General features: G+C 45.9%; 1 protein-coding gene across 3 annotated transcripts; it reads right to left on the bottom strand.

The window, feature by feature from the left end:
* Positions 1–13,450: 13,450 nt before the first annotated feature.
* Positions 13,451–70,524, bottom strand: LOC119182361 (uncharacterized). 3 transcript variants are annotated; one of them, XM_075883753.1, is made up of 10 exons: positions 70,406–70,524; positions 68,107–68,156; positions 64,268–64,303; positions 51,648–51,680; positions 51,143–51,239; positions 37,028–37,182; positions 35,706–35,753; positions 34,012–34,047; positions 22,496–22,661; positions 13,451–13,582 (listed from the first exon to the last, which is right to left on the bottom strand). In XM_075883753.1, coding segments are annotated over exons 1-10 (705 nt in total). In that variant the 5' UTR covers positions 70,488–70,524; the 3' UTR covers positions 13,451–13,580. The 3 variants fall into 3 exon arrangements, with proteins under 3 accessions (XP_075739868.1, XP_075739858.1, XP_075739862.1); XM_075883743.1 differs by lacking the exon at positions 13,451–13,582 and adding an exon at positions 18,204–18,341; XM_075883747.1 differs by lacking the exon at positions 13,451–13,582 and adding an exon at positions 20,054–20,170.
* Between the last annotated feature and the right edge of the window lie 1,565 nt (positions 70,525–72,089).

Here is a 72,089-nt window from a genome sequence, read left to right as displayed (position 1 = left end):
CGTGCTTGACACCAATTCAGCAAAGATGGTCAGGCCCTGCTTTTCTGACAATTGCAATTTCTTCGAGGCTATAGCTGATCTCAGCGGAACAAACGGACCCAACACTGCCAGCACACAGCTATACAGACCGTCGGAAACGGCCGTTCATCCCGCCTCTACGCCGAAAAACCTCCCGACGCGCACACATTATACTATATATGATGCTTTTTCGTGCTGGTGTATCAAAGCTTTGAAAAAATTTTGGGACCCTAAAGCTTTTCCTTTTACAGATGAACGTGACAGCGACATCATATTCATAGTGCGTACTTGAAATACTTAGTGCATGAAACCTTTTCGAAATTGCGATGCACCCACTATACGTGGCCTTAAGGGAATAGGCGCAGTAGCGTGTGTGCCTTTTGTATTAGGATTCCGGGTTTCAACCATGAAGCATTATGATAATTACGTATATTAACGCCCGTTGGCAATGGATACTTTTACTACGCAACATAACTGCAGTATTTCATGTTGCATTGTGAAGCATGCATATAGGACGCGTGTGTTTGTGAAGCATTAAACCTACTTTCACTCTATTTCAAAGCAGATTAAGTTATTTTCACAGTTTGCGCAAGTGCAGGTGCGGCCGTGTGATAGAACATAGGCCGTATATTAGAACGCAATTCACCTGGGTTCGGTCCCCACTCGGACCTAAGCGACCCCTGTTCAGTCCTAACTCTTCTCTAGGATTGTTTATCATTCATTTTTTGCATTGTTCTGGGTTTTTGTCACGCATAAGATGATGATTTTTCACTCGCAACTAATGACGCCCACACCGCCGACCACCCCGCAATTTCCGCAAAACGAGCTCTTCAACGCTGTTTCACTTAAAAAAATTATTAGCCTTAACTTTTCAGAGCACGTATGGGGCTGAGTGGAGTGTTAATTTTGGAACAGTCTCATCTTTTAAAGCGACGACACTTTTTTTTCTGCTTCTGGTCTTCCCGGCCTGTTTTTTTTGTTCTTTTTTTTCACCGCCACTTCGTGCCTCCGTGCGCGCAGCCCTTTTAATGGCTTAACATGAGGACTCGCTGGAAATACCGAACTTTTCTCAAGGACATAAACTCCCCCATGCTTCCCCGCAGCCGAGCGCAGCTCCGAAAGGTGTTACAGGAAGTAAAAGCAAGAACAGCTCCTCCCAAACGTGAAAGAAGAAGAAACCGAAACGTATGGGGACGGAGCGTACCACTGCAGCCCCATCGAAGCTTTCGGAACCAGGGGCTGCTGTTGCAACAGCCACCACCGCAAGTGACGTCCCTAGCAATTCCCATACGGTGATTCAATCACCCCCATCGCCCGCGGGAACGTAACAGGAGAGTTCTATTCAGTGAACCTCTTCTCAAGCGGACTCCACAGAGACCGACACGTCGTCAGTCTCCACATGCCGGCCTCGTCTCCACAGCACCACATGCCGGCCTCGTCAGTCGCAACATCTGATACGACTACCAAGCAGAACGGCGGAGGCTCACTGCGCTTCTCCGACCCTTCTCCGACTCTCCCCCAACCCGGCCACGGAAGTCAACTCGTACTTGGTGCCTGAGCCTTAGTGAGTGATTGAGTGGTTTTTTAGAAGAGTAAAAAAGCATCTAACTTCTGTCTGCCTCATGGGCGACGCGGTGCAGTGCATTGTAGCAAAGGGGAGTGTAGTATCGTGCGTCGCACGCGAAGCATAAAGCACATAGGGTACGGCGCTGAAGCGCCGGCCGACAAGAAGTACGCAGCAGCCGGTAGCCAAGCAGGAACTGATGTAATATATACAATGTCGCACATTTATACACAACGTATCGCCCCATAAAGGCGAAGATACTTTGCATGAAACCGAAACTAGCTTTGCATGAAATCGAAACCGAAACAAACCACCTCCCCCACAGAATGAAAAGGACATGTGGCTCTAAGATCCTTATACAATGATTGACGCAGACCATTATCATTGTTTTGAAATAGTATAAGAATTATTATGGCGCATAAATAGCCCTGTGTTCTCCGTGCGTCGCGTCCAACAACCGATACTAAGTTTTGGCGACGAGGATCTTCAATCCACGAGCATCAGGCGATAAGGTGGGCATCCAGACTTCTTCCTAGTGCTGTAGACTCAGCACCCGTGCAAGCTGTTCCACCGGTACTGTATTTCTTGCTTACTTTTCTACCTTTCTACACTTTTCGTGCCAGCTCGGTCACGAGACCTACCGACGTGCGCGTCTCTCCTGAACTGCCTTCTCGACGCTCTCTTCAGCAATCATGAACGCAGCTATCCCTGCTGCCTTCGTTTCTTCAGTGCTTTGGTGTATCGCCTATTCCATGGAGGCAGTGGCGACCTGTGTTACAGGTCTACATCGACGCCGCTGCCAAGGACGCCACGCCGGAGCACAAGAAGGCGCTCCTCCGGTCCCTTGTTGAGCATAAGAAGGCGCCGAGAAGGTGCACAAGAAGGCTCTGTAGGCGCCGAGAAACTGAACACCTACCTGCGTGCCGCCGAAGATGAGCAGCAGCCGGAAGCCGACTGGCCAACTAAGGAGACGACACTGTGTGTGTACGACGCAGTTCTTGCGCTGCCTAATGAACTATTTGACCTTCAACTAGACGCGGCGTGTCTGTGCGCCCACTTCAATGCCCTGCGTCATGGACCAGACCAATCGGTGGTTGAATTTATTCAAGAAGTACGCCGAGTAGACAAGCTTTGTGAATTTGGCGCGGTAGGCGATATCCTCGCTTTCAACCAGATCGTCTCTGGCATCGCGTCATCGCCCCTCTAAATAACTTATTTAGGACAGGAAAGGACTTTTCCCTACAGAAGGCGCTCAACGTAGTGAGAGAGGAGGCGCGCGTCGACCGCGCGTTGCTACAGTTATCTGGAGCCCAAGTCGACGCCGTGTCATCGCGTCCGATTCCAGACGGCGGCTAATCTTACCGAACTATTCAAGATGCCAGGCAAATGGTGGTCATCCTCCCCAAGCTTTGCCGCAAGATGGCGCCGGCGTGACTTCTCCTGCGTGCACCGCCTCGCCTTCCGATGCTGCGGACACCTCCTATCCAGCTTCGCCGCCATTCGCCCGGGTTCCTGTTACCGCTGCGGCTCGACGCGGCATTGGGCCAACTCTGCCGCTTTCCCTGCCAGAAGCCAGACATGTTTGCGGTTCGGATGTCGGAGACACTTCGCGTGGGTCTGCCGCACTACTATGGAGTCGACTGGTGATCAAGGTACATCTACGGTGACCAATACATTTACTGTCCTGCAAGTGTACAAACGGTCATCGCTATTGGACTTCTTCATCTTCCCGTACGGATCAATGGATCCACTTTCAACATGGTCATCGACACTGGGGAAGCCGTGTCATTACTCAACGTCCAAGATTGTAAAAAGAACTTTGCGCATATCAAGTTGCTACCTTTGCACCTCGTTCTGGACGATTACTTAGAGCAAGCCATAAACAATGATGGCTATTTCAAGGCAACAGTCTCGTACAACGGCAACTGCGCTACAATTTGGGCACGGCAGACCCGGCAATGCCATGACGCTTAGCAAGAAACTGTTTTTCGTACTGCAGGGTTTGCTGGGAAACGCCGCCAAATTACGAACGACTAGCCAAGTGTGCCACGAGGTGCGCCAAGCCAACGATGCATACCAGCTTTTCAATTTAGTCTCGTCATCAAATCAACTAGCGCCATCGCATGATAGCGTGGAACTTCTGGCGACACCTATCGACCAATGAGGCGTGACGTCATCAACAGCCGAGGCTATGAAACAGATACCTCACGACTACCACTTCATTGGACATGGCGGACCCAGCAATGCCATGACGCTAAGCAGGAAACTGTTTTTCGTACTGCAGGGTTTGCTGAGAATCACCGCTGGTCTACCAACGGCTAGTCAAGTGTGCCACGAGGTGCGCCGAGCCAACGATGCATACCAGCTTTTCAATTTGGTCTCATCTTGATATCAACTAGCGCCATAGCATGATAGCGTGGAACTTCTGGCGACACCTATCGATCAACGAGGCATGACGTCATCAAGAGCCGAGGATATAAAACAGATGCCTCACGACTACCACTTCATTGGGCCCGGCGGACCCAGCATTGCCATGATGTTAAGCAGGAAACTGTTTTTCGTACTACAGGGTTTGCTTGGAATCGCCACCGGTTTACCAACGACTAGTCAGGTGTGTCACGAGGTGCGCCAAGCCAGCAATGCATACCAGCTTTTCAATTTGGTCTCGTCATCAAATCAACTAGCGCCATCGCATTATAGCGTGGAACGTCTGGCAACACCGACCGACCAACGAGGCGTGACGTCATCAACAGCCGAGGATATAAATCAGATGCCTCACGACTACCACTTCATGGGGCACGGCGGGCCCGGCAATGCCATGACGCTTAGCAGGAAACTGTTTTTCGTACTGCAGGTTAGTTGTCATTATTGTATGTTTCGAAGTGATGGTCCTGACCTAGTGGTTCTGCCGTGCCCCAAATTATGCTATAGCATTGCTTATTATTGTGTGTTTATGCTCGACATATTTGCACAGTGCAAGACTACGAGTAGTTACGACGTAACTGCAGAGGAAGAGACAAAGACAGAAAGAGCGCTGACTTCAACTGGAATTTTATTAGCGAAAACGCTGGAAATACATGCTCGTGACAGAACATCACCGCGCAATCACGCAACCTATTGCATCACAGCAAGACAATCATCATCTCATTATATGGTTACTACACCCAAGCTTAGCACAAATTCAAGATCTATTGTGCCGAAGCCAGAAACTCGATTTCTTTTTTAGTTTTTAGTCAGAGCAAGCGAAGGCATGCTGATGATGCCCAAGTTGCTGTTGCGTGGTGACGTGGAAGTGAACCCTAGGCCTACACACACAAAAAAAAATGATGAGCTGCTTGAGGGACAGAAGGCCTTGCAATGTGGCTTAAATGAATTAAAAACGGAAATCTCGGACATGAAAAAGACGATAGAAAGACTTACTAATAAAGTGTTCGAAAGTAGCCCTGAACCGTCCTTTCCTTCAGGACAAGCTGATAAAATACAGGCAGTGCTACAATCAGTGGAGCATGTCATAAACTTTCAAGCCAAAAAAGTTACAGATCTATAGGACCGATGCAGACGATCTAATTTGATAGTTCATGAAATACCCGAATCATCCGATGAAACAGAAACTTCGCTTAAGGATAAGTTTGTGAAAGACGTGTTCGAAGTTAAACTTGACGTGAAATGTAGATTCATTGGTCGGATTCATCGACTTGGACATCACAAAGGCGAGCGCCCAGTGATCATATACCTTCAAGATTGCAACGAAACAAAGGCAATCTTCACTCATGTAAAAAAGCTAAAAGGTAGCTCAATAGTCGTACAGAATGACTACTCCGCATTTACAATAAAGAAAAACGAAAACTGCTCTGGGGGAGTGCTAAAAGTGAAAAGCTACTCGGGAAGAAGGTTCGCTTATTCACGACAGACTTAGGATAAGATACAAAATACGTTTATTGGTATGAAATGCTGTACAAACGTATGAAAGCAACAAAAACGACACAGTCCACGCACGCAAAGGTCAGCGTGATAATACATCGACATTATTTTGCGACTGACATGATGCCTTTGAAAGGCCTAATCAAGTCTGAATATTGAATGTCAACGCGCGCAGTGTGGAAAACAAAACTGAATCCTTATAAATTTTGATGCAAGAGTATGATCCTCATGTAGCTGTCTTAACAGAAACCTAGCTGAATGAGGAGATATGTGACAATGACATATTCCCCTCTTCTCACACAGTATTTCGTAAAGATCGGCAGGCTAGGGGCGATAACGTGGCTATCTTAGTCAAGGTAATGTTGAGGCGGTTTTATTGGATGACGTAGTAGGTATCAAAAGCCTGCTTGTCAAAATTTCTAGCGGGGGCCCGAGTTTTATGTTGTACACACTTTGTAGAGCTCCGGATGCCACAACGGATGTTTTAGAGACGAAGCATAATGAAATTTCTATGCACGAAAATAAGAAAATTGTTCTCTGTGATTTTAACCTACAGGAAGTAGATTGGCAAGGCATTGTTGCCAGTAGCTCACATAAACACGTTAGAATTATGTTCGATACTATGTTAAGGTATAATTTAAAGCAAGTAGTCGACGAATTAACTCGTGTACAGAATGCATCAAGCTCTGTGGTACACCTGGCGTTCATCAGTCGTGCTCTTCTGACTGCACAGTAGAAGTGGAGCTAGGGCTCTCTTAACACCATCTCGTAAGCATATCATTACTGCTTCAGCTACTAAAAAAGCATAACCATGACTCTGCACGTTTCTTTAAAATCTTTTCTCATGCCAATGACCCCATCATTATCAATTACATGCAAAACTGTTTGATTGATCTAAAGGAAAACAATGCCTAAATAGTTCGGAACAAGTTCAAAAGCATGTGCCACTATTGCTAGGTAATTTCGTCCCTAATAAACTAAAGAAAGTTAAAATACAAACGCCTTGGATGAATACAAAAATTATTCAACTAAAACGCAGGATAAAGAGATATAAAAAGAAACATGTGCAGAATGACAAAATAAGGCAGATGAAACATGGCCTCGCTCGTGCACTTCACGCAGCAAATTATTAATATTTCGAAATCTCACTTCCTAACATCATAAAAAATGAGCCTAATAAGTTTTCGCACTACATAAAAGATAGCAAGAAACCAGCTACTCAAATATCAGTAGACGGGATGCCGGTGACAGATAAGTGTGAGATTGCTCAACACTTCAACAACAATTTTCAAAGTGTATTCTCTAGTGCAACTGTATGCGCGTGTGACGGCACATTCCCCGAACTATTAGATACGAGTTTAGTATTGTATGCTGGGGTCCGATGAATCCGTAACATATTTCTCCAGTGATATGCCGAGGTTCTCGCCAACTTTCTTGTAATTTTGTTTCGTGTCTCAGTCATTACTGCACAACTGCTTATTGACTGGAAGACAACCCGTGTTATTCCTGTGCTCAAGAAAGGTGATGGGACACTTACACAACATTATCATCTTGTCTTACGGACATCCCAATGCTGCAAACTTGTGGAAATACTATAGCTATTTGTGTTCGTGAATTCCTAGAAAATAATGCTGCACTAACACACTCAAAGGCAAAATGGTGTTAAAACGTGTGTGGCTCGTCCTTTTGGGGACTAATGGGGCTGCCAGAACCATTAATCTGTTTAAGGACTAACGGCACCGGGTGTGACAGTTAGTCCCCACAGACGAGCTCAAGGGACTAACATTTATTCTTCACATTTACACCTTAGTGAGTAACCGTTACTCCCACAATTCACCTCAAAGAACTAACATTTAGTCCTCACATTTGCACCTTATAGAGCAACAGTTAAATCCCATATTCACGCCTTACCGGGCAACCGTAAGTCCTAATGTTGCACCTTGCTGGATGAACGGTTCATCCACTCAAATACTCCAATCGAATGAACTTTTTGTTCGCAGTTCAAACATTGTTTTTGTTTAGTTTCCGCCAGGCCTAATACTGTTTTCGCCTGTTTTTCTGCGCAATGAGCAACAAATTGCGCAGAAAAGAACACGCGAAAAATTAGTTAGGCACCTATGTGCAACTGCTTTCGCAGTCACAGCAACAACGAAAGACAAAAGTGAGACATCAAAATCTTTTATTTTTCTACATACACACGAAGTTTCTCCATTCTTTTAAGTGAATTCATCGTGAAGTGTTTAAGTCCAGTCTCGTTGTTAAATCTTACTCACTCTTTCGGGATCTCCTCCGACGGAAGCGATAGATGACAGGCATATTGCAGACGCCAGCGCACGCAGCCTTCTGCCTGTTGTGTTCTCACGGCTGCACGTACAATAATATAGTAAAAAATAGTTAGACGCACATGACAGAAGATGAAGATGCGCGCATATGACAAGTACGTGCACGTTAATATAAAAACAAGCGTTAAAATATGACACACAAATAACATTACCTTCAGATCTCACAGAGTCCTACTGAAGCTGCTTTGACGAAAGAGATAGGTGACAGGCATCGCAAGCGCCAGCGCACACGTCTTCAGCACGGTGTGTGCCCATGGCTGCACAATAAGTATGTAAAATAATGAGTCACACGTGACAGAGGATGAATACAAATGCATATGAGAAATACTTGCAAGCTGAAATGAAAACATACGAGAGATATAACATGCTAATAATTTCACCGTGATGTCGCACGTCGTCAAAGACTCATTTTTATCCCCGTAGCGCAACAGCTTAGGAGCGGCGGCCGCAGCCACAACTCCGCGAACCACCGTACCGCTAACAAGTTGGCGAGTCCAAAGCGAGCGACGTCGTTCAACTCGAGCAAGCGAACGCGAGACCAAACATGGCGCTGCACGCGGAGTGTCTGCCGCCAGCGAACTTCGAACAGAAGAGCGAGCGCACGCTTGGCCGCCACCACTAACGGCGCCGAGCTGGTTTGGAGCTAGCGCCGAAGAAATCGGCGGTAATGCAGCCCTTTTCCACAAACTCGAGCGAGTGCAGCGCGCAAACGCGAGTCCACCGCCGCGACCGACGGACGGCGCCGAGCTGCTTGCGACCGACTGACGGGAAAGCCACCGTTAATGGCGACCGATTTTCAGTGAGTTCAGACGCTTTCGAAAGCCCCGCCAGCCCGTACTGGTGCACTTACAGCGCGCGACATACTATAACCAAGCTCTTTACGAGAACCCGCAACGTGTTTTCGAAGACTGCCAACACAGCGACGAGGTCTCAGCCCAATATCGCCCGCCCGGAGCTCATCGCGGCGGCGAAGACAGGCGAGCACTCGATGAGCGAGCGTACGGGAGGCTGACGGCAATGGCGGCCAATTTCCAGGCGGTCGCAAAGCACAGGCAAACTGCAGACGCCGCTCTGACCTTCGCGATGCATTTCGTGCGTGTGATATACAACACGACTGAGCCCGTTGCCAGCAAGCGCGATCCGTATCGCATACGCGACAAGTAGAGTAGAATAAAGAATAACCTACTTGCCTTAGAATCCAGCGCAGTTTTCTGCCCCGAGTCGACTGAAGTATATATCCGATAGGCCTGTTGTCTTCTCCGCCGCCATATTGGCCTTCTCAACTATTGCTGTCGTGTGTTGGTCGTGACTATCTTGAAGCCAGAGATATACAGCGCGGCGTGGTGACGTGTCGAGACTTGCTCCGGACGCAACGCGAACCGTCCCCGGCAAAATACGGGGAAAGACTGAGCCAGCAGAGGAGGAGAAAGAGGGCTGGTCACCCTGGCAACGCTTTTCGCGCTGCCTGCAATCCCCGGGCGGTTGATCCCTTTGGAGCGTGTTTAGAGACTAAGTGGTTTCGCGTGGCACGCTTCCCTCTGTGGTTGCTCCTGAACGGTCTATTCGTTGACCGCGCGCGCCAATTGGGCTCCGTTACTCCCTTATCGGGTAATTTTGCCTTAGAGTGCAGAATATCCGCATGGCTTTCAAAATGGATATTCAACGATAACCCAACTAATAACGGTGGTTCATTCATTGGCTTCATCTGTAGATTCTAATCCGCATGTAGACGTAATATTTCTTGATATTAGCAAAGCTTTTGACAAAGTTCCGCACGATAAACTAATCATAAAGGTTATAATTTTTGGCGTACCTGAACACTTCAACAAATGGATTTATCCTTACTTGACTATCAGGAAGCAATATATTGACATTGGAGGTAAACGTTTTGAAAGTTTGGCAGTCACTTAACAGGTGCCACCAGGCAGGGTCCTAGGCCCCCTGCTTTTTTTGGTTTATAATAATGATATTCATTTATTTATTAATTAATATTTTTAGCCAAATGCCGTTACAGGGATATTGTTAACGTAGTAAGCCCTGCTGTTCAAACTCAATTATTTGCATACGACTGCGTATTACTCAAAAAAATTTTTCATCTCAATGATCAGGTTAAATGCAATAGCAGTTTAAATAACGTATTGCAGAGGTGCGAAAAATAGGGAATGGTTTTGAACGCCGATAAAACCGTACTGCTCCTTATAAAGCGTAAAAAATCACCCCTGCCTTTTACTTACCAGCTTGGTTCTTCGCCACTTAGGCAAGTCGATAGCTATAAGTATTTAGGTGTTCCAATTATAACTACCTTATCGTGGAATAAACAAAGGACTATTATTTCCTCCTCTGCATTCAGAAAGCTGTGCTCTCTGAAACATAAGCTTCATATTGCCCCAAGCAGTGTTAAATTACTGGCCTATTATTTTTTAATAAGACCTGAATTAGACTACACGATTGCAGTATGGGACCCATACACTCAATCTAACATCAAGGGCTTGGAAAGAATACAGAGGAAAGCCGTCCGGTTCATTTTTAAAAAATTCTCACGAGTCGTCTCGCTTTCTGAAGGAATGAAGGACAATAGCATTTCCCTTTTTAGCACATGTCGAAAACAGATAAGAATTGACCTTCTTTCTTTTCTTATGAATCACAAACTTTCAATTGACCCATCGCCGTACCTGACATCATTATCAACCAGACCCACAAGGCATCATCACGCCAAATCTCTTACACCTTATTACTGCAGGACCGACGCTTATATGTACTCATATTTTCCACGCATGGTCTCAGAATTGAACGAAGTAACTCGGGCATCCTCATTGAATCTATTTCTCCTTCGCTCTAAACAACATTGTCTTGCAAACCCAGGTTTCCGATATTTTATCACAGTGTTTTTCTTACCTTTTCCTTTTCTCTTTATTCTTGTATGTGCTGTACTTATCGTATAGATATGTATTTGTTACTTTCTTGGCTTGAACAGTGAAAAATATTCTGTTTATTGTTTTGCATTTTTATGTATTTATTTTTACTTTAATCACACAACATATGAAGTATGAATTTGTGGTTTTTTCTCTTTTGTCTGGTACAAGCATTATTATGCAATAATTTTCTATCTCGCTCCTTATGTTCACTATGAGTGTATGAAACACTCACCCCAAACAATTTTTGTGCCTTTTATAGTTTCAACTATGTCCCCTTGTAACTGCCCTCCTGCTTGGACCTAAGGGTCTGCAGTATGTAATAAATAAAGAAAAATTAAATGTCCTTCTACGTCACGGAAAAGGGCACCTCGCTTTTAGGATTAGATGCCATCCGATCTCTGAAAATCATCATCATAGGGGACACCTTCACTTCTCCTTTCGTTGACTCCTCGGTGGTTTTGGCGAATGCGCCACCGGAGTATCACCACCTGTTTTCGTCAGACATCAGCACTGTCCGGAATTACATTCACCGTGTCAAGCGTCGACCTGGTGTAGAGCCAGCAGCGGCCAAACTGTGTCGTCGGCCCTTCTCGCTTAGGCAACAAGTTGTCGACGTGCTGCAATGACTAGAGTCGACTGGCATCATTGAGACGGTGGCTGCTTCGAACTGGGTGTCTTTATTGGTCCTCGTCCACAAGAAGGACAATTCCATCCGACTGTGCTCGATCTCCGTGATCTAAACAAGGCCATTGTGGTGGACGGGTTTCATCTACCTCACATTGAGGAACTCTCACAACAGTTAATTGGCGTTCATTTTTTTTTCTAAACTTGATTTTGCATTCGCATTCCACCAGGTTGATTTAGCAGAGGAGAGTCGTGATCTTACTACTTTTGTAACGCATCGAGTGCTTTACAAGTTTTTCAGAGTGTGCTTCGAGCTGGCATCTTCGCCAGCTATTTTCCAAAAAAATGATGAGTGATGTACTGACGGGGTGCCCGGGTGTTAACTGTTACTTAGACGACATTTTAGTTTGGGGCCGGTATAAGAAGAGATGTGCACTTCAAAGTTGTCTTGTCTAAAATTGATTCCTGCGGCATGAACCTTATTAACAAGTGCTTATTTGCTGCTACTGAAATTGCATTCTTAGCTCATAACATAAGGGCTCGCGGTTTATCGCTGGTTGAGTCTAAGGACACTGCCATTCTTGATGCCCTGGTTCCTACTGATGTTAAAACACTTCAATCCTCCTTAGGATTAGTTGGATATTGTGCAACGTTTCTACCGTATTATGCTGATTTTCAGCCTCTGCGCCGCATGCTCCGGCAAGGTAAGAGTTTTGAATGGTCCGCTGAGGCCAATGCCAGTTTCAACCAGGTTAAAGAACTACTTGCTGACCACCCGGTCATATATATTTTTGATAACAATATTCCGGTGGTGTTTACTACCGATGCATCCAATGTCGGCATCGGAGCAGCGATTCAACAACAGTGAGGAGATCTGCTGCTAACTGTTGCTTTTGCATCTGAAACTTTGTCCCCGGTGGAACACCGGTATTCAACAAGGGAACGGGAAGCTCTTGCTTGTTTGTATCTTTGGGGTCGGCATTTTACATTACGGATTGACCACCAGGCTTTAGCTAGCTTGGTGTCTACTGGCGTGGTGGGGCTACGCCCCTTGCGAAGTTCTCGATGGTGCGCCCGGCTGTTATACTATGACTTCTCTTTACAATATTGCAAAGGGGCCGATAATGTCGTAGCGGACGCATTATCTTGGCTGCCAGTCCAGCTTCCGCCACAACATGCCCCGGAAGAAGAGATCATTTCTTTGTTTGCTGCATGCTTAAGAACGAAATGCCGGCAGCCATTGCTAATGATAGTATTTTCCAGCAGTGTATTCAATACGTTGCAGAGGGTTGTCCTCCAAAGAAGCATATGACTTCAGTACTTGTGCCTTACTTTGCAGTGAAATATGTACTGTCTTAGGCCCATGAACTTATTTTCCACGGGGGACGTGTTATAGTTCTAGAAACTAGCAGGGGGAAAATAATACAGTTAGCCCACGAAAATCATTTATGCATAATCTGTACAAAGCAGCTGCTTCGTGACAGGTATTGGTGGCCGTGTCTTGACAGACAAGTGGAAAGTGCGGTTCGGCACTGTTACAGCTGTCAGGAAATGGACATGCGCCAGGCATGTAGTGCGTAGACAGGATAACCGCTGGTCATTAAGGGTAACTAGCTAGATTTCCAGAGAAGGCAAGCGGGTTAGGGGGAGACAGAAGGTTAGGTGGGCAGATGAGATTAAGAAGTTTGCGGGTATAAATTGGTAGCAGCAAGCATAGAACCGACTTAACTGGCAGAACATGAGAGATGCCTTTGTCCTGCAGTGGACGTAGTCAGGCTAGTGATGATGATGTATATGGAATCTGTCAGGCTGCCGAAAAATCGTTGAAAACTTGTCTTTGCACCCCTACAACCAGTTTATTTCGCTGAGAAACCGTTAGAGAAGTTAGGCATGGATAATTTTGGTCCTCTTGAAATGTTCCTTGAAGTTGTCGCTTTGCAGTTACTTTGATTCACTATTACTCCAAATGGCTTGAGGTTTGTGTAGTTCGAGACGTTACGTCTGATGCAGTTATCACCTTCTTGACTTTCGTCTTCTGCCGTGAAGGTTTTTCAGCAGCATGCCTAATAACCGACAATGGTGCCCCGTCCAAGTCTCATCAGTTTGAAACTTTTCTTTCCGAACAAGGTATTATACATTTGTGTTCTTCCAACTACTATCCTCATGCCAATGGGCAGGTTGACCAGTTCAACAGGGTCCTGAAAAAGTAGATTTAGTTATCTCAAGTAGAATAACGTGCTCTAAAGAAGGCAATTACAGAGTATATGGGTACTCACCGTTTTTCCTCTCGGGCAACTACGGCATCGTCTTCCGCGATGTTGCTTCATAAGCGTCAACCTCGCACAGCGGTTGTTATAACTGATCTGCCGTTGCCTTATACTTTTTCGTCCTTTTCGGACAGTACCATAAGGACGCGAGTTTTTCATAGGCAGAAGTACACGAAGAATTATGTCGATCAAAAGCAAGGAGCCGAACCTTCAGTCAATAAGGCTGACCAAAACGTCAAAGTACGTGTTCCAGGGAAAAACACAAGTATAGAGGTCCGTTTACCGTTTTGTATGTGATGGATACCAAGCCTTTAAGCTCAGTGATTGATCGGTTTGGAATGCTTCTAAACTTGTGTTCGTCCATTCCGGATTGGAACCACCTTAACGCTTGCACTCTTCAATACCTTTGCAGAACCAGTCACAATACTCTGCCTTGGTTCCACGAATGCTTTCGTACCCTATTCTTGAAGCAGCAGCATCTTTCCCTGGAGGAAATGAGAATCAGACGCCAGTTTCTGGCTGTGGTGCCCAGCCACCATAAAGTTTTACTTCAGAGTACTCATACTCTTCTCAGGCTCCGTACGAATACTTGACTGACGAGCCCAGTCTCCATGTCAGTATCCTTCCTAACACTAATGGACATACTTCTGAACCCTCAGGTTCTCATAGTTCGCGTCAGGGTTTTCCGTCCCCAGCTACAAATGAGGAAGCTTAAGCGAGTCGTCGGATTCCAGTTATTCCTCTACGCTCTCATCTGTGCCTGAGCAGCGCGTAAGCGAGCCAGTAGGCTGACCCTCACACACAGAACTTGCTACCCCGCAAGGGAGCACTTCAGAGCGCAAGCAACTTCGGCGCTTTAAATATTCTCGTAAGAAACTATCCAGGTTTAAGGACTTCCGAGTCCTGAATTCTTTTTCCTACTCGTATGTTAGAGTCTGTACCATACGTGTGCATTGTTGTGCGTATGCTGCGCAATTATTTATTGCAGAAGGGTTAAGTCTACCGCTTGGCACACTGTCATGCTCTGATTTTTTGTTGTATATTGTTGTATAAGTGCTTTCAGCCATGGTGCGTGGTGTACAGAGATGTTTTTTTTTCCTCCTCATGGCGCTTCTCTCTTCTTCAATTGTTTACTTTACAATAAAAGGAAGGGGGGGGATGTTAAGGTTGTCAATACAGTAGTTTAAGGTTGTAAAAGTTCTATGAGTTATACCACGCCTCTAAAGTTGTATAATGTTATACAAGTTACCTATGTGCCATATGTTTCTAGTATTCATTCAAAATAATGATACTAGTCTGCATTAATTATTGCATAGGGATTTTAGAGCCACGTGTAATCTTCATTCTAGGGCGAGGAGGGGCTGATGTGTGTTTCGGTTTCTATTTCATGCAAAGCTAGTTTCAGTTTCATACAAAGTATTTTAGCTCTTAGGGGGTGCTACCTTGTGTATATGTGCGCGGCATTGTATATATTAAATGTGTTCCTGTTTGGCTACTGCCTGCTGCGTACTTCTTGTTGGCCGGGGCTTCAACGCCGTGTCCTGTGTTCTCCATGCGTCGCGTTTGACGCACAATAGTACATGCAGGAAGAAGGAGGATAAAAAGAAGAGTGGAAAGATATAGATAAAAAATAGCCAGGGCAGGTAGACGACAGAAAAAAAGGAGATATGAAAGTTGGGAGCCAGTGGATGAAGTCCGAGGACAGGGCACCACACGGCGAGAGCTTCGCGGCATACTCTGCAGGTCGGCGGGAGCTACGCTGGTGTTGGAGATCACGGGAGGAACAACCACTCAGCTTGAAATCGCCGCTGCCTCTCCCACAAGAGTGGAGAAACACGGCGGCACAATCATTTACAAACTGTTGGAAAGAAGGCAAAATGCTTTGCCGCGTCTCATGATGCCATTGTTGCATTTCTTACCGGATTCGCCCCTACCCGGCGTATCCGCGTAAACTTTCAGCGCAACCTTGTTGCCGTGGAAGGGACCCTTGCAGCAGACTCTTCGCAACTTCTCGGAGTTCACAAGTTCAAGCTCCTCGAGGACAACACTTGTGTGGGCGCTGTCTACGGAGTCGGCGTGGACTTAGACTTCGCTGACATCGCGGCAAATATCGTCTCGACCATCCCAGTCGTCTCGTGTGTGTGCCGTGGCGCTCGCATCACCATCACCTTAGAAAGAACCACTGTACCTGCGGAGTTGTTCCTCTTCAAGCTGCACAGGCCGGTCCATCCGCGCCACGAATACCTGCTCGCGCAACGAGCGCTGCCCCCGTTGCAGCGGCAGCCTTCCAAACGAACTGTGCCCTTCAGACCACCCTCGCTGCATAAGTGCAGCGGCAAACATCTTTCGAACGGACCACGCGTCCCGTTCTGGCAGACTCAGCGCGAGGCCACCATCATCCTCGCCTCCTCTGATATCCCCGTGACGCACCGCCCAGCGTTGTAGAAAGCCAGGACCACTTTCAGCAACATCGGCAAGTGTGGCATTGCGGCGGTCGTCAAGGGTCCCTCATGTCACGGCGCTGTCACCGGTGGTGACCGATAGACGTCGGCAACCGCCCCTCGCCCTGGTACACGTGTGCCTCCTGCCTCTTCGAGCACGCGCTTCCACACGCTCTCCTCTAGATATGCCGGCCTCCGAGGTCAACTCGAACGAAGGACGTGGTGATTGCCGTGCTTGCTGCGGCAATACGTGCTCTGCTTAAGCTCCTGCAGGTTGACTCTCCGGTGCGTGGATCGTTGTAGCGGCTTTCACTGCACATAAAGACATCGTGCCGGGGACTTGGGCGGCTGAATTGTGACCACGTCGAGACCAACTGATGTCTATCTATCTATCTATCTATCTATCTATCTATCTATCTATCTATCTATCTATCTATCTATCTATCTATCTATCTATCTATCTATCTATCTATCTATCTATCTATCTATCTATCTATCTATCTATCTATCTATCTATCTATCTATCTATCTATCTATCTATCTATTTATCTATCTATCTATCTATCTATCTATCTATCTATCTATCTATCTATCTATCTATCTATCTATCTATCTATCTGGTCAAGCTTGGCGTGAACCAAAATGAGCATGGGAGGGTAAGATGGTTTGACGAATATGGCGCGCTGGTCAAGACACGAATAATGTCACAATCCCGTCGTGTAAGTCGCCAAACACTTCCGCCAAACAGTGGCGCATACCCACGGGCGTGCATGTGCCGCTGATTTGCGGTTATGTGCCACAGGTGATTGCTCTTATCTGCCCAGGAACGACAAGAACACACAAGGGTGATCTTAACGCGCGAGCATTAAGAAATACCCGACATCAGTAGCGACCACCCGACGAATGCAAAGATTAAACGTCAGGGTCCCAGCTGAAGTCGAACCCAAGCGTTCTGTGTGGCAATGAAGCATTTTACCACACAGCTACGCCAGGTCTCGGAAATACTCTTCAAATCGACGGTAATCTTCGCGAAACGCCATCAGTGGTTGCAGTGCTGCTTACCAAATTCAATAAACAATACATATTTACTGCTTTGATACAGCCATCGATGAATGATTGATATGTGGGGTTTAGCATCACCAAATGACAATATGATAATGAGAGGCGCCGTAGTGTAGGGCTGCAGAAATTTCGACCACCTGGGGTTTATCCGCTTCCACCGGAAATGCAAGCGCCGCAGTCGGGATTTGATCCCACGGCCTGCGGGTCAGCAGCCGAGTACCTTCGCCACTAGACCACCGAGGCGGGGCTTTGGTACAGCCGTCATCTAGGGTTAACGTCAATTGTGGTTATTTGCCACGCGCTGAAGTTATTTATGTAGCAGTGTCCAGGGCCAGCATCCTCGCAAGCATCAGTGCTTCATAACAGCTTCTGTTGTTGCTAATACGCATGTTACAGTTGGCATTGTTGTGCAACTGCAAACAACTGGTTATATAAACATCTGCAACTCTTCAACACATGTCTGTGCGCGCAACATTTGTACATATATTTAGAGTCATTTCAAGACTTGTCGATCAATAAAGAATTTCCAACATGGTCTCCTTCCCTCCACATGCTTCTCATAACGTCGATTCCAGATACGTGATCTGATAAATTTTTTCTTACTTGGGCTCCGAGCTCAGGTGAGTGCTTCACGTGCTCTCTACTTTATAACGGACCTCTTCAATCCACTATTCTTCTTTGGCGAATATTTTCTGTGGCCTTCTCGGGTTTTCCTCACCGTTGCTTGTTGAGATGGTTGGAACGCGCGCTGAGGGAGGTGGAGTGAATGTGTTCTAGTTTATTTATTTATTGCAATAGCGATTACATGAACACTCTTGGGAGGAATGGCACGCTGGCGTCAATGAGCGCTGTCGCTCACCGCATATATATACGCATTTATAAGTAAGGAAACGCAAGAAATAAAAAATCATTCAGCAAAACACTTCGATGATCGAAATCGAACGTAAGACTTCTTTCTTGTGATTGTGAGTGCGTGGCGTTAGTCACTGAGCCACTAAGAGACCCCTCCTTTCCTTTTGAAACGTCAAGCTATTTATATTTAGCCCTTACCACTGGTGATGCCGATGTTATTTATTTATTTATTTATTTATTTATTTATTTATTTATTTGGGCACTTTCGCAAAAGGCTTACGAGGAAGACAAAAGAAGAAAGTGTCTCCTGACTTGGCGCACTTCTCATGAGGCACCTAGGGCAGGTACAGGGAATTATAGATTATAGATAGAAATAATAAACAAACCAGGAACACTACAACTAGTAGAATAATATCACTTAAATAGTCAAACAAAGTTGTTTTAGGGATAAATACAAAATGCATTATCAGCATTATTAACATATACTGAAGTACATACAAATTGAGTGCAATATGAAAAACAATGATAGAAAAACAATGCTTACAATAAATATATCATGCATTACCAGTCTATGGCACACGCAATTTTTAAGTGGGTGCAGATTTACATATTCTTATTTTGCTCCCCAAATTTGACTGATTGATATGTTCTATTTAACGTCTCAAAACCACCATATGATTATGAGAAACACCGTAGTGGAGGACCCCGAAAATTTTGACCAACTGGGGTTCTTTAACGTGCACCGAAATCTGAGCACACGGGCCTACAGCATTTCCACCTCCATCGGAAATGCAGAAGCCACACCCGGGATTCAATCCTGTGACCTGCGGGTCAGCAGCCGAGTACCTTAGCCACTAGAACACCGCGGCGGGGCCTTCCTAAATTTAGTAATGTTTTTAGTCTTCCTAGCGTATTCAATTACTCCAGGAATCTTGTTTTACTGTATAACAGTTAGGTTATTAATTAGATGTATGTCATAGTTAGTTTGACACATTGGCCCACACATTGGAACAGTACGCAGAATATATGTAAGATCTCTGCTCAAGTATGTATTAGAGAAACTCTGAAAGTTATTTTTCATTTTTGATAAATCAACATAGCTAGTTGTACCTTATAGCACTCTAGGAATGGTACCCAAATGGAGGTGCAGGTGCGACCAGGTGCAGGTGCAGTTCGCCACCTGCACCGACCAGGTGCAGGTGCAGTTCGCACCTGCACTTGATCGGTGGCTGTGTTGATTCCAGCTGCGAAAGCGTAATCTTCGTACCTCATTATCCATGTTGTTCATCCCCTAGAGTTGTCCATTCCTCAAAGTTTAAAGGCGATGGAGGGTGAAGTCCCGGCGTACTGACGTGAACGAGGGTGAACTGGAAAGCACCCGTGTCTGTGCCAGTTGTCTCGTCTATGAGCTGGGAAGGCCCGGCGTCTGTACCGGTTGTCTCACCCATAACTCCGCGTTAGACGCCCACTTCCAACACCATGGATGTTCCTCACGTGAGGCGGCGTGCGCATGCTTTCAGCGCCATTCATTAGGGGATCAACATAGCACTCAGCGTCCACTATAATTACTAACATTTTATGAGCAAGCCCCGCCGTCGAAATTCATAAACGAGCCAAATCACCGTGCATTTCACTGAAAGTGATCCATTGGTGCATTGCAGGCAATTCTAGCGAACGGGAACATTTGAACCTCAATGGTGCTTAGAAAAGAAGTGTGTCCACGCTGTACCGGAGGAGCACATCAAGCTGCCCAATCGGAAGCATTCAACAGGGCGCAGCAGTATCACACTGATTCAGAAGATGATGCGGCGGAGGCTGCACCGGTTTATGAGCAGAGGATATTGACACAGGCTTGTTTGATAATCATTGTCCACAGAAGTGTCGGCACTACTGCTAGACGGGCCCAAAGAGCAATTACGTGGAAGCGTATGAAGACTGGGCTTTCTTGTGCAGCGCAGACAACGTTCTCCACCCACACAATCATGTGGATATTGTATAAGCAATTATATAGGCATATCAGCGAAGATGTTCCTTTTTTTGGACAATGTACAAAATAGTTGTTTTTTTTATTTGTCCGAATATTGCTGCCACTGCCGGGAGTGTAACAAAGCCTTCCAGGTCCACTATTAGTTTTTCTTTTGCTATCTTCAGCGCAGATTCTAGCCTGAAAATGTGGGAAGAGAAGAAGCATAAACGTTAGCAATTGGGGAAAGAGGCAATGAGCTCTAAATGGTGGAAAAATTGGGTGTACCTTAATTTTTAGCGCCCCTAATTATGCCACAGAAACACGTGTCTGCTTAATTCTGCCGCTTAATTTTCTGAGAAGCGACATCCATGATGAAACACCAGACAGCATACCTTATTAGTTTGCTGAGAATGTTCTTGCATTACATGCAGTGATATGACTGATTCTTATGTACATGGTTGGAGCATCCCGAAATGCTAATTATACAATTGTGAAAGTGAGAAAGAAGACACTGGTATATGAGAAAGGCATAAGGCATGCCCAGTACGATGAGGGGCCCCTTAAACACACAACTTTTACCACAGAATCATACAAAAACGTTAACGAAAACAAATTCAAATCATATTTCGAAAGGAGACCCTTATGGGATGCGAAGCAGCAGCGTTGCGCACGGGTGGCACCACGGGTTGAACGGCGTTTACGTGAGTGCTGCGGTGAGTGCTGAAAGATTTGTTTGAAGCGATAGATGGCGTGTCTGGCCGTTTGAATATTCAGAGTGGACACAGACGCTGGACTGGAGCTGGCGCTCGTGTCGCCTTGAGTACCACAGGCTAAATAATAATAAAGTTTTAAATACGAAGCATTTCTTAGCGAACTTCGGTGACTTTGAGCGTATCTATCTATCTATCTATCTATCTATCTATCTATCTATCTATCTATCTATCTATCTATCTATCTATCTATCTATCTATCTATCTATCTATCTATCTATCTATCTATCTATCTATCTATCTATCTATCTATCTATCTATCTATCTATCTATCTATCTATCTATCTATCTATCTATCTATCTATCTATCTATCTATCTATCTATCTATCTATCTATCTATCTATCTATCTATTTATCTATCTATCTATCTCTCTATCTCTCTATCTATCTATCTATTTATCTATCTATCTATCTATCTATCTGTCTATCTATCTATCTATCTATCTATCTATCTATCTATCTATCTATCTATCTATCTATCTATCTATCTATCTGCTATAGGACATTTAGCCCTTTTGGCTGTTTCGATTATGACAACAATAGCAAACTTAGTATGGCATAACATGACTGTATGAAAACACATTTGACTAGTCGTAACAAAAAAAATATGACATAAATGTCATGAATGTCATGATTTACATTTCATAATCCCGCAGCCCTTGCGGTGGTTTTGTTCACATGACATGTTGCAAAACAGGTATGATATGACATGATTGCATTCCGAACACAAGCGACAGACCCTAAAATTAAAATCATGACATGTGTGTCATATAACAACATGACTACATGCCAAGCTCTTGATGTGCTCACAGCCATTTCGCTAGCTTCACATACCAAATTTGGTATCACGGCACGTGAATGGATGACGAAAGTATGGTGCTGGTGCAAACATGACAAACATGAGATGCTTGTCACGTAATGACATGAACCTTAGCTACGCTCATGATGCGCTCGCGGCCGTTTCGCTAGCTTCACGTGTACCAAACTCGGTATTACGTGACGCGAACAAACGACATAGGTAAATAACACATCCAAACATAATAATCACGACATGCGTGTCATGTATGCATTTCCGATGGTGGCGGAAATGTTGTAGGCCCGTGTGCTCAGATTTGGATGCACGTTAAAGAACCCCAGGTGGTCGAAATTTCCGGAGCCCTTCACTATGGCGTCTCTCATAATCATGTGGTGGTTTTGAGACGTTAAACCCCACATATCTGTCAATCAACAGTAATCCTGCCATTTCAATAACAGCTGTCGTAGCACCAATAGCATTATAAACAATTAAATAACATCTTTTCCTTAGGTTTTACAGTGATGAGGCTGCGCCAATTTTCCGCCCACTCGCCTATGTAATACTTTGGTATTAAAGGCCTAATAAAACGAAATACACTTTTTTTCTGAAGTTGAAGGAATCGTAGTAGCAAAGTGTTACTTGTCCAGTTGAGCTTCAGCCTCATTGGGGCCTTTGGCTGAAATACGCAAGAGAAAAAAGCCCACCAGCCTTTATATTCAAGTTGATATACTGAAAATTATGTGAACTGTAAAGAAAGTTGTTGAGAAAAAGCCCAGTCCTGTTGTGTTATAGTGGTAGTGGATCCGCGTCAGTTTGGTCGGGCTGCTATTTTGCACTCTCGGGATTTCGTGGACATTATTCTCGCCTTCGCACAAGTGCGAGGTTCGATGGATATCGCCATGCGGAGTTCACAACTGCTTCCTTGAGTAAAACGAAAGAATACAAGCAACACTCACAGTCATAAATGTCTAGCGTGTTCCTGACGGCTGATTCAAATGCAAATAGGACCATTTGGACATCAGGGTTCTTCTTCTCGGCTGCCTTCAAAGCGTTGACCAGAGCGCAGCTAATCGTTCTGTGTAAGTGTGCCAAAGGGCTCCCCGGCAACTCGTAGATTGTGCACTGCGAAGAACATGTGCTAAGCCAAATGCAAATTCTACCACTTCGCCTAGTCCCCGAGAGCATAAACTATGTTGTACAGACATCAGTAATCCTAATGCGAATAATCCGACGCTTGCCCTAGACTACTTGAGCTGATGCCAGCAGCGAAGTGCTGGGCGCTGTTGCCGGGATAATACCTACGTATGCTTAGAAAAAAAAAGTGAACATTTCACAGAATCTGTCTCGTAGGGAACCAAAATGCATGGGTCACTGACCCCTGCATTTTGAAGCAATAACTTATAACTACATAAACCGAGAAATACTGACGTTTCGGGTCCAACTCTGACCCTTTCTCGGTGTGCTATTTTGGCACCACGGAGCAACAGTTCATGACGCCTTCTCTCCAAGTCAGCGGGGTCACGATTGTTTTGACCGAGGAATGCCATACTACATTGTAGTACAGAATCCTGGGCACACTTGCAGACCAATTCGCATTTCCAGGTGTTGCCTGAATATACCGTAATTCTATGAAAAGCCGCTTGTAGAAAGGTTAAGCCGACAACGCAGTGATCATTATTGCAGTAATGTGGTATTGCAATAGAATATTTGCAAAGATAACAACTTTTGGCTAAATTTCTGTAGTTGTATGTGCGAGAAAAATTGCGCTAATATTACTAGGCTTCAAAAAACTTACAGAAGAACGTTTACTTAACATGTAGACAAAGTTTGGTAAAGAAAAAAAGAGCGGTACTTTTAAAATGAAATTTTTTCACAAACAACACCTAAACGGCTTTCCAAGAAGTCCAGAAGGCAGCCACGTGACCAAAAACTTTTTCTCTCAGAAATGTTTCAGCCGTTCAACTATTTTCAGTGCAGTAAATAAGCACGTTTTTTTTTCTCGAATACATTTAAGATGGTTGGCCAAAACGGCTGGGACATTTGGCGTGCAATGAGCTTACTGTAACTTGAAAGCGAAATTGTGGTGGAAGCACAAATGGTAAAAAGCACCCAAATGCTGAGATAAGCACGCACGCAAGTGAGACACAACGCTAGAGAAGATCTATAAAAAGCCAAAGCAACGCATAGTGACGCTGCGACTCTGGACAGACAGCGCCATTTTTGGTAGAAAAGTTGAAATTTAGGAGGAATATCCCACGTTATCTTTTCCCGCCAATGCGCTGCCACTCGCTTACGTGCTCGTGCAGAGAGCGAGCGTGGGCTGAGTTTGAGTCACCTGACAATGCAGTGCGGCTTCATAAAAATCCGTGAGCTTAGCAAGCACTTCCGAGAAGCAAATCTAACATAGGAGTAAAGCTCATTAGTCAAATTTATGATGTGGAGCAGACGAAGGAAGACGAGGATGCCCGAGTCACTGCGAAATGCATTTCCCAGGCGTATGCCTCGAGGTAAGTCTCATCCTGCGGACATGAAGCCACGTACTCTATCGATGTGCTGTGTTGACGTTTATGGCAACCTTCTAATTGTTGTTTTGATGTGGTATCTAGCCGTAGCGGCCGTGTACTCTCATGTGGAAACGTTTGCGTCGTGCTAAAAAATAATTAGGTGAAGTTGCACGGTTATGGCATTAAAGTTTTCGAGAAGTTTTAGGGTCATGTCCACCGTGCCGTGATAGCATGACCCACTGACATCGCCACGAAGCAGCAAGCTGAATTTTGAGGTGCACGCTGCAGCTAGAAGCCTGCAGCGTGCACCTCAAGCAGAAAGCAGGCATGAAATGAGCATACTTAGGACGGGCGCGGACTAACAGCTGTCACAGCTGGACACATAAAGCATGCTTTTGGTACGGAAAGACGGACGAAGCAAACGCAGCAGTATACAAAGGGCAAGCCGAGCAACCATCACAAGTCTTACTTCGTGTGTGAGGTGTACGTGCCTTTTCGTAAACGCAGCCGCAGCATCGAGAGAAATGACCTTTGTGCTCTCCCGAATCAGGATTCTGATAAACGAACGTGCAGGAGAGACCACACTCCATGAAAGCGACGCTTGTCTAAGCGTGAGAGGCGCCGCGCCGAACACTACTCAACACTTAACTCAAAGGAGCCCACATGACCACCTTAGTGGTGGAGACATAAAGTGCCCTAAAAATCTCCGCCCAAATAAGTGGGCGATCGGGCAAGCTGTTGCCAGCGTCCGCCACATTCAGCATATTTTTTTGTGTGCCGCCATTTTGGAGCCAGCTGTACGATTCCCCCCCCCCCCATCTACTCGTGATCCGCTAGGTTATTAGTTAAATGCATAATTGCAGTGTATTTTCCAAGGCTCTTTTGAATGCGAAGCATTTCCTGGTAACTTCGGTGAATTTGAGTGCATCAATCTATCTAGCCACTCACGTTTAGGGGCTCTAGTGGTCCCCCCCCCCCCTTACTTGGAGTGAACCAAAATTAGCATGGGAGCGTAAGATGCTTTGACGAATATGACGCGCTCGTCAAGACATCAATCAAGTCACAGTCTCACTGCGTATGTCATCAAAAAATTGCCACCAGACAGTGACCCACACCCACGGGCGGGTATACGTGCCGCTGGTATGGAGGTGTGTGCCTCAAGTGATTGACACTTAGTATCTACCTAGGAACGATGAGAACACACATGACCACGTTTAACGCCTGAGCATGAAGAAATACCTGACATCGGTAGTGTCGACCTGACGAATGCAAAGAATAAATTTCAGGGTCCCTGCTGGAAACGAACCCGAACATTCTGCGTGGAACTGAAGCATTTTACCACAAGCTACGCCAAGTTTCGGAACTACTTTTCAAATAGAGGCTAATATTCGTGAAACGTCAACAATAATTACAGTTAGGCCTAAGTAATTTTATGAACATTAAATATTGTCACGTTTCTCAAGACATAACTTGGTTTAATGGGTTCGTTGAGTCGACTAGCCAAGCAGTATCTCAGACAGATCGTCTTTGTCTTCTTTCACTCCTGGATCTCACCCAAGCATATCATGTGGCAATAGTCCCCCATTTGAAAGCATCGACTCGATGCTCGTAAAGAAAAAAAAATGATGGCATACACGCGCATATACAGAGAACAAAAAGAGGCAAAGTGCCAGTACTCGCAGCGCAAATGAGGAAATTTCGCCAATGCTTGCGCCAAGCGCAAAAAGAAAAGGCATAAAAACACAGGAGAGCACGAACGGCAGCAGCAGCACAATGTCACGGCATGTCGCAACACGTGAACCACAAGGGATAGTGTGTGAAGTAGGGCTTCAGCCTAACGACATGCACGGTTTCGGGCCGAAGCTGTCGACAAGAAGACGCTGCACCGTCCGGAAATACCTCGTAGGTAAGATCTGTGACACGTCTAAGAACCTTGTACGGTCCAGAATAACGGCTTAGGAGTTTTTCGGATAAGCCTGGTTGCCGGACAGGGGTCCACACCCAGAATCGGTTCCCAGGGTGGTAGGTGACGTTTCGATGGCGGAGTTTCTAACGTCGTGCGTCTTCATCTTGTTGGTGACTGGTGCTTATGCGAGCTAGCTGACGAGCTTCTTCGGCGTATTGAGTGTATTGCTCAGCGTCTGGAGCAATTTCATTGCTTTGGTCACACGGAAGCATAGCATCGAGCATGGTTCGCACGTTGCGTCCGTAAACGAGTCGGAAAGATGGAAATCGCGTTGTTTCTTGCGTTGCCGTATTGTATGCAAACGTGATGTATGGAAGAATTTCGTCCCAGGTTTTGTGTTGTACGTCAATGTACATTGACAGCATGTCCGCTATGGTCTTGTTAAGCCTCTTTGTCAGTCCATTCGATTGCGGGTGATAAGCCGTCGTTTTTCGACGACTTGTGCAGCTCAGTTTAAAAATGTCCTCCATCATTCGTGCTGTAAATGACGTCCCTCTGTCCGTAATCACGCATGACGGGGCACCATGCCGTAGAACTATTTGGTGCACGAAGAACTGCGCGACTTCAGAAGATGTGCCACGGGTAACGCTTTTGTTTTAGCATAACGAGTAAGATAATCTGTCGCAACTATAATCCATTTGTTCCCAGAGGACGACAAGGGAAATGGCCCGAGAAGGTCCATTCCCACGAGGTAAAACGATGTCTGTGGTGGTGCGATCGGCTGGAGTAGGCCCAGGAGTCTCACAGGCGGAGTCTTGCGACGCTGGCCCTCACGGCAGCCTTTCACGTATCGATGTACACTAGTTGATAGTCGCGGCCAGTAATACTGTTGGCGTACTCTGGCGAGAGTTCGCGAATAACCCAAATATCTTGACGTGGGCTCGTCATGGCACGGAAGGAGGATCTCGTCCCGCATTTCGGTAGGAACAGCGAGGGGGAAGGCTTTGTCGCTACCACGGGAGTTTTTCTTGTAAAAATACCTTTTCTTAGACAAAAAGAGGTGAGTTCGCGAGCAATGTGTCGAGAAACCTGAGAGTTCCGGCCTTCCAGGGACTCATGGGCTGGGCGTAGTTCGTCGTCTGCCCGCTGTTTTGACATAAATTCGGAATCGGTGACTGCTCCGAGAAAGGCATCTTCATCCTCGGAGCCCCTGACAGCGTGCCCCACAGGCGCTCGAGAAAGCGCGTCGGCAACTTCGTGTTTGCGCCCTGACTTGTACACAGTCGTAATATCGAAATCCTGCAAACGCAAACTCCACCGAGCGAGACGGCCAGATGGATCTCTGAAATTTGCCAGCCAGCAGAGCGAGAGGTGGTCAGCCACCACTTTGAAGGGACGACCGTACAGGTAAGGCCCAAATTTGGTCGTGGCCCACACGACTGCCAGGAATTCTTTTTCCGATGTAAAATAGTTGGTCTCGGCTCGAGAAGGAGTATGACTGGCGTAAGCTATTACACGTTCAACGTCACCATGTCGTTATACAAGGACAGTGCTAAGTCCGACGTTGCTGGCATCTGTATGAATTTCCGTAGCAGCATCCTCATCAAAATGGGCAAGAACAGGGGCTGTTTGCATTCTCTGTGCTAGCTCTGTAAACGCTGCATCTTGTTCTGCGCTCCAAGTAAAAGGCACGTCCTCTCGAGTGAGTCGCGCAAAAGAATCAGCTATCTTCGAGAAGTTGGCGATAAATCGGCGATAATACGCGCACAAGCCGAGAAAACGGCGTACTGCTCTTTTATCTGATGAAACAGGGAAGGCGGTGAGAGCAGCAGTTTCGTCTAGATCCGGTCGCACTCCATCCGCACTTATGACATGCCCCAGAAATTTTAGCTCTTCATAGCCTAAATGACATTTTTGGGGTTTCAGCTGTGCGATTGGCATCCAGAACCTTTCTCAGACGCTTCAGATGTTCTTCAAAGCTCCCCGAAAAGATGACCACATCATCGAGGTAGACAAGGCAGCTTTGCCACTTCAAGCCAGCGAGAACTGTGTCCATCATCCTCTGAAAAGTGGTTGGGGCAGAACAGAGGCCGAAGGGAAGAATTCGGAATTCGTAAAGTCCGTCTGGAGTCACAAGCGCGGTTTTTTTCTCGGTCTCGTTTATCCACTTCAATTTGTCAATAGCCAGGCTTTAGATCGATGGACGAAAAATACTTCGCGCGTCGTAATCTGTCGAGAGAGTCGTGGACCCGTGGAAGAGGGTAAACGTCTTTTTTCGTGACGCCATTAAGCTTCCTGTAGTCAATACAAAATCGCAGCATTCCGTCTTTTTTCTTCACTAGAACGACTGGCGAGGACCAAGGGCTGCTGGATGGATAATTAATCCCGTCATCGAGCATATCTTTTACTTGTGTCTGAATAGCCGCACGTTCTTTAGAAGAAACGTGATAAGGCTGCTGTCGGATGGGGCGGATGTCATCGTCGGTAATAATTCGATGCTTGGCGAAGTGTGTTTGACGGACTTTGGAAGAAGAGGCGAAGCAAGACTGAAACTCCCATAAAAGGTCATGAAGTACAGCCTTTCTCTTGTCTGACAGCGTCAAATTAATGTCAATGTGGTCTAGAAATTCCTCATCCTCATGCGTTTCCTCGGACGTGAAGCCCTCTGTGACGTCGGCAACAGGGTCTCCATAGGCTACGATGGTTCCGCGGAAAAGATGCCGGTGCTCGTAGTTGAAGTTCGTAACTAGTATTTGTGACTGTCCGTAACAGACACGCACAACACTTCGGGCGGCACATAAACCTTCGAGTAGCAGAAGTGATAGGTTGTTTTCAGCGACCACGTCACTGTCCCGGAGGTTTTCACAAATGACTTCGATGGGAACAGTCGCTCGAGGTGGCAGCGTCACACTGTCGTCAGCAATTCGCAGCGCAGGTCCACGGCAGTTATCAGCATCTCGATCTGTTGCGCCTTGAGTCGAGAAGGTCACAATGCGCTCACGAAGATTTATGATGGCACCGTGTTCCCAAAGGAAGTCTATGCCGATAATCAGCTGACGTGAACAGTCGCGCAAAACGAGGCAGCGGAGCACAAACGTTGACGCACGAATTTTCACTGTTGCCGTACAGCGACCCAGTGGTGTTACAACGTGTCCTTCAGCAGTTCAAATTCGCGTTCCATTCCACGGCGTAATCACTTTCCTGAGATCTTTTGCTAGCCTCCCGCTGATAATCGAATAGTCTGCACCAGTGTCTATCAATGCATTGACCTGAAAACCGTCAATCAGCACAGGTATGTCAAGTGACAAGCGGTCACTGGGTTCAGGTGTGGATTTCAGCGTTTCTTCGGTATTGCGATTATTCTCTAATTGAATGTCTTCCCTGTTGCGTGCAAGCGTCGATGGGAGGTCTTCCGCACTTTGAGTCCCAGCAACCTTGCCCCCGAAGGCCGCTGCCTTCAGTTTTGCCGACGAGGGCTTGGAGAGCGTTCCCGTGCCGTCACCTCGAAACGTGACCCAGTGGCTGCGGGTCTCCTCGAAAATGGTGACCACGATTGCTGTCGTGTAAAGGGTGCACGCTGTTGCGCGAGATACTCTTCGATATCCCTCGGCCTTTGACCAATTTGGACACGATGTGAATTGACGGAAAATCCACGCAGGCCAAGTTGCCGGTATGGGCATTCGCCGTAAATGTGACCAGCCTCAGCGCAATGATAGCAGAGGAGTACGCCAGAGATCAGACTTGCGCGGCGGTGCACGGCGACCATCGATGTCCAAACCAGCGTGCTCTGACTGAATCGCGACTGACGGCATCAATGTCTGGATCGGGACGTATGGCACTGTCTGAAGCAGAACGTGCGGCACTGGCTGGGTCGGGACTCCTTCACCAGAAAGAGGCGTGGCAGATCGCAAGGCTTCCGCGTACGTACGACGGCGACTGTCAGTAGACACAGCAGCCGTTTCCGGATCAACCGACATCTCGGCGGAAAACGATGGGCGTGCAACACCTGCTGGACCTTGTCACGGACGACACTGGTGATAGAACCAACATCGATTTGCCTTGTCCCGCACATCTTTTCTATTTCTTCCCGAGCGACAGATCGGATGATCTTGCGAATCCATTCGGGGCTCTTGCTCCCACGGGAGGCGAAAATTTCGGGAGTTGAGGCAGCATTCACTTGACGGTCAAACAGGGCAGACCGTTGGTGCAGTACTTGCTCCATTGTTGCCGCTTCAGTAAGGAACTCAGCAACACTCTTGGGGGGACTACGCACCAAACCAGCAAAAAGTTGTTCCTTCACACCACGCATGAGGTGGCGCAACTTTTTTTCTTCTGCCATAGCAGGATCCGCTCGCTTGAAAAGCCGTGTCATGTCCTAAACGTACATCGAGACGGTCTCGTTTGGCATCTGGATGCGTGATTGTAGGGCACGCTCCGCCCGTTCGCGGTGGTCGGGACTCCTGTAGGTCTCCGCAAGGCGACGCTGGAACTCGCGCCAAGATGTTAAAGATCATCCCTGTTCAAAACCACGTCTTGGCACCGTCCTTTAGGCAAGTGTACACGTTCCGGAGCTTCGCGGCAACATCCCAACAATTTATCGCTGCGACACGTTCGAACTCACTCAGCCAGTCGTCAACATCTTCATGCTGCTCTCCATGAAAGGGGCTAGACATGAGTGGGTTCTGGACGGTGCAGTAGATCGGCGTGGAAGGTGACGGAGCTTGCACGGGATCTTGTGTCGAAGTCATAGTCGCTGCGTCAGTGGTTGGTGTCTCAGGTGGTTGGCCTCGTTGGCGGCGGCTTACTCTGTAAACAGGAGTGTCCACGAGTGCAGGGCTTGTATTCCGGCTGCTGGGTGGGGTCTTGGGCATCGGGTGGATCGTGAAACGTTGTATCCAGCACTTCCACCAGTCTTGTCACGTTTCTTAAGACAAACTTGGTTTAATGGGTTCGTTGAGTCGACTAGCCAAGCAGCAGCTCAGACAGATCGTCTTTGTCTTCTTTCACTCCTGGATCTCACCCAAGCATATTATGTGGCAATATGTACTTCTTTGATACAGCCGTCACGTCGGGTTAACGTCAATGGGGGTTAGATGCCATGCGCTGAATTTGATTACTCTAGCTGTGTCCAGGGCCAGCATCTTCGCGAGCATCGGCGCTTCATATCAGTTTCGCTAATATGCTTGTATCTGTTGGCATCGTTGCGCAAGTGCAAAAAACTGGTTATATAAAGATCTGGAACTCTCACATGTGTCTGTGCGTGCAACATTCATTTCAGCGTCATTTCATGGCGTGTCGCTCAACAATAAAACACTAGAATGCAGTCACCTTCCTTCCGCATGCTTCGCATAATGTCAATTCCCAGGTACATGACATCTGCCAAATTTTTAGTGGCTAAAACCCTCTTAACTCAAAGCCTTCGATACATCAGGCGTAAAATATCGGGGCACCCAGCATTGGCGTCAACACAAAGTATTAGATGCATGGAGCGCGAAATGTAACCGCCGGTGGCGTCGTCCAACGTTGGCGTCCACATGTTACCAACGCTTCCCGTTACATGCATCAAGCTCGAAACATTAACCGTTGGTGGTGTTCTGGGTTGGAGTCAACTCGTTACATGCATTCAGCTCGAAACTTAACCACCAGCAACGTCGCCCAACGTCTGCGTCAACACTAATCCTTAGGTGCATCACGCGAAATGTAACCGTTGGTGGCGTCCAGCATCAGCGTCAACACGTTACATGCCACACTAAAAAAATGGCAGCATATCCACGGAGTGAATGATGGAGTGGGGCGAAGCATTCGTCCATCCATTCGTTCTTGCTTCCGTCCGTCCATGCGTCCATCTGTGTGACCGTCCATGCGTCCATCCGCCCGTCCATGCATGCGTCTGTTCGTGCGTCCGTCCCGGTGTTCGTTCATGCATCCGTCCCTGCGTCCGTCTGTGTGTCCGTTTGTCCATCTATTCAACACTCCAAGTACCCCCACCTCGCATCATTTCATCATAAATTGCCCATATAGAAGCACCGCCATCCAGTGGACATTCCAAGGACTAAACGAGAGGTAGCACACGCACACTTCCTTACGGCTTGCGCTTCGGGTCTACTTTACAACTTTAACCACCTCGAGTTCATGGTACATACTAGTTCAGTGTATTCATGGCACTGCGGCCCAACGCTCGCTGATTCTTTTTAAAACCAAGGAGGTTACGCCCAGCGAGTATAATGTAGCAACCCTTTCCCGTCAGATAGTGCTCAATGTACATGCAAATGGCTGCTAACGGGAAATGAGAGACAGGAGAATTCGGCTTTTAATTTTCACGGCTTGCGCTTCGTATGTACTTCCCACTTTTAACCACCTCGAGTTCATTTATGGTATATACTAGTTCATTGTATTCATTGCACTGTGGCTCAACGCTCGCTAAACCTTTCTAAAATTAAGGAGGTTTCACCCAGCGAGTATAACGTTACAACCCTTTCTTGTCATATAGTGCTCAATGTACATGCCAATGGCTGCTAATGGGAATTGCAGCGTGTGCGTTAACTAAAAGCTGAATGCTCCTGTCTATCATTCCCCATTAGCAGCCATTGGCATGTACATTCTGATTCACCCTTACTTTTTGTTGTTCAACAACGCACAGAAAAAATCTCTCACTGGCACCACCTTGGAGGACAAAACGTTATATTTGTTGCATACTACAACAGGTACGAGGGACGAACAGGTGCCGCTATAAGGAGTTTCGCCCCTAAAACGTAACCATCGTTGGCATCATCCAGCGTCGGCGTCGACAAGTTACATGCATGAAGTTCACAACATAGCAGTCGACGATGTCCAACGTCACCGTCAACATGCTACATACCTGAAGCTCGAAACGTAACCGTCTGTCCATGCGTGCGTGCGTGTGTCTATCCGTACGTCACTTTGTGCGTCTGTCCATCCGTTTTTCCTCCATCCGTCCATGCATCCGTCCGACTGTCTGTTCATCTGCGCGTCAGTCCGTGCATCCATCCGCTTCACCCCAATATTCATCGTTTACCTCGTCGGTATGCTGTGATTTTTGGGCTACCTGAAACTTTGATGTACTTAATCCTTCGTGTTGACGCCGACGATGGATGCCACCGACGGTCGAATTTCACGCTTGATGCATCTGCTGCTTCGTGTTGACGCCGACACCGGGCCGTATTTTCGAGGATGAAGTGAAGCCAGATGTACACGTTGTGCGGTCCACAGTATGGCGTGATAGTGCGGCATTTTAGTCTGGCAACATTGTGTTTTGGCGAGCGGAGGAGCGTGTGCGACATGTAGTGAGTCAAAGGCTGGCATCACCTTAAAACAGGCGGTCATGTAGGCTCCCTACTTAACGCGGGCTCATCGCGCCATCTCGCTACAAATGACGAAAATGCGCTGAATTTTCGGAGTTCTGAGGACCGCCTAACGGTATGTGGAGTGTATAAATTGCTATCCGTTAGTTCTCTAGCCAGCGTGAGTTACGTGGTATAGTGGCTACGAGAAGTTGCTGGTTTAAGCCCCCGTGATAGAACTTTTTCTTCTCATTTTGTTTTTGCAATCTATGAGTATAAACTTTTACAACACCATATCGGTGACAGAAATACGTCAGTGGAGTCGTGGTGGACCCCTGCAAAAGTCACCTTCTTGCTAAAAATAATAAAGAGAAGAGACATGCTCTAGCCCACGGGACACTTTTAATTGTTAAAGCAGCAATAAATAACGACGTTCCTGAGTATACTGGGCATATGAATAAGCAGCTTCGCGCACTAGCTTTCTCAGAACACCCTAAAATGGTTTGTTCTCGGACTTTCCTGTTTTCTAAGCCTTACGCTTCGAACAAAATAATTCTTTGAGAAGAATGGAATTCTACCAACCACAAGTACAGGAAACCTTAACGGGGCTAATGATGCTAACATCGGCGTGTACTTATTAACGCATTTACTGTTAGCTTCAGGACGTCTCTATTGTCTATCATTTGATCATTAGAGCATAAAAACGCAAATAGTCAGCCCTGAGTTGCAATTAAGACCTTTAAAAACTCCTCAGTACTTACAATCATTGCTTGCATCACAGATTGAAAACCATCTATCTGAAAAAGCAACAAAAAAAACGAGTCCATATTAGCTCATTGTACGCATTCGACTGATCAGAGCACTCATGAACGCGAATCGTATCATTCACAAATACGACGCAAGTAAACGATGATAAGAGCTCATCTTCTGATCAGTTACAAATAAACAGACCAAAAAAATGTCTAATGTGTACTCGTTGAGAATCGAACTCAGCAGTGCCTCCCCCCCCCCCCCCGAAAAAAAGTCAATGATGACGTAATGCAAAGCCATGCAAAAGCTCGAGAAAACATTAGCAGTGGCTTAGCTTGGCTATGCAACGATATATGAAGCGTCAGCTACGGACAGGTGGACAAACAGATGGGCGGACTAGAGAGCAAAATCTCGCGAGTCAAGTGCCAGCCCAATAGTGGCACGTCACTGCAGGAGCTTAATTCCAGGTCTTCTCCAGACCGGCAGCTGTGTGCACTGTGACGTCACTGCTCCTCAGACATGCGCAGCACGGCTTTCGATATGACATGCGAAACAGCTCAACATCGACCAGTGTTGCTTATGCTATAAAGAAAGTGCCTTGAAAATCAAGGAGGAGGATTGAGGGAGGAAGAACGAAGTCCACCGATGAATCCTCAAAAGGTAGAGTAGCATCTGAAATTTACTTGGTTTAACAGCGGAGCTCTTAAGGCTTTGCAGAACTTCAAGTGGCATGTGGGGCGGGTATGGGCTAATGAATGCGAATATGTGGAGAGCTAGCATAGCATAGCCATGCATGGTATAGTGTAGGAAAAAAAGAGATGAAGGAAACTCAGTAGGAGGGAAAAGATGAGAGAACGATCAGATGCTCGGCTGTGGCCTGAATCTTCGCACGACTAGTACGTAGCTGAACAATTTTTACCCATTCATTTGAGGGGTAATGATATCTGGGACCGAGCTCTAACGAATGTTTTACAGCGAAAGCAGTCATGAGACCACGACTTGGGTCACGCGCCACCGTAGCTGTCTGCCGCCGCCGCCAGTGTCCGCAACCACATTACACGAATTAAAACACCAATGACACAGTGAGGTTCGAACCTGGGTCCGCTTGGTGCCAGATCAGTATTCTACCACTGCGCCATGCTGGTGCTTGAGACTTGCTAGACGACTTACTTTAGGCAGACCTAATGACAGGAAAGCAATCGTGTTAATACGACTTTCAAAGTGTTTTAAAACAGCCAGAGATCCACTAGTCGTCCACAGAGCCTATAACGTAACGAGTGGGTCTTCCAATTCTCCAACCCATTACAAGAGCTTGTTCTTCTTCACCTAATAACTGTGGCACATACTCACTTCAGGCACAATTCTTCATTGCCATCAACCACTGCATCGATGATTGGCACAAAATTCCTTGTAACTATTTAGCGGATATCACGCTTCTCAGAAGAATGACAAGAAGTAGCATAGCGAATGCCGGCCTACTACCAAAATCTGTTTGCTAATAATGCCATTGTAGGTGTCAAGCAAGTGTGCTTGCAGTATTTACTCAATGAGTGTTTAGAAATGACTCTGAAAGGTCACTCTTCTAGCTTTCGCTGTACTGTGCTGCGCCTTATTTTTAATGGACTTTTCACTACAGTGCTCGAAAGAAATACGCAAAGCGACAAATATAAACATGCTAGAGGCCAAGTTGCGAAACTGAACTTACCTTGTTCGTTGATCCTTGCACGCACCCGAGTGTCACATTGTCAAAACACTGCATTTTGCATAAAAGAATAAATTGAGGGAGTAATCAATCGCGGAGGCTTACTTTCACGATTATTAAAATTTTTATTTCTTATTTATCTATCTATCTATCTATCTATCTATCTATCTATCTATCTATCTATCTATCTATCTATCTATCTATCTATCTATCTATCTATCTATCTATCTATCTATCTATCTATCTATCTATCTATCTGTCTATCTATCTATCTATCTATCTATCTATCTATCTATCTATCTATCTATCTATCTATCTATCTATCTATCTATCTATCTATCTATCCATCTCTATTCCACCATGTAATCCGAAGGGCCAAATAGAGTGGGCAAAGGAAAGATAAAGAGGGAAAATGTGCACAGTGACGTCAAATTTCACAGAACTTGGTTGGCTTTCAATGCTTGCTCCGAGTTCAGTAAATGCGCCACTTCAAGCAATGTTGTAGAAAAAAACAAGATCAGCCAACAAAAACAAATGACACTTTATAGTGACTCCCGGCTGCGGCGGCTGCATTTCCGATGGAGGCGGAAATGTTGTAGGCCCGTGTGCTCTCAATCGGGTGCACGTTAAAGAACCCCAGGTAGTCGAAATTTATGGAGCCCTCCACTACGGCATCTCTCATAATTATATGGTGGTTTTGGGACGTTAAACCCTACATATCAATCAATCAATCAATCAATCAATCAATTGTATAAGAACGCGCCATCTAATATACTGTTCAGGAGACACTGCCGGTTAACCCTGACGCGGGACAAGGTTAGACTAAGAGAAGCTTTGCTCCCAAAAACTAGCAGAATATTGTCTGCTGATATTTCTTGTCCTGATTGCGCACCTCTGTGACGCAGACAGCAGTTCCCGTGACATAGATAGTCTACGTGTTCTCAGTTGGTCCATTTACGTGAAAGATTCAATGCGATTTGTCTCCTGCACTGCTTTGCCATGCAGCCGCTTAGCCGTTCTTTTTTGTCTCGCATGAATATCGTGCACGATCAATTGATCACACTTCATTTGGTGTGTTTACACCTGGGCAAGCGGCGATAACTGTGTGTAGCCAAGAAGCGCGAAATTATTATAGGCTCTAGCGCTTAGGGCTGACATTGTTCACGCGCTTTTAAAAGATAAGGGGCGAGGAGGATGCATCGCGTGTGTCAAGGAGAGGAGAAAACGACCCCTATCGTCTTTGAACGCGGAGTGGTGAGTGGCCTTTTAAGGTACTTCGTCCCTAAAAGCGTAAGCTGCGAGTGGCTCGAAGACCTGATGCTCACCTTGTCGAGATTATCCAGGGAAGGCAGAGTTACAGTGACAGAGCCAGCACAGCGATCACTCTCTGTGGAACCGAATCCACAGCCGTTTGCACCGCAAAGGTTCATGTTGCCCAGGTCTGCCAGCAGGGGAAGAAGTACGGCGAAATTGAAGCCGCCTAAAAATTATGTTTGAAAACGAATTACAAAAAAAAATGTCGTATTAGTCACTGCCCTAAGCTCTAAACTCGGCACTGAAAGAATTACGTCGTTACAGACACTGCTACCTCTCACGCAGTTTGACTATGCAAGTTCGTTCCAAAACATCTTAGCGTCTGCATGAAGGCATGCGTCACATTTATGGCTACGGCAGCACAATTTCGATGAGTACTAAATGCGAAGGCGACTTACGAGCATGCATTCTCTTCTGTTTTGAACGGTGCACTCCAAATTACGTCCACGTTCAAGTGCAGAAGGTTTTCAGAATAATTACGCCGTGTGCCATGTGCAATAGCACGTGCCATTGGGGCACGAAGGGCCTTGGATTTAAATTTGAGTTCTAAAGCAGCGAAGACTAAAAGCACAATTTTCTGAACGCCTATGTTGTACGCCTATGTTGAGTTATACAAGACTCCCTATACAGTGTAGACCACCGAGGTCAAAATAGAGAGACGAAAGTCCCTCCGGTGGCAACTTCTAACTAATAATGCTTAAACGGAAGAAATATAACAGGTGTAATGTATCAGCTGTACATTTTTATTCTATTACACTTCTGTTTGAAGAATGTACGTTCCTTTTGTGACAGCATGATTGACTGTTCCGATGCATATGGGTTTCCAAACATACTTTAAAGTCCCATTTTAACAAAAAACGTTCGAGCTGTCTGCAATGAGGAGGAAATTAGTATACACACCTTGAGAATATTGAGAAAAAAGGGAATGAGGGAGCTGTCTAGCCTAACTTGCAGAGCTCGTGGATATGTAATATACTTTAAGAAAAGAACAACTATATGAAACAATGCAAACATTGGCAAATCGACTCCTGACAGCATGTTCTTTTCAATCAGCCAAAGATACCCGGAAAGAACACTACTGAGATACAATTCTTCTTCATTTATCAAGGAATTCGGCTGCCGAACAGGGCTATATCAACGTTTTGGGAGGGCTACCACCACATGATAAGTATGTATAGATAAGTATTGCGAGGAAGAAGATCGGTAAGCTCAGAAGCCTATCAGCTGCACACCAGATGGGGTCAGTATTTAAGGAAGAATTGCGCCGAAAAACTTTATTGGGATGTGCATGTAGAATATATGGAAGCTGAAGGAGCACGTGTGGTAAGGATTCTTCGTAGATACAGCTGTAAACGATGTGGCTTATGTCGTGGCGTGCTCATTATGTATAATTTATTGTATTATATACGCCCGATGTTGGAGCTAGGCTGTGTCTTGCTTTCTGGAGCACCCGCTGACAGACTTTGGCCACTGGCTCTTCTAGAACGCGAATCACTACGATTATGTTTTGGACTTCGAAAATTCATCTCAATTAATATTTTATACAAAGAAGCGTGCCTACCTTCTCCTAAATGGTTTCAAATTGTAACATTACGTGATTTTCCTAAAGATCTATGCAACACCACTGAGGAGGACATAGTGCATTTTTATTATTTAAACGCCATCATTTTTAACGAACAGTGGTATAGGTTAAGGTATCCGCAAGTGATTATCGCACAAAAACGTTTAGAAACAATACAAGTAAACATTCTTAAAGCACGTGAACATAACAGATCTTCTCAAATAATTACAACAAATTTCGACTACATATTTCCAAAGGAATGCAAACATTTACCAGACAGGTACCTGAAGGTCATTTTCAAAGACCGCCTGTGAAATTTGAAACAAAAGTGTTATAGCGGCTGATGTTTCAGGCTGTAAAAAAAAAAATCCAAGAGTAGGAATTGTACCCTCTGCTCTATGTTGATCTATTCATTGCGCTTGCCTTACTTTACATTTATTTATCAAGTGAATTTTTTTTACAGTTGTAGCCTTATGCAAACTATCCCTATCAGTAGCAGTAGCTGTCATTTTGAGACTTCCTGTTTATATGGCCTTTAATAACTGCACCTGATTGGTCAAATGCCGTAGAGGTATTTCATTTTCTTGTCCCAAGACATTTTAATCTTATTCGCTTAGAGTGAATACCAGGTCACAAACGTTTAGTTTTGAATGTATATACACATGCATTTGCAGCCATCACATAATGGTCTCATAATCTCTATATAGTCGGCCTTGATGCTTGTCTTAGCAGCGCGATTTGAAAACTTCGTCCCGCTGGATACCTTTGCCAAATTTTCTTTAACAACATCCGAGTTTTCTGATTTTAACTATACTTGAAAAAATTGCTGGTGCTCTACCAGAAGTACAAAAGTATCAATCACCAGGCTATGATGCTGAACGTCCCCAGTGAACCTTTATCTACACAGGTCTGGTCTGGTACAGTCACCCTTATGAATACACTGCAACGATATTGAATTTCTTCATAATTTCTTTCAAACATGCTGACCTTAAAAAAAAACGACTGCTAGATGAACCATTTCGAGAATTCGGCTTAAATATATCACTTCCGTGGTGTTTTCTTTCGGTGCAATTCAAAATGGGTTAAAGCCACAAGAGCATTTGCGCAGCCGTGTGCAACTTTTTACGGGAGACAAAACGAATAGATTGTCAAGTTTACGCAATATTTCGCTGTTTCTACCTGCAAAAGCAAAACTGTTTCAAACTCTTGCTGAGTTCACGATTAAAAGTAAGGCTCCTACATAATACAACAAAATATAAAAACTATATAGCGAAATATCATAATATATATATATATATATATATATATATATATATATATATATATATATATATATATATATATATATATATATATATATATATATAACGAGGCATTGTACAAATTCTGCTTTGTGCATCTTTGAAGGTGTATCCGACCATCGGCTGTTATCTTTGAGCATACCACTGCACGTAATGAAAAGGGTAAAGAAAAAAAAGCGTAGTGTCAAAGTTCACTTTTGCATATGACGATGACTTATTAAATTGTTAGATACATTGTTTTTTGATGTCAGTATAATGTACTAGTCAAGCAGTTCTCTTGTCGAAGATTTCGGAGGTTTCTTCAATATTCTTCTTTTTAAATACTTCAAGTCAAATGCCCTCAAAAACTATCAGAATACAGTCTACTCACCTATGGATGACCATGGAAGTAGCGCGAATGGGACGCAAAGTAAGGAATATGTGTAAACAACAGCACCAGAAACCGAAGTCATCTTATGTATCAAATTTTATATTATGCGTTTACAGCACACGAGACCATAAAGAAGGCAAAAGACTGCTATTTCAACATATCCTTGTAAAACGTTTTGCTTTCTTCTGCTGCGAAGTTTTGGCTACACTTGTCACCTAGGAAGCAACAGGTATATGAATGCTCATTGACGTTGAAGTAGTTGTAGACGTGTCTTCTTTTCAGTGTACACAAACGATGATAGAAAACAACCCGATTTTGTGGTCTCTCTGCACGCAACTGAAATTTCGAACGTAATGATAGCTGAAGGGGACATTTTATTACTTATACTTAATACGGATGTGAAATATTCACCCGGGCCTGGTAGCATATGGAACGCATATGTAGTAAGGTACGCAGAATTGTGCTCAAAGTATTTATTCATTATATAAAAAAGAAAACTGTTAACAGCAGAACTACGGAAAGATTGGAAGCGCGTGGCAGGTATTCTGATCCCGACGGATGAAGATCCTTTAACAATTACTTCATACACACCAATATTTGTATTTGCGCCTGCTCGAAAATTAGGCAACTTATTATTCTTAAGTACTTGTCAAAATTTTTGAAGGAGCATAACTTGACTGATTGCCGAAAACGTGGTTTCCGCAAGGAAATGTAGACGGTTACAAAACACCTTGAGACAATACATGAGTTTGCCTCAGCATTAGATAAATAGAGAAAATTCGATAGTTTTTTTGGAGGTTCAGACAGCATTTGAACACGTCTCACACCACAAGCCTTTGCTAAAATGAATTTCCTCATTAAAAAAAATGCCCCCACTTCCCCGAAGGGAATCGCGAGGAAATGCGTATCCATTTTTTTTTTGCCCCGAAAGAGGGTACGTCGCCGTCAGACATTCGCCTTCACCGACTTCTGAAATCTCCTTGAGAGGCACCCGGTCAGCGAACGGTCGATAGTGAGGAGTGAGTGGACGGCAGAGTGGGGCGCCAGCGTTCTCGGCTCTGGGTTGGCGTTTCACAGCAGCGTCTCGAACAAAACACACATTTCCGGATGTTCTTGAGAGGCACCCATCCAACAAACGGTTGAGAGTGAAGCACAAGCGGACGGGAGAGTGGAGCACAGGGAGGAGAGAGAGCAAACCGCCAGAGGAGCGGCGAAGCATTGCACCTACCCTCTCTACACTCTCTCGCACCACATGCTCTGGTTGCTAGGGGCTAGGATAAGCGCGCGCGCCCGCAGCTGTTGCTATTACAGATGGAGTGAGAGCGGAGAGATAACACCTAGCCGCACGCGGACACAACCGCGGACAACACTGGATGCCTGACATAACCCGTCCAAAAAATCCATTCGATTTTAAAATAACTCGTATGGGTAGAGTCATACTTAAAGGATTCGATGCGTATCAGATGGCCGCTGATGTTCACGCCAGGCCCCCATGCGATCAGGCATTCTACGAGGGTTGGTTCTCAGGCCACAAGTCTTTTTAATTTTTTTATAATTGACATCGTCAAAGTAACCTGTCTAATAAAATTTTCGCAGATAATTTCATCATTTATCAGAAAGTGAACGCACCTGATGAGCACGCATATTTGATTAGTGCCATGAATAACCCATTTTGTGTGAAAGGTGGATGAACATCAATACTACAAAAACCGTTTCAATGACAGTTTCAAATAAAAAAGACACTATAGTTACTTTCCAATATTCAATAAACGGTGGCTGTCTTACTAGTGTAAACCGTCATAATATTTAGGCTCAATATTCAATTCAGACCTCCAGTGCTAAGAAAAATAAATGACATTTATAGGAAAGAAAGTCATGAAAAAGCATGGATACTTGAGGAGAACGTTACGGCAGTCAACGCAAGAAGTAAAACTAATTAGTATATAAAACTTACATTCACCCTATTTGTCCTACGTGGTAAGGCAGCCATTACCAAGAAGTAGTAGTAGTAGTAATAGACTTTTATTCAGCCAAATTTACAGGCCGAGCATTTCGACCGCCTGTGCGATCAGTCGACGCTGTTCTTCTTTCCCTTCGGCGCCGATCCAGTCGAGCCAGGAGGTGATGGAAAGGGATGGGGGAGGGTAATAGCTGGATTGCTGAGCAGTTGGGCAGTAAAACAGGCAGTGTGACAGGTCAGCGTATGGGGAGGGACAATTAGGACAGCAGGGATTAGACCTATATTTATAAAGGAAAAGGCGAGAGGGGGTTATCAAGCAGTTCATTTGGATGTGCCGTAGAGTTCGAGCCTCGAGCGCCGTGAGTGATGGATGAGGGGGAGGGTAAAGACGCTTGTCGAGCCGGAGCTGGAGATATACCTCCTTGATAGTGTGACGCAAGGAGATCTGCCCATCGTTATTCGCGGAGCTCTCACTGTCTTCCGAAGGTGTGGGCCAGGGAATGAACGGTGCCCGGTGCAATATATCGCGGGCAAGCTGATGAGCTAGCTCATTGCCGTTAATACCCGAATGCCCAGGAACCCAGCGGAGGAAGACAGTGGAGGGTTGAAGAGCAGAGGCCGCTCGCTCGACCTCCTGTTGAAGAGCAGGGGGCAACGTGTTGTTCTGTATGTGACGGATGGCGGCGTGAGAGTCGCAGTAAATCGTGTACTCGGGGAGAGAAGGTAGGGAGGAAAATGACTGCATGGCGTGGACCATGGAAAGGACCTCGAGCGAAATTACATTTGGCGGGTGTAAGTATGGCCCGCTGGTGTGCTTGTCAGGTGCCGGAAAGTGTGGATGGTAGATAACGTAGCCACACGAGCCCCGAGGAGCCATGTATGAGGCATCTGTGTAGGCAACTTTCTGTGTAGAGAGAGAAGGAGAATGATGCTGTGCTGCCGCATGCCGCCAGCCGGCGTGAAGAACGGGAGACATATTGGATGGGAGGGGAAGGATGCGAAGGTTAGAAGCAGCGGTGTTAGCGGCAGAAGGCAAGTTGGGAACGGAAACGGGAATGTGAGGGATACCAGCTTGGGCTAATAGCCATTGGCCTTGACGAGTGAGAGAAAGACGGGCAATCTGAGAGTCGTGGTGCAGAGAAATAAGAGAACGTAATGGATGGAAGAGGCCTGTGGCAAAGAGCTTAGTGGTAGAGGTAGTGAGAGGGAGGTTTAGAGCTGCCTTGTAGAGGCCTAATAGAGCTCTTTCGAGTGTGTTGAGTTGCGTTTCGGTGAAATGAACGTAGAGTACAAAGTATAAGAACTTGTTAAGGGCAAGCGCATGTGCAACCCGGCACGCATGAGCCTCGTGGATCCCCGACTGCCGAGTGACAACGCGTCGCAGGAGGTGGGTCACCGAATGGCAAGTCCTCACAGCGTGATGTAGGGCCTGCGCGTTCTTCGTCGCGTGCAAAGGGAAGCCAAGAACTTTGCAATGCTGAACAGTGGGGATGAGAGAGCTAGAAAGATGTAGGGAGATGAGGGTATTGTGGGAGCGCTGGTACGCAGACCAGTTTAGCAAAAGTAGTTCACATTTCTCCGGTGCAGGGGACAGGCCAGCAGTAGCGAGAAAGGAAGCGATAAGGTCCAGGCCACGTTGCAAAGTATCCTGCACGTGGCCGGGACATCCAGACGTACACCAGAGAGTGATGTCGTCTGCATAAAAAATATGGTGGAGGTCAGGTATTTGGGACAGTTGGGAGGCAAGGGGGGCCATAGCCATATTAAATAGAGTAGGAGATAGTACGGCACCTTGAGGAGTGCCGCGGGTGAGGGAGTGTGGGTTAGACAAATGAGTATCGACTCTGAAGCGAGCAACTCGATTGGAAAGAAATGATCGGATGTAAGAATACATGCGGGAGCCACATGGCAGGGAGGAGAGCTGAGCGAGTATGTGGTCATGACTCACGCCATCGAATGCCTTCCGTACATCGACGGTTACAAGCGCATGGATCTGACTAGAAGAAGGTGAAAGAAAAGTATGCTGAAGAACAAGGAACATGTCCTGCGCACAAACGTGGCGTCGGAAGCCAATAAGAGAAGGAGGGAAAAACTCTTTCGCCTCAATAAAATCAGACAGTCGAGTCAAGGCCATTCGTTCAAGAGTCTTGCCAACGCATGACGTCAAAGAGATAGGGCGAAGGTTAGAGAGAGATGGAGGTTTGCCGGGCTTCGGAATCATGCAAATTAGAGATGATGTCCAAGAGCTTGGAAGACAGCCGCTGTTCCATGCTTCGTTGAATGTGTGTAAGAGAAATTCCTTCGCGTTGTCGGGGAGATTACGTAACGTAATATATGTTATCTCATCCTCACCGGGTGCCGAGCGGGTAGATTGAGTGGCTAAGGCAGCTTCCAGCTCCCTGAGCGTGAATGGGCGGTCCAGGTCTGGGTTAGCTTCGCCACAGTAATCTGGGTAGGAAGGTGTGAGGGGGGGTGGGAGATACAGAGATTTTAAATTTTCAAACACATCAGATGGAGTCCCTTGAGTGAGAGCTTTAGCTAGGGTGGGAGCAACGGCAGGCTTGGTACCTAAGAGAGACCTAAACAGAGACCATGTAGAGCGCGAGTGCAGTGCGGAGTCAAGGCCGTCACACAGTGTGTTCCAACGAGAGTGCTCGAGAGAAGTGCCGTAAGCGATAATTTCAGCCCGCAGAGCATCAATTCGGAAGGAAAGTTGGAAGTTGTGTGGCTGCGAGCGGAGAGCGCGTTTCAAACGTTTATGACGTCGCCATAATCGGAGGAAGTGAGGATCAGGGTCAGGAATGGGGATTTGAAAACGAGCGTGGCGACTACAGGATGTCATTGCTGCGGAGATCCGCGACGTCCAGTCGTCGTAAGTTTTAAATGAGTGAGACAAAAGGTTATTACGGAATGCTTCCCAGTCAGTGTGAGCGACTCGTTGTTTCCGCCTATTGTGGGAAAGAGGGGTGGTGATGTGTATGAGAAAGTGATCACTGAAAAAATTTTCAGCAGAGACCTGCCAGTGAAAAGGAAGGGAACTCCGAGAGAACGTGAGATCGGGTGTAGTGGAACGCTGTGAAACCGTGCCCGCTCGAGTAGGGGTGTCAGGAGTATTAAGAAGGGTGAGATGGCGTTCCTGGGCGAGGCAGTGTAGAAGGCGACCTGGTTTGAGTGTTTGGGGGTAACCCCAGAGCCTATGAGGAGCATTAAAGTCACCCCCAAGGAGGATATGGGTGGTCGATGGAAGAGAGTGCAGGAATTTGCCAAGAGCACTAAACAAAGAGGACGTGACAGGGTGGTTGTAAAATGACAACAGAGCGAGAGAAATACGGGTAGATGGTTGGTAATAGACCACACCAACTAAATGTTTCAGGAGGGGGCAGGGTACGTCTAGTGGTTCAACGAGAACGTCATTGCATACATAAATGGACGCAAGTGGCTTTCCCGTCGTAGCGTGATATGCACGGTAGCCTGGGACGGCAAGGGCCTCCCGAGTCTCCTGTATAAGGAGAAAATGGGGTAATGTTTGGCGGGTGAGAAGATATTGGTGGAGAGGGGTCCTATTATGACGAAAGTTGCGGAAGTTCCACTGCAAAATATCGAGGTCCTTTTCACGCGCCATCTAGGTCTTTGGAGTAGAGGAAGCGCCTACGCGTGCGCGTTCCTTCTTTTTTGCCGGGGGAAGTGACTCCTGCAGGGAGTTAAGCATATAGGTGAAAGATTCCAATTGCTTAGATTGGGTTTCGAGGGTCGTAAGAATCCGGACAATTGAATTTTCCAGCTGTACTAAACGAGTGTGATGTGCAGTGGTGGTGGTTTCGACCATGTCGGCCAATTTGGTTACATGGGAGCTGGAGGTCGGGGCGGTGAGTGTGGTGAGTTGCTTATTTAGCTCCGTGAGTTGAGAGGTAAGAGAGGATGAGGTAGTTGCGAGTGTCAGTGTCAGTGCAAGTATTTTCTGTTGTAGCTCATCTGAAACGCGTTGTTGCTCGCGCTGGTTGCGCTCCAACATAGCCAGTCGCAGATCGAAGGAGCGACTCTCGTTACTTGAAGATGGTGAAGGTGTGTTTGATGAAGAAGTGCACAAGGGAGGTGTTCCCTTAACCTTAGCGGCGTATGAGCCCGGAGGGGATGTTGCGGGAGATGATAGGAGCTCATGCGCTGAAGAGGAGGGCGGCGAAGGCTGAGTGGCTCGGCGCATGGCTGTGCGACGGAGAAAAGCTGCTTTGGCGCAGTCGCGTTGCTTAGCTAGAAGGTAGGGGCAGGTGGAGTCGAGAGATGAGTGGGTGTTGACTTGGCAATGGATGCACCAGGGTTGGGCGCAAACGTGAGCATCGGGATCTGCCGGTAGAGGAGACGCAGAGCGGCGGCACTTGGCCGGAACGCTGTGTTGGGGGCATTGATGAGCACGGTGCCCTATAGCAAGGCACCGAGTGCAAGTAGGGGGCTTGGGTTTATGTGGACGGCATCGGAAAGAGACGCATTTGAAGTACACAAAGCGAGGGATGATGGTTCCAGCAAATGTTATGAGGACGGATTCAGTGGAGCCCATCATACGTGCAGCGAGTATATCTGAAGTAAAGGATTCGAGGTCATGCAAGAGCTGAGATGTTGTGAAGTGACCACCGACGTTGTGTATGACGCCGAGACATGATATTGGAGGACTGAGGGCATAGGGCTTAATGGTGATCGGCTTACCATTAAGTTCCAGACTTGTGAGGGAGAGTAGGAGGTGGGCAGTGAGAGGTGAGTGCGTTTTCAGAAACACAAGGCTCTGAGCAGGTTTGGCTTGAATGGTGACCTCCGCACTGGTCTTGGGAGAGAGATTTGCGGCGGCTGTGATGGTAGAAAGCAGGTCATAGAGAGGCAGTTTCGGCGTGAGTGTTCCGGGTGGAAGTTGGATTCCGACGGTGATGAGCTCGGAGCGGGGGCGGGCGGTCGAGGCAGGTTTTCGATTGGCACTAACGGTGTTCCAGCTGCCTTCAGGGGATGGCGTATTGTCTTCGTTGACTTGCGATGCCGTGAAGTCCATTTCCGTCGATAAGTCGTCAGCTGAAGTGATGGAAGGCAAAACTTCGGTGATGGAAGGAACGACGCTCGTCGAAACGCGCTTGTCGACAGACTCGGAATTTCCAATGGGTAGGCCAGACGCAGATAAGGTGGGGAGAGCAGCAGGCGTGGTTGATTGCAATGCCAACGCTGCATTACGGCTCTCGGGCTCCGGCGTTTGCGTGGCTATCAAGCTGAGAGTAGCAGAGACGCCACCAGCGTTGCACGTTGCTGGACCGTGCGCGCTGTTGAGGAACGCTGCCTGTTGCTGTATTGTTGTCGGCGCGGGGCTGGTGACATTGCCAGATGGTGACAGCGGAGGCACGGCTGTATCAGGGGTACGACCGGAGGAGGCTGGGCTTACCGACAGGGCGTAAGTTGTAGTTGGTGTCGAGTGCTGGGCGGCACTCTGCATCGCGGAGGTGCAGGCGCGGCGCGTTAGGGTTAGCGCGGCGCCGCGCCGCTTCGTACTTTTGAAGGGGCCTGGGGGCCAGCCTGGGGTCGGACCGGGGCCCGGATGTTGTCGGCGTGTCCCGGAAGTCTTCCAGAAGGAACAGTGAGCTTGTCCAGACACGGGCGGGGCCCGGTAACGGGCCAAGAACACGTGAAAGTGGAGCACTGTATGCGGCCAGCCAAACAAAACGGCGCCACCTGGCGGTCCCTCTTACCAAGAAAATTATTGATAAACTAGAAAACTTACAAAGAAAATCTCTTCAAATTATCTTTCGCTCGTATAATCGTTTTACGTCCGTTAGTGCTTTGCTTCAGACGGCGAACTTGGAAACGTCACACCTACGGCGGTCGCAAAAGATTGATATGTCTACAGGGCTAGTCAAAAGTTCCCAGGCCACTATCTCATGTACTTATATGGTGGCGTGGCCTGGGAACTTTTGATCCCCTTTTACGTGCTTTGTCATGATAGGGTTGTCATTTAATCAAGTGCGTAGATAGAAAATTCTGTGCGGCGACCCAGGCTGGCAGACCACTCAAAAAAGAACTACAGGACTTTTCTTGTAGAACCAATTCATATTTGATCGTCTCGCTGGGGATGTTGTAAATGCGGCCACAGTAACTTCACTCTTAGTTGGGCTGAAGAATCTTTAGCATGTGCCATAGTTTTACTCAGTTCTGCGACGTTGGCCCGATTTTTCTATATATTGTTTTCATTTCATACTAGGATGTATTCATATGTGTAGTGTGGGCACTTACAACACGCTTCTTCATCACCTGTACGTAACCATCACTGCATACTGTTATTCATCTCCATCGTTAGTGGATATAGCTCTTCAGTCTTCTGTGCCTCGGAGGTGGCTACTTTGGCCACGTCTTCCTGGTCTAATACAGGCGTGTAAACACTACGTCGCAAGTGGGGGAGGTGTTGGGTATTTGCTCTGGGGCCAGGTGTGCTCGCACTGGTGTTGCATAGTAAGGCTGGTTTTGTGTGGTGGGCGCCAGGGATGCCAAATGGGCTGGCGCCGCTGTCGGTGGCATCGATTGAACGAAGGCTGGAGTAACTGTGGCGACTTTTGCGTCAGTTAGTGGTGCTTTAGAGACGTGAGGGCCTGTGTACGCATTACCCGCCATAGCCGCCGATTCCTCCATTACGACGTGACCTAATATTGTACTGGGGGTATCAGAAGGAAACTAACTTGCTTGAAAACTGAGTGGACGCAGTTCCTCTCCCATCAATGTGTTGATTATGGCTCGTAACGAGGGCTCAGCAGTAGGGTTTTCACAGATGGCTGAAAGAGAGTTGTCCAGCTGCAGCGTATACAAGTGCGATATAAAGCACCAGGACGCAGATGCGCTTTCTCGCTGGTCATTTTCTACGGCGCTGCCCACTGCTGACGCTTACTGTAGACGCATCATAGATCGCCTTCAGGAAAATCCCCACAGCCTAATACCCGCCTTCCGCGACAGCTCAGGCAGTTCAATCTCGACAGCCGCGTTCTTTACCGGTACGTCTATCACCCGGATGGTCAATGGTGAGTGCTCATTCTGCCTCGCCCTCTTCGAGCCGATACTCTTATGGCCTGTCACGACGACCTACCTGACTGCTGGTCACTTCGGCTTTCAAAAAAATTGTACGATCCCATTAAATGTCGATTATATTGGCCAGGGATGTTCACCAGCGTAGCAAAATACGTCGCCTCCTGCAACCTTTGTCAGCGCCGAAAGCTTCCGACATCGCCTCAATGTGGAGAGCTCCCACCACTTCCATGCTCGTTAGCACCATTCAAAGTCGTTGGCGTTGATCTATATGGTCCCCTTCCCACAACTCTCAGTGGCCATTGATAGTGACAGCTGTCGAGCACTTGACGCGTTACCTTGAAACTTCCTGATTTAATTCGGCCTCCGCTTGTGACGTGGCTACATTTATGCTTGGAGCCTCGATCCTGCGTCACGGTGTTCCTCGTGTCTTCCTGAGTGACCGTGGAAAAGCTTTCCTTTCACAAAATATGGAGGAATCGCTCAGATCTTCCAGCACCAGCCACAAGACAACCACGAGGTGCCACCGCCGAACCAACGGGCCGACTGAGCGACTTCATCGCACTCTCTCCGACATGATAGCCATGCACTTTGTGCAATACTACACCAACCGGGATGTAATTTCGCCGTTTGTAGCGTTCGCATGCAATAACACCCTACAAAGCACAACTGGCTGCTTGCCGTTCTACTTTGTCTACGGACAATAGTCATCTTCTTTTCTTGACGTCTCGTTTTGGACCTCTCCTGTTACACCATCTGCATCCTCCTGTGACCAATATGTGTCCCAACTGCAGCATTGTCGCCTGCTCACCAGGCGCAACACTGAGACGAGGCTCAAGCCGGTAAGAATCTGCATGACGCATCCCACACCACTGGGATCTTCCGCCCCAGTGATGAGGTGCTACTACGGACAACAGTTCGCACTCTTGGCTTGTGCGAAAAATTTCAGTTTTGGTTACTCGGTCCATCACAGTCCTAGAGCAGACCTCGCCCGTTAATTATCGCGTTGAACCTGTGATCGCTCCAAGTTACCAGTACTGTCGTGGTACCGAGATAGTGCATGTCTCTTGTATGAAGCCTGTCGCAAAGCGTTCTCCGCATCTATAGGTTGTAGCCAGGATGGCCGCTCTCATAAAAAGGAAATTAGTGTGGGCACTTACAACACGCTTTTTCATCACCTGTACATAACCATCATTACATAGTGTTCTTCATCGTTATTGTATGTAGCTCTTGAGTCTGTTCTGTGCCTCAGAAGTGGCTGTTTTGGCCACGTCTTTTAGGCCTAATAAAGGTGTGCAAAGCACTACGTAGCAGTATTATAATATTACAAGTCATGGGCTGTAATAAGTGTTTGTTATAATAAATTTTATTGTGTTCAAACTGCGCGTTGGCGATATTCTCTGTCGGTAATGTGTTGTTAAAATGTTCAGTCGTGCTATATTTATGTGTTAGCCACTCCTGTTCATAACTTCATTCTGAAGTGAGGAGGCACCATGTAAATTAAATAAATAAATACACTAAACAGGCTTTTGCCACATATGCGGGTGGCATTCTGATTATGCACCGCTACCAATTCAGCCGAGTTCAAACAGTTCACTTCTAGTCTCGTATGTATCTGAACATGATGTAGGGGACCACGGTTGTTGTTGCATGTCTAGTCGTGGCGACGAATGAACCATGACTCAAGAAGCTTTGTCTTCCCCCACCTTTATTTCTGAACAATGGGGCATGCCTTCGATTTCAGTGATGCGACGACGCTTGCTCGGGAACAAAGGTGAGGGAAGAGAAACCTTCTAGGCTCGTCGCTCTCCCGTGTCATTTACACCCCCGTTTCTCTGCTCTTCTTAGTATTTATTTACCAATTGGGCGAGGATGAGTTATGAAAACTTTATTTACCATGGAGGCCCCCGGCTGGCAACAGCGTGGTCAACAGCGGCAGAACGGTGATGATGACATCATGAGGAACGTGTTTGAAGACTCCTTCGGCAGCGCACTGGGAGTGACAAATAGTGACAATTGTAACAGCAGCCATTGATTTAACCCTGCCGCTGAGGGACAATTAAAACGTGCTGCCCATTTAGGGCAAAATAAATAATTTCGCTTGTGTATTGCTTTTGTATAAACTTTTCAGTAATCGGCCTTTGGAAACATGACTCATGAATCTTCGCTGTGCCGCGCAAAGAGAATAAATTTGTACAGAAGAAGCATTAGAAATCGCATACCTCGATCGAGATATTCTCCGAGAGCAAGTTGCACAATCTTGCACATAAATAATCTGGGACTACGGCGTTACTTCAAAGGTCTTTATGGTGATGTTAAATGAGAAAAATAAACAGAAAATGAACACCAGAAATCATCCGTGTGAACCAATAAGCTACGTCAAATAGTAATAGCCACTCACTTGCGTTATCTTCATTGCAGCACCGTTGAGGCCCTGTAAATAGTGCAGCAGTGGCTTATCATTATGCTTCATTCGTAATTGACGTAACAAAAACAATTGCTGAGCCTTTTGTTATAGGGTGACGTGTAAAGAAGTAAGGCACTCAAAGCAGACACAAATGACAAGCAACACGAACAGGGGACTCACTTTAGACCAAAAGGGCAGGTACAAGCAACAGATGGGCCCAAGGAGGTTGAAACTTCTTTGGAGGTGCCGTCCGGGCTTGCGTGAGTGAACGAGCCTTCCCTTACAATGTTTCAGTTCACCCAGATCAAGGCTCAGTAACTAATACACCAGATAATTCCACTGAGCAGCTGCTCTGGTGCTCCTGGTTTCTCGAATTGAAATCTATGAGAAGGCATATGCTTATTTTCAAAACGTTGCTGCGATGTTATACTGGACTTGTTGAACTTGATTATCCGCATTGCCTTAAGGCCTGCCCCGGCTTTAGGTGGCGAAAAGTGTATACACATCGCGAACTTTTTGCTTCGGGTCCTTTCAGCCGAATCAAGCACATTATTGAAGAAAAGAAAAAATGAGTGTGATACTGCTGTGAAGCCTGATGAAAATTATTCATTGCGTATAACCTTATCCTAATGTCAGTATAACTTCTAGCTATAGATCCATACATTCTGTCTCCATGATTTTATCAGAAATCTGCACCGTCGATGAGACTGAATACTTTTTATGTTACTGCAAGGCATACACACACTAGAGGCTTCACTTGCGCAGTGGTAAATCGACTGCGCAGAAGAGATTTCATTGTCGAGAAGCAAATGGGACCATGACTCTGCCCATCCCGCTTCTGGAAGGCGACAAAAGCGCTGTTGAGTTTCCTCAAATACAACAGCCTGATTTATCATTTATGATGGGAAACATGCAACTGTTACGCGTCAGCCCAGTCAGTGACTTTTTTCTCCTCCTATATAGATTTCCTTCCCTCTCTTCTATTCCCCAGTACAGGGTAGCCTAATGTAGCTCAGCTCTGGTTAACCTCCCCACCTTTCTCCTCATTCTTTCTCTCTCTCTCTAACGCGCTTCCGTAATGTATTGTGCATCCCTGAAAGCCAGCTATCTCGTATGCGGTTTACCGTCTGCTTAATGCCTTCATTCACATGTATTTACAAAATTTCGACATTCATCTTGGTGTTTTACGTAGCTGAAGTCCGCGTCTTTTAAAGAAAGGTTGCAGGTTCCTATAATGGACTATACCTTAACCTTTGCAATAAATTGACGCCTATTTAGTATTCATCAGCTAGATGTCTTTCCAAACCATTTTAACGTCGCCATTTCAGAAGTTGCATTCATGTTTTTCTGTACGTAGAACCATGTTTCCTGTTCATTGCTATAGATACGAATGCAATACTTATGCTTGGTTCAATGCAATATATGAGTACACTATAGCGTTCACTATAGGCCAACAACATTCCTCTATACCAGGCGTCGAGAACCTGCGGTCCACGACACGACGTCAGAACCTCCTCTCACCCTCACAATGAATGAGCATCTCCACGATTTTCCGTGTCTGTCGGATAGCTACCCTGATGTACGTATTCTCAAGTTGGCTATGATTGTGTAGCACAATAAGTCGCTTTGAAAGAGCTCGTTGTTGCTAGTAACCTATGTTTATAACGGTGACCTTGCAATGCGTACTGCAAATAAACATCATGTCTGTGCAAGCTTCATCGACCATTATTGTCGATTCAACTAATATTTTCTATGAGTGCAGCGATCCTGCCCCCCTCCCCCACCCCTATTTTTAAATTGCCCCGTAGCCTCGAGAGTCCGCTTCATGAAACTTTGCTCTCCACCTGAAAAGGTTGTCGACCTGTGCTCTATAGTCGGTTACAAGTTAAAAAGTCAGCGGCATTTCCTCCTCAAAGGCGGGTTCACACAAGCCAGCACCAATGGACGTGTGTTCGAGGCTGAAGTCTTGAGCCGGACGGTTCTTTGCCCCACGGGTAAAGAACATTGCAGATAGCAAGAGTGGGAGTATTTTTTTTGTCGCGGAGGTGATCGGCTTCCACGCTTAAGATGTCTCAGCGAGGCTTGCCCTGACGTCTTGAGTTGTACCAGACTATTGATAATTATGTGCTTAGCATTGATGTAGTCGGTGGTCTGCCCATAAAACCGGAACCAGCGAAGTCTTGGGAGAAGTGGAGCAGAGCAGCGGCAGCTGATAACAAGAACGTTATTTTACAATATTTACATATTACTATATACTATAGTACTAATGTAGCATGTTGCAACAACATTTATGGTAGCGTGTTTTGCATGATGGCAACTTAAGAACTAAACGCTGACGGAAGCATGCCTAGAGTGCCTCGGCGCTCGCTTTTATGCCATGATCTTCCCGAAATTATCTCCAAGAAAAAAAATTGAGTCCAGGACAGTGCAATGGAATGGTCGTCGTCATCTTTACACCCAAAATGACAAACACCACCTCCTCCCAATCCAGGAAAAAATATAAGATGAGCGCCCTGTTCGTCCAGTGTGGCGAGAGATAGAACACAAGATACAATGAGATAATACGGCAAGGCACAATTCAATGCCCTGCTCGTGGTGCCCCACGTGCAGACCAGCTGTGTAGTCAGATGCAGTGTAGACTCATTGATAACGGCTGCGGTGTCTGGTAGGTCATGATGACAAAAAGGTGTCGCGTTGTGTGAGAAAAATAGCTGAAGACGGGCACCGAGCTCTTAGCTATTTGTTCGGCACGTCTGCAAGCACGCTGAACAAAGCGAGCCGCTTCGACTGCCTGCAGCTCCTTCTAAGCTACTAGTCAGTCAGGCGCATCCACAGATTTTTTTGACGTGAGAAGCCGACGGCCCTGAAGATTTTGAAGTATGATTGTCGTGTTGTCACCGCTTCTGGTTCACGTCGGTGAGCTTTGACACGGAACATATCAGGGTAGACAGTCGAAATCATCCCACGCGTCTAAGCAGCGCCAAGCCAAGGAGGTCGATCATAACAGCCTCAAGTGCTCCCTACTTTTTATCTGAATTCAGTCACCTTCTTGCTCATTTTTTTGCTCAGTCAAGTTCTTGCTCAAGCAGTTGCCATCATTTTTTAATAAATGAACAATAGTGGCACCAAAGCAGTGCCTATTTTTACAATTGCGCCAGTTAGCTTTATGACATTCATGAGAGCCATTTTCTCAGCAGAGTTATGGGGCTGAAAAAATGACATGCCTTCGTGGCTATTCGCACACTTTCCGTATTCAAATTTTCTACATAGCAAGACAGTGACTACCGTTTGTGCGTGGAATATCATTTGAACATTTTGCATATAGAAAACTAGCCCTGCTTGGGTGGCGCGTCGAAAACGCACACGTGGCGCCCCCAAACGAGCTGTCTGAAAAAAAAAACCTTCAGGGCTGCGTGGAAGGCGCAGCACAGTCACAGCGAAAGCTAGAAGAGCGGCCTTTTAGAGCCTTTTCTAAACACTCATTGGGCAACTACTGCAAGCACACTTGCTTAATACCTATTAGGTAAATATTATTAAATTTGTTCGGGTCGTAGGCCGGCATTCGCTATGGTATTTTTGTCATTCTTCTGAGAAGCGTGGCATTCGCTAAACACTTGCAAGGAATTTTCTGCCAATTGTTAATGCAGTGGCTGACGACGATGAGGAATTATGGCTGAAGTGGGTATACGCCACAGTTAAGAGGGCAACAAGACGACCTTTGTGACGGATAGGAGAATTGAACCCCCCACTCGTTACGCTATTCGCATTATGTGACGACTGGTTATTCTTTCGCTGATTTAAAACGCTATATAAGTCGTTTTAACGCAATTGCTTTCCCGACATCAAGCCTGCCTAAGGCAAGTTTGACAAGTCACAAGCACCGGTGAAGCTCAGTGGTATAATGCTGGGCTGGTAACCAATGGACCCGGGCTCGAGCCCCACTGTGTCATTGGTGCTAGGTCAAGCCTGCCTAAGGCAAGTTTGACAACAAGTTACAAGAGCCAGCGTACGCAGTGGTGGAATACTGGGCTGGCATTCAGCGTACCCGGGCTCGAGGCCCACTGTGTTATTGGTGCTTGGTGGTTACGAATACCGATGGCGGCGACGGACAACTGCGCGTGACCGGAGTTGTGATCTCATAACAGCTTTCATTTTAAACGTTCTAGCAGGACAGCGCCAACGGGCCACATTGAAATGCATACGGAACGTTGCGCGACATGTTATCGGCTGTGTCTACTTTCGTTTACACGCATTGTCCAAGGCAACATATTAGGAGCTGCGAATGGAGAGTAGGTTGGTGTGGCGAACGAGCGGTGATGCTTCAACATGCCGTGTTTGCGCAGGGGTACTTCTGCAACAGAGCGCTGCTGAAATGATGCAAGCTCTGCACGGAAAATTATGTTTATGGTGTGAAGGAAACTGTGAGGCAGCAACTCTCATCCCAATATTGACAGCCAAATTGACAGCCAAACATCCCGATATTGACAGCCAAACCTGACTGGTCAGTAAAGAAGCTCATGTAGGAACTTTTCTGAGATAGGCAAGAAGTGCATCGGTGCCATGGGCTGATAAGATATTGTGTGCGCAAAAATTGGAAAGTCGCGTTGCCTGCGCAATTTTTTCAGTATATGCTTCTCGATAATATGTCTAGAACTGCGCAGGTAGGCCTCGCCACAGTGGTATAGTCGCTAAGGTACTCAGATGCTGACCCGCAGGTTGCAGGATCAAACCCCGGAGGCGGTGGCTTCAATTTAGATACAGGAAAAATTGATGTAGGCCCGTGTGCTCTGATTTGGGTGCACGTTAAGAAACCCTAGGTAGTCAAAATTTCCGGAGCCCTCCACTACAGCGTCTCTCATAATCCTATGGTGGTTTTGGGACGTTAAAGCAGACATATCAATCAATCAACTGTGTACTTCGAAGTTTGATGAAATAATAAGTCATTTACAGCGTAATTTCACATACATAGCGTGCCACGCCCTTGCTAAGTAAAAGCTTTGTGGTGTTGTACAGATCTAACGTTGCCGCCGGTCCTTCTAATACGGCCACGAAGAGAATGAGTAAAAGATGATGTTTGGGTGGCACGCCTCTTCTCTGTGGCACATTAGACGCAACAGTACCTGCTTGTTTTTTTTTTGGGGGGGGGGGAGGGGGAAGCCCTTCGCTGAAGTTGATCGCTGTAACCATTGCCATCCTTCCGTCCGTTTTCCAGCAAGGCCACCACGGCGGCGCAACGTGTCAAAGTGAATTCTCGCGCTCAACGCTTATGCGCTGCTGGCACTTTGCGCTCATGGCCAAAGTAAGATGGCTCAATCAACTTGACATATTATTGAACCACAAAGTTTAACATACACAGGGAATAACGTCTGTGTATAACATAAATCGACCTCCGCGAACGGCGTCGAACGTCTTTCAGGGAGGTCGGCAGAGGGAAATCATTGACTGCGTGAATCTTTTGAAGGTCAAAACTAACACTAGAATGATCGACAAGGTGACCGAGGGCAGTGAGTCGGTTGCGGCCGGAGTGACATTTCGACGAGTTTAGTTGAAGCCCTGCCTTGCGGAAAACAGAGAGAATGGTCGAGAGGCACTCGAGGTGGCTTTCGGAAGTCGGCGAGAAGACAATGACGTCTTCGAGGTAGCGCAAGAAGATTGGCCATTTAAAAGCGATAAAGAGAGCATCCATCATTCGTTCGAATGTAGGTGAGGCATTGCATAACCCGAACGGCTTTACTTTAAACTGATACACTCCGTCGGGAGTTATAAATGCTGTCTTTTCATGGTCCATGTGTTACTCTTATCTGCCAGTAGCCGAAACGAAGGTTGATGGAAGAAAAATAATTTGCTCCACTAAGGCAGTCAAGAGCGTCATCTATCCGTGGCAAAAGATACGCGTCTATTTTTGTGCCCTTGTTAAGATTCCAATAGTTGACATAGAAACGCCTGCTGTTATCTCTTTTTTTGACGAGAACAACAGGTGAAGACCAAAGGCTTGATGAAGGCTACATAATGTTCCAAGCAAGCATATTGTCGACTTATTTCTGGATAGCGTGGCGTTCGGTGGAGGATATTTGAATGGGGCCGCCGATGTACTGAATTTGCATCGCTGGTAATAATCTGATGCTTTACGACGGTCTTTCACCTAGTGGTTGGTCGTGGAGATTAAAGATGTCTTGATACGACGCAAGAAGGCCTCGAAGCGCGTTCACATGCTCGGCCGGCAGATGAGAAGCGATCATTTTCGTTATGCTATCCGGTGGAGTGCCCGATTCAACACTGGCAGGTAAAAGCGTATCCCAACGCAAAAATGTGGTTGTCACCGGTCAGGGCAAGGATTGCAAGGCATAGTTTCGGGGCAGTACTTGTGAACAAAGTCCAAATTTCACAATAAGGAGGCGTGCCACATTGTCCTTTATAGTGGTAATCGTGTACGGGAACCTTACATCAAGCGAACAGAGGACGGTAGCGTTAGGTGGCACGACATAATCTCCGTTGGTCATAGGCGGATCGCAAGAGACGTCCATAAGCGTCACAGCTCGACAGAATAGGCGAATGTAGTCGAAGGAGCATAGCCTTGGCGCCGCAGAAGCAGGAGGTTCAACGGCATGTGGTAGAGCGAGCTCAACAACACCTGAAGAACTGTCAATTAGGGGGAAATTCTCCGACAGAAAATCTAATCCCAGAATTATTTTAAGTGGGCAGTGGTCCAGAACGTAAAACCGAACAGAAGTATGGCATCTAGTCACAGTGACGTGGGTGGCACACATCCCAGTGACAGCTGATGCTGCTCTATCGGCTACTGGGACTGCAGTGATTGGAGCCGGAGGGGACACTTCTCCTTGTAGCGTCTGCACAGAAATTTTAGGTCGAGTCATCACGGCAGGCTCACCTCCAGGAGCTGCACCCGTTAGTTTTCTAAGGGCTGCTGGTGGTAGGAGGGGGAGGGAGAGTGGTGATGGTTAGGTGAGCGGAACAGGTGTCCGGATAGCGACGATGAGCGGTTTGGTTGAGCGGACATGGGTAGCGAAACGTTGTTGTTGTGGTGGTCAATTTGTGTTGGCATGCGGAAACCATTAGGTGGGCGCCGGGTGTTGGCGTAGTGGGCCATGGCTGCCAATTCCTTGAAGTACGGCAATGACGTGAAATGTGGCCGATTCGTCGGCAGCTGAAGCAGATTGGTCTGTCATCGGACGTTCGCCATAAAAGCGAGTTCCCGTAACGTGGAAGGTTGTACGGGCCACAGAATATATCTGCTACACTGGGTATTCGGTCGGGCGGTCAACGGGGCAGCGCGTCCGAAGTCCAGCGTTGGCCAGTTCCTGGTGCACAATGGTTTGATTAAAGAAATTGTTGCGCGAGAACCGACCATGGCACGGGCATATAATCAACAGTAGGAGATGCGGCCTCGATTTCACGGCGTACGATCGCACAATATTACATTAAGCAGCAGCGGCTGGTTCGAGACGGGTGCTTTCGCAAGTATATGTGGTGGCTGTGTTGGGAAGACTCGGAAACTGGGGAGTAATACGACGACTTTTCTCTTCTTCAAACGCCGGTAGGATGTCGTCCACTATCGAAGAGTTGCGGAACATGAGGAGAGTAAGGGCATCATCCAAGATTCCTTTCAGGATGCGCGCAATGTTCTCAGATTCCAGCATCTTGTCGTCAACTGTGTGGAAGAGGCCGAGCACATCTTAAATGCATGTCACGTATAACTCAGTGCAGGACTGCAGTCGGTACGCGAGTTCTTTCTGCGCTGAACGATGACGCCCAATTGGCTTACCAAACAGGTCAATGCGCTTGCGTTGCATATGTCCGAGCTCATGAACTGTTCCTCGTTTTGGGAAAACCAAACTTAGGCCATGCCCTCAAGGTAAAAAAGAATATTGGCCATTATGAGCGTCGCGTCTCAGCTGTATAGTGACCGTGATCACTCCCTTAACTAGGGGTGAACCAAAATTAGTATAGCAGGGTGATAGAGACAAATATGACTCGCTGGTAAAGACACATAATGTCATAATCACGTCGCATACATCGTCAAACCCTTCCGCAAAGACATGTGCCACATAAGCACCAGCAGGTATGTGCGACACCAGATTGACAGAAACGGCGAGAACAGACATGGGTAATTTTAAGACGTGAGTGTTGAGGATAAGCTGACATCAGCAGCGTTCATCCGACAAATGCAAAAAAAAAAATAAATTTCAAAGTGCCAGCAGCAATCCAACCACAGAATTCTGCGTGACAGGCAAGTATTCCACCACAGAAGCACACTAGATTTAGAAACTATACTTTTCAAATAGACCCCAATACTCGTGAAACGTCCAGTGAGGTTGCAGTGCTGGCTATTCAATTTTACAAACATTATATACGTACTCCTATAATACAGCCATCACGCCGGGTTAATGTCAATTGAAGTTAGGCGACAAACGCTGAAGTTGATTTATGCACCAGTGTCCACGGCTGTCATTCTTTCAAACACAAGCGCTGCATATCAGCTCAACGCTTCTATAATGTTGCTAATATACATGTTGCTGCCTGCGTCGCTGCGCAAGTGTTAACAAATGGCTTCACACAACACAAGTGGGTGTTTAACATATGTCTTTGCGTGCATTTGTACATATCTTTACCGCCACTTGGTAACGTTCCACTTAATAAAAACTATTACGAAACAGTCAGCTTCTGCCGCATGCTTCGCATAACATCGATTGCCAAGGTACGTGGGATCTACCGAATTTTATTTTACTAATTTCACCGAGAATCTGCTTGTAAACCACATAACATTTTAATTTCAGAGATTGAATCTCCTGTCCGTTGAACACAATGGGTTCCGTAAAGGCTACTCTACTGAAACTGCTATATTATTTTTTACTAACAAAATAAAGCCTGCCTTAGACAACGACCATATTGTAGACTCAGTCTTCATGGATTTCGGAAAGGCTTTGACGCCATCTGCCAAAAGATCTTATATCATAAGCTAAATGCATTCGCGATTAGACACTTTCAGTCGTACGCAGCAATTGAACCAACAGAACGCATACAGTAAGTTTCAAAGGTTCGCTATCGCATACCAAGTCAGTCACAATGTTTGTCCATCAAGGTTCGCTCTAGGTACCCTTTTATTCCTCGTGTACAGTAACGATCTTCCTAACTATCTAACTTGCACCTCATCAATTCTATATGCTGTTGACACCACCATATTTACTTCTAGTGAATGCATGAAATGTCTTGACAACACAACTCAAGTCTGACGTGAGCAACTTATATGCTTCGTGCAAAAGAAACAAACATCGTATCTATGGATCGAATGCTCAGTTCATGCTTTTTCATAAAAATCAACGTGTCACCCCATCTGCACCACCACTCATCGTTCTAAATCACGTTCTATCATTCGAACATGAAGCCATTTTTCTTGGGGTGCAACTTGATTGTAAACTTGAGTTTAACCTGCATGCTCAAATGATCTCAAAAAAGATCGCTTTTGGAGTTAGTGAACTAATTTTAACACGCTCATTTTTTTCGCTATATGAGAACAACACTTTATTAATAATTCATACATTGCGAATTACAATACTGTCTCCGTCTGGGGAAACACATATACCAGGCATGTAACACACCTAAACATTTACAGAATCAGGCCTTTATGAGCACCAGTTTGTCTAGCTAATGTACTATTTGGTATTAAACTACACTTCATTAGGAATACTACCATTGCACTGCATGGCTCATCTGAAATTAGTTTTGCTGATATATCCCACCCTAAACCTTAAAATCAATATAGCTTCATTTCATGCATGTGCTCTAACCAACCGTAACAGCACCAGATTTTCATCTAAAAACAACGTTTTACTCCCCTAATTCACACTAATTATAAGAAATTTACAGCTTTTTTAACTTCCGATAAATACTGGAATACATTACCATTCAATAATAAAGCACTCCGCGCAACAATACCATTCAACAAAGACATGAAGAAACACCAACTAAAAACACTGCCGCTATTGATTCATTGTCATGTAGTTATAGAAATTGATCCATTTGCTTCATTTTAAACTCTATGTTAATTAAAATATCCCTCCTATTTTTTATAGCACAAATGTTTCTAATTTTTTGTCATTTTTAATTCCTCGCTTCGGGGAATTTTAGTTTTGATGCCATGAAAAAAATTAAGAAGCTCGCGCTATGTATCATTATGTGAAATCTAACCTTGTTGATTTATACATACTTGTGTTTATATAAAATAGTTTGATTCAAGTTTTGTTGTTTATAATTAGTTTTGTATTCTTTGTGTTTAACATAGTTTTCAATGAACATATGCATTTTTGTTGCTTTTCTTAACTTTATCTTGCCAAATGTCCCAATTTATTGTTTTCTCAATTAATCTATTATTTTTCAACTGCTATCATGGCATTATATGCATTTTATAGATACTCTGAAATGACTAATAAGAGGTCCCCTTGATGGTGTTGCAACTCTAAGACCCCCTTCTGTACTAACGAAGAATTGAATTGAATTGATACCCTTTATTGACACTGTATAGTGTCAGCACTAGCTGAAGCACGACCGCACAAGACTGCCAATGAAGTCTGAAAACGCCGGTGACGCCGTCTTTGGACGAAAATCGGCAAAGCATTTTGCATATGCTTTGACGATCACGCTTGTTTATTACGCACTTTCAGCAAACGAGTCCTGCAGCTCCTTCGCCAGCCATACCGGGCACACCCCAATGTAAAGACAAATTGATTGATTGATATGTGGGGTTTAACGCCCCAAACCCGCCATATGAATATGAGAGACGTCGTAGTGAAGGGCTCCGGAAATTTAGACCAACTGGGGTTCTTTAACGTGCATCCAAACCTGAGCCCATGGTCCTACAACCTTTCCGCCACCATCGGAAATGCAGCCGCCGTAGCCGGGATTCGATCACGCGACATTCGGAACAGCATCCGAGTACCTTAGCCACTAAACCACCGCGGCGGGGCCAATGTAAAGACTAAGGTGGTGCACCGTGGACGGGGCAACAGCTGATTCTTGGCTTGCTCTCGGCCTCCGATTCTCAAAGCACTGCGGTATTGAACTTAGTTACTGCGCGAGATAACTCAACAGCAGCTAAGCACATCGCCATCATACGTGCTTTTACATGGAGCATGGAACACATTTGGGTGGTCATTTCATGATTACGAGTGAAAAAAAAAATAATAAAAAGGCAGGACAAGGCCAAAACAAACGCTTCGGCCTGATGTTTTCTTATCCCGCTTTTCACTTGTCACATGATTTGCAGTATGACGACTACACCATGTGCTCACTGTACTTTACCAATTTTGCATGCTCTGCGTTCAGTACCATTCTTCGGTGTGCATATTGAAATCGTAAACAACATAGTTGATGTACCCGATAGGTCGCAGAGGCCATCCTGTACCTAATATGATCAATACATTCGAACGTATTCTGAGATCAGTTGCCATCTAATGCTTTAGTACGACTGCTGCCCACCAATGCGTTCAAGGCTAATTTACTGCTTATCTTTTCTTCGGCTTCAGGAGCTGTCTCCGTGGGGTTCGCAGCACCATGGCGAGTGCATACAATCGCAGCTCAGCAACTGTGTACGAACTGTGGATTCAATAGAGGCACTCTGTGGAAGAGTCACTGTTCATTATCTCCCTCCTTATTCCTTTTTCTCACAATTCCGCTGCCCTCAGCACGAGGTAGCAAACCGGACGTGCGTCTAGTTGACTTTCGAATCTTTTACCTTTCTTCTTCCTTCTCGCTCTACTTCCCCTTTTTCTATTCATTCAATGCATAAGTACAATATTCCTACGTGGAGTTAAGCGCAAGATTGCCACACAATTAAGAGAAAGCGACGTTCTAGCGATGACACTAGCTACCTTGGGGAGTGATCTTTCAGCTCCTCCAAAAACATAGATCGCGTTGTAAAGCAATGGAAAAATGTTGGACTTAACGTAATATGCATAACTGACTAACAATCGCTGCTGTAGCTACGGTTGACTTCCGACAGTACCAAATATCAGAAATGGCACCCAGGCAGGACGTTTGCCACTAAATGATGTAAAGCAATAGATCTGCCCGAAGCCAACAACATTCCTTCCTTAATCTTCTTTCCTCGAATAAATGTTTTAAGTGATCGCATCACCAGTGCCTTACGAAAGCTAGTCCGCGGCAACCGAAATCATCTTCCGGATAGGTTTTGGTTATCCATGGGTGCGATAAGAGACTGGGTGCCCTTGTTCAACGGTAAGAATATCGTAGAAATAGGCTGATGAGAATCATGCTGCCCCGAAAGAGTAACGGGCATTGTCAACTCAGCACCGGTAGGTACGTGGACCAAGAAAAATAGTCGTGCAGAAATATATTTACGATGATTGTTACTCTAGTGTACGTCATACTCAATAAGCTAAATATTTACTGCCGCCAGCAAAATCCACTCGTTTTGAGTTGGTGCGCCCACTCCTTATAATACAACACGGCAGGCCCTGCTGAGCGCATAAAAGATCAGCCTGATCGTCTATTGTGAGCGAAAAATATAAAATACCATAACGGCATTCTGGCCACTATCTTAATATATTTCTATATATTTCAAAGGAATGCATACTCACGGTGCTACTGTCGCAGAAGTTCGAAGTACCGAGACACTAAAACAAAAGAAAGAAGGCACAACCATTATAGTAACGTATTTCATCACATTCGAGTCACCCGTCTCACTTTCCCAATGACTTTGTTCTAAAGTAAACACGTTTACTTAGTTTTCAAAATTATTTCAAGCTATTGACTATGATACTGAAGACAGACCAATAAAAAAAAAAGAAAAAAACATGCTGTGCAAAAGATAGGTAACTCTGCTGAAGACTCTTGTGAGACAGGTGCCACCAACACCACCAGATGCTTCGGTTTAACACTCTGAAAAGGAAGCAATATTAGTGCAAGTTTTCTGGCGGAACACATGATGAAGGGAGGACGGCCACGGCATCATAGTTACCCCATCGTTTTTCGTTTCGAGCAAAATAAAAAAAATGTGGCGTACCCTCCTGTTGCGACTATGTATAAGCATGGTGTTAAGTATGAACTAGCCTAAGCTACAACAATAACACATTGCGCATGAATGTCTAATCACTGAAAAGCTCTTCCGACGAGTCAGTCCATATTCAATTGGGTCCAACAAAAAAAAGATAACTTTTTCTTCATTTTTTTTCTATTGCGTCCTGCACTTACACTACTCGCCAACTTAGAAGGCTAGGTCTAGATCATCCCTTTTGTCATTACGCTACTTTATTAGGCCATTATCATCCCCATATTTATTACGCTATTTTCGGCCTAGTGGCAAGTTCGAGTTAGTGGCAACTTTTTTCTTAGGCCGAAGGTGTACGAAAAAACGTTTTCCCTGCATGACTACATTTAGCCTTTTTTTTTTCGATATGGCCCGAATTATCACTATGACACTACAGTCGCTGGCTTTCTATTGTCCACTGACAAAGTTTGAATTATTCAGCAATGCTAATACATAAGCAAAAGGCTTTCAGAGATGTAGCAGCGACTAGGGGAAAATTGGCAAAAGGCCCCGCATTTTTGAACTACCTGCCACTCAACCGACTTATAACCGTCATCAAGAGCGCCAGGCGTCTTGCTAGTGTGAACTCGGTGGCATTAGGAATAGGATATCCGGTGAAGTGCTCCTCGTTTCTTGAAATGGGTGTGATTCAGTAACATTAAGTGCTCGGACTAGGTCATCACACAATATAATATTGATTGATATGTGGGGTTTAACGTCCCAAAACCACCATATTGTCACGGGGTCGTGACGTGGCCAAAGACAGGAAACTTCGTGTTGGGGGTGAACCTGTGCCCGGTAAAGAGAAAGTCTAATTACAGCAGCAGTCTTGCACAGATAGCCGTCTCGGACTGATAGCGGCGAACGCAGCGTCGGCCTTCGATCAACTACTGACAAGCGGCGAAGCGCGTCGGCATTTACACCCTTGCCGTCGAATGTTCTAGCGTTATCGCTGGCGGTGGCGTAGGTAACAGAAGAATCTGTACCGTTCGCACAGTGGGCGTGATCTTATCGAAATGATCTACTACAGTCCGGGACCTTCTCGAAACATGCAGGCGTGGTTTGCGCCGGGAATCGTGTGGTGTTTCGCAACGATAACAAAAACTTGTGAAATGGAACATGGCATTGCCCCCCTCTGAAAAAAGGCATCGTCCCGATGCTCTAACTAAAGATGAAGGTACAATAATGCAAGAACAGCTCAAGGCCCTGCTCCTGCAATACGAAGATTGCTTTTCGTCGTCATCGAAAATTCAGCAGACCCCAATCACGAAACATCGAATCATAACCGAAGAAAATGCCAGACCACTCCGTCAGAGTCCGTACAGGGTTTCGACGCGAGAACGTGAGGCAATGAAGAGACAAGTTGATGAAATGCTGCGAGATGACATTATCCAGCCGTCCAAGAGTCCGTGGGCATCCCCCGTGGTGTTAGTGAAGAAAAAGGATGGGACCCTACGTTTCTGCGTCGATTACCGCCACCTGAACAAAATCACAAGAAAGGATGTGTATCCTCTCCCACGAATAGACGACGCACTTGATCGGCTCCATAATGCCAAGTACTTCTCGTCAATGGACCTCAAGACTGGCTATTGGCAAATCGAAGTCGACGAAAGAGACCGAGAGAAGACGGCGTTTATAACACCGGACGGTTTCTTCGAGTTTAAGGTGATGCCCTTCGGCCTTTACCCAGCACCTCCACCAGATGTCACGGGGTCGTGACGTGGCCAAAGACAGGAAACTTCATGTTGGGATTTAACTGTTTATTTGGGCGAACCTGTGCCCGGTAAAGGGAAAGTCTAATTACAGCAGCAGTCTTGCACAGATAGCAGTCTCGGACTGATAGCGGCGAACGCAGCGTCGGCCTTCGATCAACAACTGACAAGCGGCGAAGCGCGTCGGCATTTATACCCTTGCCGTCGAATGTTCTAGCGTTATCGCTGGCGGTGGCGTAGGTTCTAGAACAATCTGTACCGTTCGCACAGTGGGCGGGATCTTATCGAAATGATCTACTATAGTCCGGAACCTTCTCGAAACCTGCAGGCGCGGTTTGCGCCGAGAATCGTGTGGTGTTTTGGAACGATAACAAAAACTTGTGAAATGGAACGTGGCAATATGATTATCAGAGACGCCGTAGTGAAGGGCTCCGAAAGTTTCGCCCACCTGGGGTTCTTTATGTGCACCCAAGTCTGAGCACACGGGCTTACAACATTTCCGCCTCCATCAACAGAATAAATTATTCAGAATGGGATAAAAACATAGTGTTAAAGCCCAACAAGGTTTGATGTTGACTACACTCGTGCTCTACTCGTTTTTATTGCCGCTATAGTGATGTTACTTCACCATTTTACGGAAAAGAAAATCTAAAAGAGTAAGAGTGCGTTTTTAAGAAATCAAATTCTATTTTTAACAACGCAAGAAACGGTAATTCTGCGTGAAGTGATTGCCAAAGCCAACAATTCAAATACTTAAGCTTGACTATTAGCAATTCTAATTGCTAGTCTGAGAGGGTTAAGGCTGTATTTATTTACTAGCTGCGATACATTAGTGGTGCAAGTGGGCACTCTAGCCCTTCTCGCTTCCCGTACTTTCTTACATTTTATTAATTACGGTTTGGGTTTTTTCACTTAAAAAAAAAGAACTTCACAATTATCACCCATACGGGGGTAGTTCTTGCTAACTTTAGGAACTTTGGCTCAATCTGACTGCTTTTTTGGTGATTTTTTCAGTTTTCTGGCTATATTCTGTCTTTTATACCTGTAAACTTGGAGGCGCAGGACAAAAGCCTCCACCTCCAATTTTCCGCATCCTGTGCGACATGCTGACCTTGTTCTGCGATGCTATCACGCCAACCTTTGCTGCCGTCCTTAATATGCATCTGATACGTCTCCCAATCTGTCGCTCCAACGAAGCATCAGTCGTAATTAGCATTAAGTTACCACCGCATCATACGGGGAAGATCAGTTGTAAACTATCTCACTGGAAAGTGTGACGATCGGCAAGTTCGATCATTTGCTTAATTTGGGGCTTTGATGCGCATTGCGCAATGTCATGCTATGACGTAGTGGGGCCGTCAAACGTTCGCTGGCTCTTATCCCGTGTACTCCTAGGGAAGCATGGCCTGGTAGTTTCGGACGGCCTCTGTACCTGTTTTGCAAAGAATAAAATCGGTTCGTAGCAATCGGTGCCCGTCGTACAGTGTTCTATGCAACTGTAATATTGCCGCCAAGATGTCATTTCGCTAATGTTCCTTTTTCCTGTTTTTATGACATCTATTTCTTTCTTCTATTTAATTATTTTTATTTTCTTGTACCTACAGTACTTACGTCACAACTATTTTACAAACAGAATTTCGTTAATTCAAATAAAACAAAAACTTTACAGTTGACTTACCTCGCCAATACCCATCACATCCCTAATCGTAACGTTAATGCAGTGGCCACCTGCAAAAAAAAGTAAAATTTTAATGTGCACTCTTACTTTCCAGGGTCACCCATTTGCCACCACAGCAGTCCGAGTATATAACGAGACATTGATTAATTTACACACCACAAAGTTATTATTTTAGTATTTCATTTCCTTTTGGCAGAACCGCCGTCCTCACTCGTCGCAGCTGTCATTGACAGCAAACGCTTTCGTGAATGTTGGATAAGTTAGTGCAATGAAGGGGATTTTGTGCAGCTTGCCGTACTTGTTGCAATGCGTTTCTATAAGAACACTTCACGTGTGTCGTGCAGCCGAGGGGTCAGTGTATTCAATAATTCTTTTTACTAAAAAGCTAACAGAGGTTCTGCGATCGCATATAGCAAAGTCGTCTTGCTTTTCAAAGGCAAGCTTTAATAACGCCTACCAGAGGTAACGAATGTCGCCCTACTTCCGGTCGACTGGTTTACGACATTACTTGGGTGCATGACCAAATACAATATTCAGTCGGCTCATGAGAAAAGTACTTGTAATTAACATTTTTCATTGTGCGTCTCAAAATGCAACACAAACGGGCCGCAGTACAGCACGGGTGCATGTGAAGTTCTTTACCAGTACGTTGTTATTCACTACAAGATGTGTTTTTGTGTCATCCAATACTCGTTCAAGTTCCACCTGAATTCGTCACAGCTTCTTGCCGAGCTAAAATAGGGCGCTTTTTACTTCTGCAAAGAGAAAGACTGCATCATATACGAGAAAAAAATGGCACTGGCAACTGTGATATAATCAGTACGCAGAGTGAAGTGCCTGTTGCATTACAGAAAACTTGCTCTCGGAGTTTTTCATTCGCATTTGTTGAAACTACTCTTTTGGGCTGTAGATTTATATACACGCTAAGTCTGAGAAGCGCTTGTCCTGCCACTCTTTTTTAGCAAACCTTATGGCAGCCTTATACAACACAACTCTATATTCAGTAGCGTTTCGAGCGTGTTGCTAAATAAAGATAATTGGATATTCCTTAAGTATGGGCACATACGTGCTACGAACATCGTCACTTGCACTTCAACTACTGCAGTGCCTGCAGTGACCATCGAGAAACCCACCATGTTTTTTCGTTCACATTGCGTCGATGCTGATTTAAACGCTTCGTGACGCAGCATCAACTTTGACCTGCGTAATTTTTGCCACATAGCAGCTTTTAAACCGCTGCATCATTCTATTCTATAGACCTTTTTTATGCTTATTTTGGCATCCGTGCGGATGCAGGTCTGGTTAGTCAGCGTTAGCTCTGCAACATTATGCGAGTCAAAAGCTATAGTTTAACATCCGCGAGGTATCATATTTCTTTGAGTCGAAGTGATGGCTCATCAATATATATGCGTAATGATCCGCGACCTTCCTCGTAGCAGATGGAAGCGGGCTGGGCAGGAGTGTTTTTTGGTGAGTTCAACCTGACGAGGCCCTGAGAAACACTGATAAGCACATCTGTAGGGTAACCTGCGGACCGAAGACGCGGAACTTGTTCATGGAAACTTTCGCTCATGCGCTCAATAGATTGCTTGCGTATATGTCGCTGTGCAAGCAATTCTTCACTATTCCCCTCTTCACCAACTTGGAGTGCGCCCACTTCTACACGATAGCAGTGGTACGAAGGTCGTACTTCTAATGGGTGCGTTCTTCATGGAATAAAAGACTGATGGCCAGAAAGCGATTGCTACTAATATTCTTTAATCTTGAAAATTTCCGCTTCCATGCTGATAAATCGTTCCACTAAATGTATATATGTATTGACAACCCACCAGCGAAAGCACATTACTTACATATACTTTTTTCACAAGCAATCATTAGTCACCGAATTCGTGTTATAAAGTAAATTTATTCATAGTGTATTGCGCAAGTGCGGGATTAGTTCTGCCTCTTGCAGGGAGTGAGCTTAACAAGAAGAATTGTTATTTGCCACTGACAATTACCGGGGAAAATGCTTATGGGGGGCAAATTGTACAACTGTATAAGTTATAAACCCTGACCATAATATTTTTGGCACCTAATACGTCACAACTATAATGAATTTTAAGCATGTTTGGTACCAATGCTTACGACACAAAAATTGGTGATCTACAGAGAGAACAGTTTCAATGTGCAATACTCGAGACAACGTTCATAGCTTCAAGCCACAAGTCACTCGAATGGCTGGCTTTTCTTATCTATGTTTCCATTAATTTAAAACCGAAGTAACGTGATATCGTTCTCTTTAGGTACATGTACTCACTAGTTGGAACTTCGGCTCCAAACGTCACTGTCGCAGCGCTAACAAGACCGGCGAGGAGGCAGATATAGGCCATAGTTGACATCTCGCTAAGGGAACGTAAGAGAAAGATGCCTCGCCCCTGCTGTCCCTATATACCTGAGTTGTACCTGAGTTGATTGGTTGTGACACCTACGCACTTTTTACAATCGTCCACAAATCCGGGCCAACGAAGAGTATGCGATCAATCGCAGCTGCACGGCGTATTACACAGGGAGCCCATGGCTGCTGCATGTGACGCACTGTGTCGGTGCTTGGAACAACACTATTCGCGTGTTCAGTTGTGACGCAGAGAAATGACGCACCTGGCATTTCTCCTCGTTGTTCAAACTGTTCAACGTTGAGTCCAATATTATACACGGCGAAGGCTAGCATGGAACAGAGATCCAACACTGTTTACGAACTAGAGTCCACTATTTGGGAGAACCTCGATGTAACTAGAGTGGTTTGCCCTACGTAGCGTGCGTCACAGTGAACACGTGAAAAACTACAAAACCATCAGCATGACTTCAAAAGAGTGACTTTTTCAGGCGCCTCTCACTTGAACTAATGCAAGTCTTTTGCAGCGTGCTCAACTTTCTGCACTTGCTGGAGGCGCTAAGACTTTACTTGGAACTCTGCGAAAGGCATGCATACGGACATAAACAAAGAAAGAGAATTTAAGGGCTCGTTTTTATGTGCGAAGCATTTCTTAGTGAGCTACGGTAACCTTGGCCGTATCTATCTATCTATCTATCTATCTATCTATCTATCTATCTATCTATCTATCTATCTATCTATCTATCTATCTATCTATCTATCTATCTATCTATCTATCTATCTATCTATCTATCTATCTATCTATCTATCTATCTATCTATCTATCTATCTATCTATCTGTCTGTCTGTCTGTCTGTCTGTCTGTCTGTCTGTCTGTCTGTCTGTCTGTCTGTCTGTCTGTCTGTCTGTCTATCTATCTATCTATCTATCTATCTGTCTGTCTATCTATCTGTCTGTCTGTCTGTCTGTCTGTCTGTCTGTCTGTCTGTCTGTCTGTCTGTCCGTCCGTCCGTCCGTCCGTCCGTCCGTCCGTCCGTCCGTCCGTCTGTCTGTCTGTCTGTCTGTCTGTCTAGCCGCCTACGACTTTTAGCCCTCCTGGCCGTTTCGATAATGGGATCTATACAAAAATTGGTATGGCATAACATACCTGTATGATGAGCATATTTACTAGTTCATAACATTAAAATTATGACTTGTATGTCATGAATGTTACTGTTTACATGTCATGGTCTTACTGCTCTCGTGGTGGTTCCGTCCACATCACATAATGCAAAACGGGTATGGCATGACATGACTGCAAGGTGAACATAAGTGACCGGCCCAAACGTGAAAATCATGACATGCATGTCATGTATATGATGACTACAACACCAGCTCAAGGTGCGCTCGTGGTCGTCTCGTTAGCTTCACATATACCAAATTTGGCATTACGAGACGTGAACACATGATGAAAGTATATGACTAGTGGAAACACAATATTCATGACATGGGTGCATTTTAAGAACATGGCTAATGATACGCTCATGGTTGTTGCTCTTTCTTGACATACACTGAATTTGGTACTACGTGATGTGAATGAACGGCGAAGGTAAATGGCACGTCCAAACAT

Source organism: Rhipicephalus microplus, chromosome 2 (assembly GCF_043290135.1).
Source record: "Rhipicephalus microplus isolate Deutch F79 chromosome 2, USDA_Rmic, whole genome shotgun sequence".
In the NCBI taxonomy this organism is placed as follows: domain Eukaryota; kingdom Metazoa; phylum Arthropoda; class Arachnida; order Ixodida; family Ixodidae; genus Rhipicephalus; species Rhipicephalus microplus.
Note: the sequence above shows the minus strand (reverse complement) of the source record. Positions and strands in the feature narration are given on the sequence as shown.

Bases quoted from the DNA above. Each gene is read 5' to 3' on its own strand.
- LOC119182361 (XM_075883743.1), bottom strand. From the start codon at position 70,487: ATGTCAACTATGGCCTATATCTGCCTCCTCGCCGGTCTTGTTAGCGCT. The intron at 64,304-68,106 runs GTAAGTCAACTG...CTTTTGTTTTAG, and splicing joins ATGTGATGGGTATTGGCGAG to TGTCTCGGTACTTCGAACTT. The intron at 37,183-51,142 runs GTAAATAAAGTT...CATAATTTTTAG, and splicing joins GCCAGCCGGGGGCCTCCATG to GCGGCTTCAATTTCGCCGTA.